This window comes from Gobio gobio, assembly GCF_949357685.1.
Source record: "Gobio gobio genome assembly, chromosome: 15".
Classification (NCBI taxonomy): domain Eukaryota; kingdom Metazoa; phylum Chordata; class Actinopteri; order Cypriniformes; family Gobionidae; genus Gobio; species Gobio gobio.
The window spans coordinates 32,388,095-32,460,183 of NC_137108.1; the positions used below are offsets into that span (position 1 = coordinate 32,388,095).

Consider the following 72,089-nt stretch of genomic DNA (forward strand, 5'->3'; position numbering starts at 1 on the left):
GAATAATGTCTATTCTTGTATTTGTATTTGCAATCTAGTCATGGCCAATAACATTTATGTTAATATTTATTCATCATCATACTGTTGAACTTGACAGTATTTTCTCTCTTTTTATTACATAGGGAGTTTCAAAGACAATTTATCAGTAACAGAGTATTACCCTGTGTTTATCATTATCCAATTATGTTTGTTGGGTAAAAAATAAAACTAAATAAACAAAGTAAAAATTAATTGGTAACACTTTACAATAAGGTTCCTTAATTAACATTAGTTAGTTAACATGAACTAATAATGAACTGCACTTATTAATCTTTGTTAAAGGGGGGGTGAAATGCTGTTTCATGCATAGGCTACTGATCTTTTTGCACTGTTAAAGACTTGGATTCCCATGCTAAACATGGACACAGTTTCAAAAGCTAAGGTGGACGTTTGATGGGAGTATTTATTTGCCAAAATTAGTACTTCCTGTTAGTCATAAGTTTCGGAAAGTTTTTTTCGATCATGGGTCCGCTTGACGTCAACAGGGCGGAATTTCCTTGTATGGGCCGTAAGGACAATTCTACCGGAAGAGCGCGCGCGAGAGAGAGAGCGCGTGAAAGCAATAGGCTACGCCCATCAAAGCGCTGGCTCGTAGCCAAATAACCCCGCGTTAAGGCAAAAGTGGATGGAATTTGCTTTTCCGGATTTTCAAATCGCCTAATACTGAAGGATGGAGCGGTCCCAACGATAAAGGTCCCAACGTTGGAACCGCAGGCAGTGAGTAAGACTGCTTCAAATGTCTGTGTTTGCCTATGCCCATCAAGTAGCCCAAACATGACCACGTATTGATCAATGGAGCATGCGATGTATAGTGTGTACATTTGTTTAGCTGGCCACTATATGTGTATGTTTGTGTATTGTAAAAGCACTCCAAACAACAATACACAAAGAATGGGGAAATATGTTGAACTAAATAAGCACGCTTCTTCATTCAAATGCGCTACTATTCCATGTCTTTCTATGTAAGTTAAACACTAGCCTGATGCGCAAAACCAGTCCGCTTACTACAAATCATGTCTACACAAACCACGCGTAAACACACACACACACACACACACACACACACACACACACACACACACACACACACACACGATATAATTAAAGTATAAATGTGTAAATAACACAAGCCGCTAAGCATATTATATAGTTAGTGTAACTTGTACCACATAGAGATGTCCTGCTCTAGTCGTTTTTGCTGCTGCTCCTGTTCAACTTCAGCCTCTGGGTCTGATTCCGGATCATAGATGTATGGCTGTATCTGATTAAAAGCCATTTTTTATGTTGAATAAAGTTTTTTCCCGCTTTTAGGGATGACGCAGCTTTCAGACGCACTCAACACAGTAACAGCGGCGCGCGCTCGACATTCTTTAGCTCCGCCCACATGATACGCCCCCAGCCGCACGGCTTTATTCGGAAAGACTCGGAACAGCGCATCTTCCTTTTATAATTATGATAAAAATAAAGACTTTTCGGAGATATGCAGGATGCAATGCTACTCTATAGGTACTCAAGATTGACATGAGACTGACTGAAACTGAGTGCCCCCCCCCCCTTTAATGTTTAATTTACATTTACTAATGCATTATTAAAATCTTGCTAAAATACACTGTGAACTAACATGAACAAACCATGAACAGCTCTATATTAACTAACATTAACAAAGAAGATTAACTAATGCTGAACAGCTGTTGTTCATGGTTAGTTCATTAACTAATGTCAACTAATACAACCTTATTGTAAAGTGTTACCAATTCATTTAACTTTCTCCCCCAAGGGTCTATAGATATCGCGATATATCGATATCGTGATTTTTTTTGGCCACAATAACCGTGGTGTGAAAAATCTGATATCGTGACAGCCCTACTTTGTTGCAATGTGTGATATATGAGTCATGAAAGTAGCACCGATTTCAGTTACACAGATGATTGGTTGCCATGGACGACAGCATATTAGGAATATTTGACCTGTCACGCTTGACCAGGTTCAAGCATCGAATAATTCTAACCCAATACACTTTATGAAGAATTAAATAATTCATCTGAACTTCAGCTTTTAACTTTAGTATTTATGTTCATGCATATTTTCGCAAAGATTAGTTTGTGATCAAACCATAATTGGCGGCCCTCCTGCTGAAAATCCCTGGTATTGGGCCTGGGGGGAGTGAATTTAAGCAACAGGCCTGAATTCAGAAAATAACGGAAAAACACTGACTTTACTTACTTGGGGGTTACTATTTAAACTAAATGTTAATCTAATCATCATCTTCCTTTTCTTCTTCTTTTATTTTTAATGCTGCCCCCACCCCCCGCCCCCCTTTCATTCCCGGGATACGATATTCCATGAAAAAAAAACAGAGATTAATGCAGCATTACATATAGAAAAAGTTTTAACATCCATGAGGCCACTATCTATTTTACCCTGGTCTGCTCCGGCATCATCCGCACTGAAATATAATACCCTCAGAACTCTGGAAGGATTTTCTCCCATTGCATCACAGGGTATGAATTGATGGGCACTATCACATGTGAGCCAAGCAATCGAGTCTTAGATTAGATCCATATGTTCTCAGAGAGCCAGGTCAACTGCAGATACGCACTCGCCGTCTCTCTCTCCTGCTCTGACACAGGGGAATGAATGAGTGTAATTTCAGAGAAAGGGTGAGGGAGAGCCAGAAGGATGGATAGAGGGAATGAGAGGGAGATAGAAACTTTCCCTTGAAAGTGTGCAGAAATCATTACGGTGCAGAAATCGGAGCGTTTGTATAGAATAAACAATCTGAGTTCTGTAAAGTAATACTGACAGAAAATAACCTTTGGAAAATTATTCTGAAAATAGGGTCGATAAAAAGTAAGTAAACAGCATGTTCTCTCATATTTGCTCTGTGGGTATGAAGAAATTTCAGAAGATTACTATTTATAAGGCTGGAAAAGGGTGCATTTAAGAGCTCTGAGCCATTTATAAATTATATTATTAAATATTACATATATTGTGGGGTGTAAAGCTCAGTTCTGCAGGTAAACTGCAGGGATAAAGTACAGCATGTGCTGATTATATCAGCCGAACATCAGAACTTGGCTCTTCTCGCAGAATTAAATGAAGCCTTGAGGAGTTTTCTGATGTTTCAGCTTGTTTTTAATGCAGAAGGCCCTGTCATAAAAAATGCTATGATGAAAGGAACTGGATTAATATCAGAAGAGAGTTATTCACAACCTGAATATTTGTCAGTTTGGCTGAGGAGACACGTAGATGATGGAAGAGGACGCTTTAAAAGTTCATATATCCTATGTGCTCCAATTCTTTCTTTCTCTCTCTCTCTCTCTCTCTCTCTCTCTCTCTCTCTCTCTCTCTCTCTCTCTCTCTCACACACACACACACACACACACACACACACACACACACACACACACACACACACACACACACACACACACACACACACACACACACACACACACACACACACAGAAGCCTTTTCCCCATTTTCTGTCTATTTTTAAATTTGAGAAATGGACACGATGAAAACGTTATCAAACTGCAAACAAATGAAGCCTAATCTTGCTGCTATAGCCGACAGAATAGGTGGAGAGAGTCAATAGACGTGAGCCGAAAGGCAAGATCTGCTTGATTAGGGAGAAGGACGGCCAGCGCATCCAACAGAGAAAATTACCCTCAGGTACACACCACGTGTCCACAGTCACAATCTCATGTAGTCCTGCCTCTAATCTTTCAAACACCTTCATTAAGGATTAAAAGGCCTTTCTATTTGCCTGCAAATGTAATGTGATTTTGAAAATCAGAATCTAATCAAGGTAGCTCTGACCTTTTGGTCCAGTAGAATTATTGTTGGATGAGCAATCTCATTCAGTTAGGCTCGTCATTTATGTTGTTAGTCAGCTTTTAATGCTGGAAGTGTCAAGGTGCTTCTTTAACACGCATTGGCGGCCTCTTGTGGCTACCTTTGGAAGTGAAATACACACGATAGTGCGTTCCAGTACAGAAAAGTGCTGTCGCGACGCGGTACCATGCTCGATGGATTTTTGTTAATATCAAAACGTACGTTAGCTAATTACTCTCCACAGTAGTATGTGTCTGCTGCGAGCTGATACAGTGGCCGGTTCAACGTTCTATCATATAACCAGTTAAACTTAATCGTTAAGCTCTTAAAAGGTTAGTTCACCCAAAAATGAAAATTCTGTCATTAATCACTTACCCTCATGTCGTTCGACACCCGTGAGTCCTCCGTTCATCTTCGGAACACAAATTAAGATATTTTAGTTGAAATCCGATGGCTCAGAAAGGCCTCCATTGGTACACTTTACACTCTCAAGACTCATAAAAGGTAGCTACTAAAGACGTCGTTACAAAGTCCATCTCACTACAGTGGTTCTACAATAACTTTATGAAGCGTCGAGAATAGTTTTAGTGCGCAAAAAACAACAACTAAATAACGACTTATAGGCTAGCTATTAGTGATTGACGATTTCAAAACACCACATCATGAAGCTTCGAAGCGTTATGAATCAGCGAATCGAATCATGATTCGGATCGCGTGTCATACCACCAAACTGCTGAAATCATGTGACTTTGGTGATCCAAACCGCTGCATCAACTCACTGATTCATAAAGCTTCGAAGCTTCATGATGCGGTTTTGAAATCGGTCATCATATATAAGTCGTTATTCCGGGGTTTTTTGCGGACAAAAACTATTCTCGTCGCTTCATAAAGTTATTGTAGAACCACTATAGTGAGATGGACTTTGTAACGACATCTTTAGTACCTTTTATGGGTCTTGAGAGTGTAAAGTGCATTGTGCCAATGGACTGGAGGCCTTTCTGAGCCATCGGATTTCAACTAAAATATCTTCATTTGTGTTCCGAAGATGAACGGAGGTCTTACGGGTGTCAAACGACATGAGGGTAAGTAATTAATGACAGAATTTTCATTTTTGGGTGAACTAACCCTTTAAGTTTAAAGCAGACTTTAGGTTAATATTAGCCGTCAATAATTACCGTTCACTGCTCCGTTGTCACGTGACAGGAAGCCAACTAGCATGCAAAATGTAAAGAGCTGAAGAGTAGCCTAATTAAAGCGTCAACACCAGAAAATAACTTACTTAGGGAATCACCAAAACGCTAGCGAGGAGAAATCAAAACAAATGAGCGCAGCTCACACAAAGAAACTCAGTAAACATACTGCTGTTAAAATTCCCAATGATGAGTTTTTATATTTTTAACATATGATAGTTACGCAACATCGCACCAAGTGTTGTTTTCCTACCATCACGATTAAAAATGTGACATTGATTTCATACAACAGTTCAATAAACAGTTAAAATCAAGTCACTTTAATTTTAGATGCAATATTTTGACTGTTTTTGTTCTGTTTCTGCAGCGAAAATAGTTCCAAACAAAGATCACAGCGCGTTTCTTCCATTAATGAATGATTAAGCGCTTTGAAGGAATCGGTTGAGTCAAAGATTCAATGACCAATTCATAAAGAACCACCTCATTCTAGAATGAATCAGTTGTTTGAACAAATCGTTTAAATTAATGACCCAATGACTCAATCATTAAGATGGTCACTTTCCGCCACCTACTGGGGGTTTAGTTTCATGTATTATTCTTTCCAACATTTCTTATTTGTATATTCAAAATATATTTAAAACAATCTCATAACATTATTAAATGCAATTTTAATCTTTCAGTGTAAATGATTTAATTTGATTGGCAAAAGCCCTATAGTGTCTTATTATTCTAATTGAATTTATTGATCAAATGTAAGAATTAAAAATGTTTTAATTTCATAAGATTAGGGGGAAAATGCCCTTTATATTATATATAGAGGGCGGCAGTGGCTCAGTGATTCAAGTAGGCTGTCTACAAACTGGAAGGTTGGTGGTTCGATCCCCCGTTCCACCTGACCAAGTGCCGAGGTGTCCATGAGCAAGACACCTAACCCCAGCTGCTCCCGACGAGCTGGATGGCGCCTTGCATGGCTGACACTGCCGTCGGTGTGTGAATATGTATGAATGGGTGAATGTGAGGCAAAATGTAAAGCGCTTTGGATGGCCGTAGGTCTGTTAAAAGCGCTATATAAATGCAGTCAATTTATATAATAATATATAAACATTGTAGTTGCGGTGCTCCTAACTTTTTGAAGTTGGGAGCACCAGTGCTACCAAGTAAAAAAGTTAATTTCGAGCCCTATATATATATATATATAATAACATTTCACTGAATGAACCTTATTATTAATATGGACGTCTAAGGCCACCATGAAATATCAGACCACTCCTTTAGCTCAATCTGATACACCAAGCAGACTGGAAGGACTTTGTCTAATGCTTTACTAAAAAACATTTTACCTTATAGGCTATATACTACCATTTAAAAGTTTGAGGTCAGCAAGTTGTGCTAAAAAAGGACTTTGTGTGTGAACTTCTTAAAAATTCCAGCACTCTTTATCAAACAAACATGACAGGGTTGTCGTGTAGGTAGGCCTATAACAATAACTTTAATGATTCAGTTCTACATATTGTCATCTCCATAATTCAGAGATCAGCTTTACATGATACAAAACAATTCTGTCAAAAAATAAAACAAAAGACATAAAAACAAATCGATGAGAAGATGCAAACGTAACACGCGAGAGTTTTATTCTTATAAAATCCATCCCAGAAACAAACACAACCTTTCAGTGACTTATCCCAGATTAAATCCCAGTGTCATTATTACCACATGGGGTTCCCGGCCACATGGAATAACTGCTAATTGCTAATTTCTAAAGTGTTTAGATTAATTATTCGTAGTAAGCACTTTAATTTGATTGACTTGTGCTATATTCAACACCCTGAGCAACAAAGGAGTTGTAATATTTTTCTCTCTCTCCACACCAGAGCTTCAGCTCTACTTTATAGCGCCAAACCAGATCCACTTTTTTTGCAGAAAAAAAAATATAGACATGCAGTTCAAAAGTTTGGGGTCAGTATGATTTTTTTTGTTTTTGAAAAAAGGTATCTTATGCTTGTATTTATTTGATCAAAATACAGTAAAAACAATAATGTGATATATTTTTTTCTATTGTAATATATTTTAAAATGTAATTTATTCCTGTGAATTTTCAGCATCATTACTCCAGGCTTCAGTGTCATTTCAGAAATCATTCTAAGATTTAAGATGCTGATTAAATGATGCTTAAGAAACAGTCCTTATTATTATCAATGTTGAAAACAGTAGTGGTGCTTAATATTTTTGTGGAAACATGTTTTTTTTTTTTTCAGGACTCTTTGATGAATGGAAAGTGCAAAACAACAGCATTTATTTGAAACAGAAATATTTTGTAACATTATAAAAGTCTTTCCATTTAATACATCCTTGCTGAATTTGAGTATTCACGTCTTTCAAAAAAAACAAATGAAAAAAGCAAAATGAAAAAAAATGACCCCAAACCTTTGAACGGTAGTGCATATACTAAGACAAAATATTAAGATATTTAAGTGAGACTGAGAATCACACAAATGCAGTGTTTCTTCCCTAATTCACTAATGCCTACATTCATTAAATAATAACCAGCTACAGGAATGAAGATATTATTAGGACATGTACTTGAGGACACTGTACAAAGTAGGTACCAAACTTGTAAAAATAGCTGAAGTACCATACCATCATCACTTTTTGTCCTGTTTATTATTAAGATGAAATTAATCTCATGCTCAAACTCTGAAACAGTGGCAACACTTGTGAATTATCATTATTTTCACAGATATCATTTACAAAACGGAACAAGACAAATGCCACAGAAAGGCTGACACCGGTGTTTCAGTTACACAGATGCTTTGCAAAACTAGTATGAAACATGTCAGAAATCTTTCACAAATCTATGTTTTGGCTGTTATTGTTTACTTTTCCGACTTGGATGAGAATGAAGCACAATTGTGTTTGTTCCACTGTAGTGCGTGTGATACAACCAGAAGCACAGATGTCACAGCAAAACACTATAAACGCTTATCTTCTTTGATTGTGGACAACAGGAGATTTCCGTTGCAGTTAATGGCTAAGCAGATTATGCTAATGCACGTCCCTATTAGGGTGATTTATTGCTGAAGGTTTATGGTGGTCAATATGACTCAACAGTCTACTTAAACATTTTTATAGGATTAAACTCTAACTGAGCAGTGCATCACATTTCATTACCAGAAAAACCTTGCAGTGTTGATTTTGGTTTCCAATATTGATTCATACTACATACATTTTTAATGATTTAAAGGGGTCATGAACTGTATTTTTTATTGTTTCCAGAGGTGCACTTATGTTAGGATTTTTTTTACATCAAAAATTAATAATTAGAAATAAAAGGCCATTTTCTACCCTGATTGTAGTCTGATTGTGGATTTGAACGTTCTGTTTGAAGGGGCGTGTCTGCTGTGAGACTGCTGTGATTGGCTAACATTTCTGCATACGAAACAAGTATTACATGTGGCTCTCGCAAACTTTTACTACGTTTTTACTTTTACGACTGTCGAGATGAATAAATTGTGAAAAGTGTTGATTAAAGCCTAGTACTAAGATCTATTCCCATCGCATGAAAGGTTGCAGCGGTGAGCATTGTGGCCAATGACAGACCTGACTGTGTGAACTCGATTTCTGCACTCTCACGAATGCTTTCATCATAACTAACAGTGCAAACACGATGTAAATAAGAGATTCGTTGATTATGATTTTGGCAAGTATCCAGAACTCACTCGCTGATAAACTCGCATTGTGTGTTTGACAGCTGCAGCGGTTACAAATGGAGCGTTCTTTGATCGCTTTCTGTATAAAATTTGATCACAATTTAAATAACAGATTATTTTCATGCTAAGAGAAACAGTGTAAAGTTGACTGTTTATTCACTGGCTCGATTTACTGGCGCATAAACAAAAATAAACGTTTTTGAGACAAAGAACGACTGAATGTACATGAATCATTACATATTAGTAATCACTGATTGCAGATCAGTCATTAGAATGAACAGGGTTACTTACATGTTGTAACATTACTGTAGGGCGCAGTAAGCCTGCGCCGAAATTGCGACTGATTTACTAAAGAATTTAGTGAAATATAGATGGAAGGTAGTTATTTTTTATCTAGTGACCATGTATCACTCTTCTCTCCTTCTCATCTCACTAAAGACGCCAGTGGGCGTGGCCAAAGATGCGATGATGTAGAAGTAGGCATTGATCTTATTCTGCAAAAGGTGACCTTTCGACGCACTTATATGTCATAAATGAAAATCCAAAATTTCAATAAAAGCTGTTTTTAAACTAACAATGAAGTTTTGAGTTCTGAAACTCACAGGATGTTTTTATAGTACAATGACATCAGATGTCAAAAGACCAAGGAAGATTTGATGTCTCAATTCATGACCCCTTTAATGAAGTGCTGATATGCATTTAGCACGCTACAGGAATGGTCAAGCAAGTAATACCAGCAATATAGTGCACTTGCATACAAACTTCAGTAAGTCTCATTTTTAAAGGGCTTTCAGGTACGTACCGAACATTAAAAACCACCGCAGGTGAAAAACCCCACTCTATGGATCACACACACACACCGTCTATCTGAGAATACTTACAGTAAAAGTGCTGTAACGTCAATAAATGTCTTCTTTTTATTCTTCTCTTTTCTTACAGAACTAGTGAACAGTCTTTGGTCAAAAATAAAAACCTTTCAAGGCTTATTATAGAACAACAATTCAAGGCTTCCTCCTTATTGAAAACAACAAACTTAAAAACAAAGACCAATCTGATTGGCTGTAGCGTGAAGGTAACGTCAGTGAAAATGACCCATGGCTTCAGCGGCTTTCACCCGCACGAGAGGATTTGGATCCTGCAGCAGCATCACCAGACCTGAAGAGAGGAAAAAATATGAGGGAAAAACACTGATCTATATGACTGGATTGCGCATCACGTTCTAAACTGCTATCAAGCAGTGAAGCCACCGGAAGAGTTCGAGGAGCCGAGGAGACTAAATTAAAATTACATTTTTAATAAATCACATTTACATTTTTATTTAACTTTTTTATTATTATTATTAAATGTATTAAGTTTTTTATTTTTGATGATAATTATTATAAGTAAATAATACATAAACATTTAAAGGCTGTCTGCTGTTTAAAAGTAAACATAATCAACCATCTAGGCATAATTATTATTATTAGTAGAGACGTATTATTATTACATAGAGACATAGCTAAATCTACTGTAGGCTACAACAGTAGCCTAATATATTGGCAATAAAAACATTTTTTAAACCAAACTTTTATTTTGACGGGTTGCCGTGAAGACCTTTGAGTGTCTGTGTTCATGATAGTTTTCTCAAATGAAACGGTAAATTCTTATGAAGTGATGGTTTATGCGTTCGTGTCCTCATATAGTGACACACGGCAAAGACAGCGAGCGAGTGTCACGTGCGTGTGTGTGTGTGTGCCTGCTCCCGCCCGCGCATCGCCCGACTGCCCGTCATTAACACAGAGACGCAGAACATGCACAACGAGGAGTAATATTTAAATAGTATTTTGCAGTTTAATATTCACATACACAAGTATATATATATTCGGCTACAGTCTGGAGCCCTGCGCTAAGATAAACACGGAAGCGGCTGAACGCTGGCCTAGAAATCTAGACGCACCCTAGCGGCAGAACATTTATTTTGCCGCGAGTGTGTTCTAGCAACTCTCGGTAGACCTGAGAGCTGGAAAAACCAAACTCTGGTCAGGCCAATCACAGCGTGTGTAGAGTCGGTGGGCGGGCTTAACATAATGACGGTACATCACGGCAGAGTTGCGGAGGTTCTGCTTGCTATTCGTAAACACAGAAGCTGGCGAACAGCGGTCTTTTGAATCGGCTTTGGTCGCGACTCTGGATGACTTGGAGTTCAGCTTTTCTTTGAGAAAAGAACAAAGAACGCCACTGAAGTCATTCTTAAGAAAAGAAGATATGTTCGAAGTTTTGCCGACCGGATACGGCGAAAGTCTATCAACTAACGTTAGCTCGGCTTCACTTTCTTCTTTGCTCTGGTTGGTTGTGGTGCTCATGGCGCTATCCAATTGCGTGCAGAGGGAATTTGAAAGACAACCGTTTATCCCGCCCCTCGGATTGAGCCCTGTCAATGGTGAGTTTCCAGACCCAACATCTTGATGTGGGTCTGGCTTGTCAGGCTAACTGAACACAGCTGCGGGTACGAATATTCTCGGGAGTCGTTACTACCGGTTCAACAGAAATGCTGGTATCGTCACATTTTTATAATTACAGTACCGACTTGGTACTGAAGTACCGGTACTTGTGACATGAATATGAACGTAACTTTTTAATAAGCAGGGGAAATTCCTAACCTTAAACAGATAACCATTTACATGCTTAGGACATTTGTGTTGTAAGAATGTACAGGGAGACTTCAGATATAAAAACGGTGTCTCCTTAGGCAATAGAACGCTTACTACGGAATACCGATATGGCGACTTCACTTTTTATGACGTCATAAGCAATCCAGTTCTCTAAATAAATCAATGGGGGAAAATAATTTTGTTTGTCCGTTAATCAAAGAAAAATTATAAGTCAGGTGATAACCAACCAAGAGCATGGCACATTTACTATCTTTAAGAGTTACAACAGCAATACATTCTACAATGCACTTTACCAGACAAAATCGTCATTAAAATAGAAGCAAAAATAATAGACTCCTTAGGTGCCAAGAAACAGCAAATGTAGCACAATAACAAGGATGTGCTGTCCTTCCTTAAATATATCTCTTGACTGCAGTTATTATTATAAAACTGTTGTACCTACCCTTGGTCACTGACCCCATATTCATATGGGAGAAATGCTCATCAGGAAGGTTTCCAAGCATAAACCCTGAAAAGAAAAATTCACAAAACATGGTTACAAAACCAACTCAAAATAACAGGAAAAAAAATCAGATTTTTTTTTTAATGCAATTTTAAAGTTAAAACCAGCTATTCAATGAAGCGTAAATATGTGCAAAACTAAAAAATTTTTTTACCAATAAACATGGCAGCACTGGCTCTGATCTCAGCCCAGTTACTCTTGAAGAACTGAATGACTGTGATGTGGTAGAAGTTCAGCATGCCTGGAAAATCCTGGATCTGTGCGAACACACATTATGATTACATTAACATTACATTACATAACATTAACAGCACAGAGGAACGATCATTGGAATCACTTTCACAAAGATTTTTTTTCCAACTGATGATGGATGAAAAAAAATAGACAACCAATCAGAAACCCTCCTGCTTTCAAAAGGCACAAGCATTTAAAGCAGCAGACAACCAAAATGCAGCGTATGCTTGTAATAAACAGAACGATATTGTGCATTGGTGTGAATGAGACTTAAGTCCCCGTTTTATAATCTAAAACTGCTGGCAACATTAAAAACAATGAGTATATAACGGAAGAAAAAAGTGCAAAATAACAGATTCCCTTTTATAAAGATTACTGTTAAGTCATCTGCATGCAAAGAGAGATGAACAAAATGTTCTGCGCAGTTATTCTATATGTGTACTTATAATAAAGCTTTGGTTCTTGCCGTACTAGGTATTTGGTGAGGTCATTAATGAACTCTCCATGGTGCAGACCCTTCTCCTCAAGAAGATGATTCTGGAACATGGCAGAGATCTGTTCTGAACCCAAGACTGGAGCGCACACACGCATGGCATACTTACATGCCTAGGGGAACAAAGAGACACACACACATTAGCATTATTCTCATAGTATTATTATTATTCTTGTTTTTGCATCATCCTTTTAACTAACTTTCAATATTTATACCCATTATAACAAAAGCAATCTTTTGAGGATTGTGTGCAGACTTAACACTGACCTTGACAACATGAGGGTTGGGATCACTGAGGTGCAACAGCAAGCTGACCAGAACATTGTGGATCTGGTCTTTAAAGACGGGCTCACCTGAGCCGAACTTTGACAGATTTCCCAGGAGCATGATGGAAGCACATCGGATCTCATCATTCTCCTGACAGAACATGACAAAAGTTCTTTTGAGTAAAGCCTTACAACAAAATCCACTACCAGAACACTACTCTAATAGCCTGTATTTAGCAAGAAAATGCATTATTTTAACTAATAAGGTACAAACAGGGCCTAAAACATTTGACTTTTCTCAAGATTTTACAATAATTTTTCTTTTCTTCATAAAATTGTCAGTGAAAATAGGTGTTAACCCTTAAGAAAGTGTTGTCAACTTCAAGAAGTCAAACAAAAGTTATTATTTATGTTCTTTTTTTTGTATTGTTTGAAACTTTTGCAAACCTGTTACCAAAATTGTGGAGATGTGAACATACAGTTTTAAAGCTGAGATTTAAATAGACAAACTGTATACATTTTTCTTTTAAAAATTAAAAAACTATGCCAGGATGGGTACAGTATGGAAACCATAATTTGTGTTAACCTCAAATTTGTTTGCAAAGGCTCAACAATTTTTTATATATATTTTTATTATTATGTATTATTCCTGCCATGCAGTAGAAAAGGTTCCAAATGTGGAACACGCGCTAAATGTATTTTTTTTTTGCAACATAATTATTAGCAGTGGAAACATTGGATGTGTGGTTTTTTTATGTTTTTGAATAAGTAATGAGACACCACATAAACTGTTTCATCAGTAATCAAACTGATATTATTTTAAAAATTAGAATAATACAATTATTACAGCTTCTCTCAACACTCACATTCTCCAGAAAGGGTTTTATCTTCATGAAGATGTAAACCACAAGCAGGTGAACGTTCTTTTGGTCCAGGTAAAGCAATATTTTGGACATTCCTGACATGGCCTCAAGTGTGATGAGTTTCCCTGGATCATCCTTCTCTTCCATTCCTGAACTCATGGCTGCTAAAAGCTCCTTTGCGTACTTATTCACCTGAATGAGAAAAACAGCAACGTTTAGCAACATTTAATTACACACTTAACTGATTGATTTCGTTACCAAGCTTTAGCAAGTAATGACAAAACTTCATTTGACTACAGAAAGAAGAAAAAATCAGAGCAGAACAATGGAGGACGGCGGGAACATGGAGAACTTTTTGGCAGCAATTGTTAGGTAAAATTTCAGAATACAGACTATTTTCTGCATGCTTTCTTCCTGATTGTTGCATGAACTGAAGTTGCCATGTGTCTCACACTGTTGCCAAGAAACATTGCCTAACACATCAATTAGACTTTTCATCCAACTAGTGTTTTCAGATGTCAAGCAGAGCGTCTGTACCTTCTCAGGTGAGCCCACAGCAATGTTCCCCAGGCCTCGGACCGCCAGCATGCGGACAGTACCGCAGGTGTCAGTAATTCTTTCCATCATGTTGTTCATCAACATATCCAAAATCATCAGTTCAGTCACTACGTGGTGGTTCAGCAGCTAGAAGGAATAAACAAATAAATCTTGACTTCTAATTTTCAACAGCTATTAGAACACATTAAAGTGGGGGGGGGGTTTCCAGTAAAACAAGTTTCCAGTAAAAAAAATGAACAATTTTGATTTCTGCACGGTTCATTTGAATCTAACATCTCTGAAAATATCATATAAAAACATGCACTTTGTTTTTTTCTGTTTTGTTTATGCAGCACTGGTTGAATTCAGTCGAACTGGACATATAAGTGGTGAATACAAGAACAAGCAAAAGTTTTTGTTTATCAATTTTAAAATTAATAAATCATGATTAATATTAATATTGAAGTCATGCAACTTAATATTTTTGTGGAAACTGTTATATTTTTAAGGATTCATTGATGAATAGAAAGTTCAAAAGAACAGCATTGATTTAATTGCTGAATATAAGCAATCTAAAAATCTAAAAATTCTTAAAAAAAAATTAAAAAGTCATACTGATCCCGAACTTTCAAACAGTAGTGTAAACCAAAAAAAAAGAGTGAGCAATCTATGGTTTTGTACAATAGTTAGTCTTTAGCTATTCATTGTTACTAAACTTTGAATTAAGAACTTAAAAAAACATAACAAAAGTACATTTTCTCACCTCAGAGAAGAATGCTGTGACTGTGATCCTCTGGCACTCATAAATATTACAGAGAGAAGGACACAGACTCTCCACAATGGCAGGGAGTCTTGGACCAGCATGCTTTGCCATTGCTCTGTTAGAAAGAATAGCTTTTTTTTAAATGTAGCATTGTAGAAGTCCGCACTTAATCTCACCACAATGACAATTTCCACAAACACATAGCATGAAACCATGTGCTTGTTACAACAGCTTGAAATGACGTGTCGATCATGTGTCTTCAAGAACAATTCTGCTGTTATACACATCTCCTTTAACATAGTAGAACAAAGCAGAAAAGTCTGCAAACAACAAACAGTCCAGAAGGACTGGGGTATGACGGAGGACAGGTGTGTGTACCTAGAGAGCAGAGTGACTCCTGTGGTGTGCTGCTGCAGGTCCTTCATCTTGTCCCAAGCTCCCTCCTGATCTAATGGTTTCACGACGGCGTCCAGCTGTGCTCGAGCCAGAAGGATCCGCAGGGCCTCCACTGCCACCCTGAACACACAGCAAAGAGAAACACAGATGTCTTATAAACTCTATATCAAATCCTGAGCTGCTTCCATGTCTGCACGAGCAGTTACCTTCAAATTCACCATCCGACCCAAAATGAAACCTCCCAAGCGATTGATTTGAACCCCTTTTTTAGTAGACAGTGTGTTGCTAAGCTAAACAATTAAGCACATCTATTTGGTGAAATTCTGCTGCATTTTTAACTGTATTAACTGTATACTGTACATTTTCAAATTGGCCAAAAGCAACATTCTGCTGTCAGATATTTCCATGTTCCTAACCTCTGCACTCGTAGCAGTCCTTGGTCTCTTTCTTCTTTTGTTCTTCTATTTTTCAATAATTCCACGGCCTGGAGTCAATTATTCCGCTTATACTACGGTTACCACACCTCAAAGCATTGTTCAGATGGTGTTTTCCAAGACATTTGTCAGGTTTTTGTACTTAATACGCTCTTGTGTGCAGGACTAATTTCTTAAGAATCTAATCCAAAGCCTCCGTTGCTAATTCCAAAATGTCATTTTAGAGCTAGTAACGGAGGCTTCAGTCATTGATAACAGACTAATGCAGTTATTACAGAGAGAGAGAGACAGACTAAGCGTGTATCCTATGAATTACCTGAATCTGTCTCTCAACAGTGTTCGGCAGCAGTGTCTAATAGCGAAACTAATAAAGTTTATCTGCCCCAAGAACAAAGCCGTTATTACATCACTAGTGAGAAATGTGATGTAGCTTGTAAGCATGCAAGTTGTTTAACTATTTTACTGATAAAATCATCAGAGCAGCACTGACAACACGTTTCTGTGCGAGTGTGTGTCTGTACTGTAGGGAGAAAGAGAATGTGCTTTCCGTACATAATAAAACGTAATTCTGTGACAACATGGAACTAATTTGTTGTTTTTATCCTATTGTTAACTATATTTATTTGCTTGGTCAGAGTCGTTATTGTGAGTTTTGGTTATTTTGCTGTTGTAGGCTGTAAGGACCTTTGAAATAACTGAAATAACTTGGCGAAGTGATTTGGAACTGTAAAGGCGGTTAAGACCTGCCTGCCTTTAGCCGTGGGTTTCCCTGAAAATAACTGAACACCTTAGAACGTTCGTCAACAAATCGGATTCAAGTATTCAACTGCCCCATTGTATAAAAAAATAAAACCACAACTTTGACTGTTTTTGTCTTTGCTGCATAAATAATTTATACCTAGCCAGAAACCTAAATGTTAGTAAAAAATAAAATAGGGGGCCTCAGCAAACTTCCAGTAAGTCCACAGGATGACTTAAAAGTATCTTAATTAACAAACTATTATTGATATTAAAATACTGGAGAAAAAAAAAATCTCTATTCAAAGTTGCAGTCCGTGACTTTTTGCGCTAGCGGTTAATAAACAGAACTGCGAGCGTCTTGCGGAAGAACATTGCAGCCAGAGCTACTTCTCTCTGTTCATGTCTATGGTGAGTCACGCAGGGACTGTGCTCCTCCGCAGCAGTTCCTACCAGACCGGTCTGAAATAGTCCCAATATAAACACTTATTATAAGTGTACCATAATGATTCAGGGTAAGAAAAACACACGGTTTGGAAAATGGATTCATGTTGTACATTCTCATTATATAATTTTTGTATATCTTGAACACAAAAAAAGTTATGGACAGCAGCTTTAAATGATTCATTATTAAAAAAAAAAATCTTAATAATTTTTATGGAATCATAGTTAATTTAATATATATCAATACTCCCTTGTTTCTGTTAATACACTCAAAGAAAGCAAGTAGCTTTCTCACATTTACAACAGCAATAACAGGGGGAGGGGTCTTAGAGTCAAAAAAAGTTGGGGACCACTGTTTCACACTTCAGTGTAACTCTGAATAAGCACAATAGCACACAATTCCATATTTATGCCACTCACCCGCACACATCAAAATTAGCCACATTGTTTTTGTTGGTTGCTTTGCGGTCTGAAATGATGCTGTTGCTGTTGAGATCTTTAGGCAGCTGAACTCCCACGCTAGAACCCAAACGCAACAGCAGAGCGCTGAAGAGCTTGGGAAACAGATACGCCACGGCGTCAGCTGACTGACCATTCAGCATCATCTCACGCAGGGCACATGTCATCTAGAAAACATTTAATAAAAAACAATAACTATTAATTGTCAATCAAGGATGCATTAAATCGATCAAAAGTGAAAATAAAGAAGATTACAAAATATTAATATTTCAAATAACACCCAAGACTTCTGAAAAAAATTACAGTTTCTACAAAAATATTAAGCAGTACTAAACTGTTTTAACATTGACAATAATAGAAATGTTTCTTGAACACCAAACAATATACAATTTTAAATAAATTGTATAAATTACATTTTAAAATATATCAAAATAGAAAACAGACATGTTAAATTATATATATATGTAATATTTCACAATATGATTTATGTTTTAATGTATATTTGATCAAATAAATACAGTCTTGGTTAGCAAAAAAGAAAATTTTAATGACACCAAACTTTTGAATGGTAGTGAAATAGAATAAAGAATAAAAAGACATAAGACATTTAACAGTTTAACACCATTTCCTAACTAATGCAACAGTAAAGAATCACGCTATTAATTGCATCCACTAGTATTTGTTTCAATAAGTCCTGTCCAAAATAAATAACTGTCCATAGAAATGCTTGTGAAGACATTTTACCAAACACTTGACATGTTATGATGAGAAGTATGAAGCTCACAGTAAAATCCCTACACCCTTCTTCACAAGGATTTTGTTTGATTTGTTCTGATTTTGTTGCTTCACGCAGCATTTCTCTTTCAGTAAAGACTGAAACATTACTTAACTCTGCATAATTGACAGTGTCTAGTTAGGATGAGGTGTTAGGTGTTTTAAAAGCCAAATGATACAACTCATGCATATATTAAAACTTACAGCCAATGGGTGGCTTGTGGCAACTTTGGTCAAACCGGGTCTCAACATGGACTCCTTCTTATCTACATAGGGAACCATAACATTGAGCTTCTCGATAATAATCTCCATGATTTGCAGGGCCAGAGTGCTGTCTGCTCCTAGAGCCATCCACATCTCACAGCTCCAGCTGGAGAAAACACACGAGCACATCGTTATTATGCTTGACCATCATGGAGCACATGACAGACAATGAATGCCATGCACATAAACAACACACACAATAATCACCTGTCGTATGGTAGTGGGTAGGCGACGAGCGTGTTGACCACTGTCTGCAGGTGCTGTGTAGCGAGGATGAGGATGGACTGACCGATGGCCACCTTCACCTGCTCTTCACCAATCACTTGCAGGCGGTTGTGCAACACCTCCAACATCTCTGGCACCTGACAAAGAGTCAAGACACAAAAAGTGCAAAATGACAAGATAGAAAATAATTACAATTTCATTGAACATGAAAACAGTTGAGCAGTCAGTGAGCTGAATTTTAGGAGTGTTATAGAAACTACTTTTGAACTACTTTTATATGTTACAAGTTACAAATAATTTCAAGCAGCTAAACTACAGACTGAAATTTAAGTTTTTATTCACAAAAAATCCACTAGTGCTTCTCTCCATGGTCATGATAGAAATGTTGTCCAATTTGAGAATTCGTTTTTGAGTTTTTTCAATGAATTAGTTGATTTGTTTCACAAAACCAGTCTGAATGAATCAACTGGAAAGTTCAATAATGACAAATTGCAGAAGTTTGGGGACAATACTTAAAAAAAAAAAAAAAAAAAATTCTGTAAGGAGTAATTCAATTAATCAAAAGTGACAGTAAAGACATTATACATAGTTACAAATAAATGCTGTTTTTTTACTCTTATTTATCAAAAATCCTGAAAATATGTATCACGGTTTCCACAAGAATATGCAAATGTTTCTTGAGCGCCGAATTACCATATTAGAATTATTTCTGAAGGATCATGTGACACTGAAGCCTGAGTAATGATGCTGAAAATTCAACTTTGCCATCACAGAAAATTACGCATTTTAAAACATTAAAATAGAAAACAATTATTTTAAATAGTAATAATATTTCACAATATTACTGTTTTTACTGTATTTATGATCAAACAAATGCAGTCTTGGTGAATAATAAGAAACTTTTTTCAATAACTGGCTCCAAACGTTTGAACAGTAGTGTATGAAACACTTTTTCAATAGTTTTATGGCCTCCAAACACTTGTAGCTGTATAAACTACATATTTTGCTACAATAAATATTCAAATTAATATGTGAATAGTTTTTTTTTAACAATTTATTATATAAACTGTCAGTTCACTCAAATTAAAAGGATGACACATAGAGATGATATTTATTATATCAGTTTGCTTGCCTATGAATCTCTATGTCCAATATATACTGACTATGTGAGAACATTTGCCAGCACTAAAAAAAATATTTGATTTCCCAGAATCGGATGAAAGTGTAAATGTACCAGATCCTGCAGGCCAGCACCTCTGTTCTTCAGCAAGGTGTTGAGGATCACACTGGATGCTCTGGAACAGTTGGACTGAGAGTCCACCAAACCATCAAACAGCATAAACAATAAGCTGCTCAACTGCTCCTGAGGCAAACGCTTACTGATGATCTAAAACACAAGAGAAAGGGGGTGAGAAAGAGAGTCTGTTTCAGTTTCAGAAAGAGAGATGGTGGATCTTTAAAGATCTCTGGAAGCATTAGTTCTTTAGGAGAACATTACATTGAGGCAATTTACCTTAGTCAGCTCAGAGCAGGTTTTGTACAAGACTGAATGGTCAGGATTGCTTAGCTTCTCACGAATATCTAAAAGACACTCAACTGAATCGTCCTTGTAGTCCAGTGAAAAGCCTGTCAAACAGAGAAAAATGGAAGAGGCATGATACTTTGTTAAGTATTTCCAGAAAAAGATAACAGTGTAAACAAGTTCATACTGACACACTGCAAATCTGAAGCCCACCCTGGGTCAGACAAAACTGAGTTGTTCAATGAAAAACCAGGCAGTACCTTCATAGCGCAGCTGAATGTACATTAGACTATAGACGCAGTCTATGGCTGCCCGCCGAACTTCAGGGTTTGGGTCTGTGCACCGTGGGGCCAGACGCCCCAAAAGAGCTCCCAGATTATGGAATGTCACTATATTCTGAAGAGAGAGAGAGGTTAGCACTGAGCATGAGATTTAATAAGATTTTAACTACAGTAAATGTTTTTTCTAAAGCATTAAAGCATTTTTTCTAAAGCATTTTTTCATAAAGCATAAGCATTCTAAATCATTAATCAGTGCCTTAAGGAAAATGCTTAATATTTCAGCTTGGGCAGAAAAAAAACTAATAGGTGCTTAAAGTGAATAAAGATGTGAGAAATTTTACTTGAACATACCAATAACCAGAATACTTTTTTCATGTAACACATAAAATAACACTTTACTTGCTAAATTTGCATCATAATTTCCAAGTTGCTTAAAAAAATGCTTCAAAATTATAATTAAATCATATCTGTAATCTATAATATCTAAATATATTATGATTATAATATAATCAATTACTCTTTTATTTATATAATTTACAAATAAAATGGACTTCCTAGGATTTACAAATAAAATATACACCTCGGATGGCTTGAGGGTGAGTAAACCATGGAGTAATCATTTCATTTTAAAGTCTTTTCTCTAAAATTCCCATCATGCTCAAACATACTAAATTGTTGGTGTCCAAAGTATTGAAAACGTTGCTTTAGTATGTTTGAGCATGATGGGAATTTTAGAGAAAAGACTTTAAAATGAAATGACCACCGCTTCAATATAATTATGTATGTGTGTGTGTATGTGTGTGTGTGTGTGTGTGTGTGTGTGTGTGTGTGTGTGTGTGTGTGTGTGTGTGTGTGTGTGTGTGTGTGTGTGTGTGTGTGTGTGTGTGTGTGTGTGTGTGTGTGTGTGTGTGTGTGTGTGTGTGTGTGTGTGTGTGTGTGTGTGTGTGTGTGTGTGTGTGTATGTATGTATGTATGTATGTATGTATGTATGTATGTATGTATGTATGTATATATATATATATATATATATATATATATATATATATATATATATATATATATCCCCTACTTAAAAAATTAATAATCAAAGCCTCAATCAATATTCATAGTCCTATATAATTATTATGATTTTAATGATTCTTTCCAGTTATGATTTTGCTTAAATCAAGAGGACCAATGATTGTTTCTTCCTTTATATTTTCTAAAAGATTGTTTTTGGTCTCTGAGTGGTGACTGAGGGTCTGTCCTGGGCGTGTGTGATGTTTCGCCAAAACACTTGATTTCAGAACATGTTGTCGTGTGTTTGGATTTTAGAGGCATCACACACCTCTAACTCGACAGGAATGCAGTAACAATGATTGCTCATTTAGCCCGGCTTCCAGAGATGAAATATGGATTTGTCTTTCATGTTCTTTCTTTATTTTATTTCATTTTATATTTCCTTTTACTGAAACCCTAAAGAATCAAGATGAATATGGTCTGTACTATTGTCTGTATCTCTCACTGAGAGAAAAGCACATGTTATCAATCTGTTTTGGAAAACTTTCTCTGGTTGGGACCAGATCTCACCAACTCCAACCTTGGAGAGACTGTTTATCTGTGTATGTGCGCAGTATTCTGTGTTACAGATCAGTATTGGAGGTGGATTACGGCATCCTAAAAGATGGGGGGCTTGCTGATCTGGGCAAGCTGGCGCATGCCAGCGTCAACAAGTGATATATGGACACGTGAATCTGATTAACTGACAATGTGTGGAAATTTACCAAGACTGTCCATTTTCTCTGAGCCAATCAGAATAATTCACATGGCAGTAATGACCTGGTTACACCTTGAAAACCGTATAACTGTTCAGAAATTGTATGTATGATAGGCGGAGGCGGGTAGGCTGGTAGAGGGAGCGCGGCCTACAAACTCCTTGAGAGACTTGAAGCTGGCTTCTGCTGATGAAACTGCAAACTATTCTTCAGTACATTTTTCTTTAATTAAATTACACTCCTGACTCTTGGTCTTCATTTATTTTACTACTGGTCCTGGGTCCTAAGCTGTTACCCCAACAGTTTACTCACCCTCAAGCCATCCTAGGTGTATATGACTTCTTTCTGATGAACACAATCAGTTATATTAATAAATATCCTTTATAATGGCAGTGAACAGGGCTCACGAGTTTGGAGCTCAAAAAAGCACATCCATCCATCATAAACATACTCCACACGGCTCCGGGAGGGTTCATAAAGGCTTTCTGAAGCAAAGCGTTTGTGTAAGAAAAATATCTATATTTAACATGAAATGAAGTAAAATATCTAGCTTCCGCCAGACCGTTTCATTTGAACCTTGGAAGCGTCAGGATATTTATTAATATAACTCTAATTGAGTTAATCAGAAAGAAGTCATATATACCTAGGATGGCTTGAGGGTGAGTAAATCAGGAAGTCATTTTCATTTTAAAGTGAACTAATCCTTTAAAATAAAAAATGGAATGAGTAACACAATATTGTAACGCATCAATTTTAAAAGAAACATTTCCCAACACTAGCAATTCAAAGAGTCTAAGACCCTATCAGTAATTACTGCATTACAGATCTTATAGACGTGCAAGTAATATTTGGACACACATATACACACACACACACACACACACGTCAATGATGTCATTTACCTTCACATTGAGATGGTCTAGAAAAAACTTCAGTAACTCTGCCATGGTCCTTACTGCTCTTTCCCGCTCATGGTCTTGTCCTGAGCTCAGCCAGCTCTCAATATGCTGGGAAAATACAAAAGCACTAAATACACGGGGTTCAGATAAAGAGACTACAAAACGGCAAGTAACTTTTATAGTTTCTACTTTACCTTGAAAACAGACTGCAGACCGTCAGGACTCAAATCTCTGGCTAACACATTCTTCAGCAATTCAAGAAGAGCGTTAAAAGTATCTGAATATAAGGCCTGAGGGAAAAAGCATTGTTGTGAAAAACAAACTTTTTGTTTAAAGCATGCAGGAGACAAAAGAGACACTCTCCCAGGGATGTGTAGGCACTGCACATGCATATTTTATTCTGACCTCTCTTTGCTGGGGATCCAGGGCTTCTTCATCTTTAGCTTTGTCCAGAGTGTCCACAGTAGGAAGCCCATAAACACCGTTCACACATGTTTTTAACAAGTCAAAGTTTTCATTTTCTGATAAAGGGGGATCCAAGTTTCTGAAGGCTTGAGTCAAGTTCTTTAATAGATTGTGGCACTGTTTCATTAAGCATCACAATGGTCAAAGATGTTTAGCATATATTTACAAAGACAAAACTTTTAAAAATAGCTCAGATGAACTCTCGAAGGATTAAAAATGGTAGGATACATGAGGTTGGCACATGTGGTCATAACAAGATAGCGAACAGGGGACCGCATGAAATCTGCTGGTTCAGCTTTGATGAAATCCTGCAGGAAAATAAAAGACATAAATACCAAATAAGTCTGCATATCATTCTGAAACTTTTAATATCATGTCTCATTTATCTCCTACATTTTGCCCAATGGAAATGTAATCTTTCTTATACTGCAAGTACATTGAAAACATATACTGTATATTAAAAACTAAAATGATTTTTAAATGAAACCTCTCACCATCATAACACCCATCAGCTCTTGTTTGCGGGAGAACAGGAAGCCCTGTTTACGGACACTGTTGCTAATGGCCTTGGCAATGAGTCCAACACTATGAATAAGACTGAGCTTCATAGTCAGGTCCTATGAAGTGGCCATGTACATACACACACAAACACACAGAAAAAGATGAAAACACACTCAAACTGGGATTTATGGAACAGAGCATGTCAATCAAACAGCCCAGGCAAATCAAGACCTGGAATTAGAAAAGTATTTCCTGATCACAGTCGCACTCAACATACTCAATATAAATAAATATACATGTTTTATTTGTAACATTTACTTACTTTTACTGTAAACATAGGTGCAATAAGGGAAAATCACAATGTGTGACAATATACTTGTGATTCAATAGAAAAAGAGTTGAATTGATGAATCAAGCCACCTAAAACCCAGAAAAGCCAGAAAATATATAGACACTGTGATGCTTTAGTAAGACAAAGGTTTTCAGGTTAGTGAGCATTTTTGACCTTCTCAAAAACCATTAATCTTTTACTTACAAGTGTAGTGTAAAGTGAGTTTAAAATGTCATCTTTATTCTATATGTAATTTATCAAAAGACCCTTTTAAAAGATTCAGAATAAATATGAAGAGCTTTATATGTAAACGCTGGACCGTAGCTGGGGTATACAGGGACCCCTTTGAAATCTCGTTCCGGGGCGGGTGTGCGGTTGAAATCGTGGGACCCCGGTCACCAGCTTTCATCCCACTAGCGAAGGCCTTGCTTAAATGTTATTTTAAACATAGTCTCATAAAGAGTATCATAAAGAGATATCTTTTTTGAGAAGGTCAAAGGGTTATACTGTAAAGGTTTTGATTGCATCATCAAGACTGAAGAGAAAGCAAGTTAAAGTTTAAAGGTCAGAGGTGAGAGAAGGTCCTCATGATGGCTTCCCTTCACGGTACCTTGGTCTCTACTTTAATTCCCAGAACCTGTACAACAATAAAAGTAATGATCCGATGTAATTCACAAACATGAAAGATAATTCATTTTATTTCATCAGAATTTTATGATTGGACACACATTGGAGTATAAGAATGATGAATTATGTGACCCTAAAGATACTGTGTATACATTGAGATACACATTGAAATGCCTTTAGTAATTTGTATTTATATATAACATCCCAGTTTAGTGAATTCAGTGAATTAACAAAGCAAAATTCTCCAAAAATCCCCATAAAGACCAAGATGAACTCAACTTTGATATTCAAATTGGACCGGAGCGCAGAATGTTAAAACAAAATGAGTTACAGGGTACCCTAACAGTGACATTATTTTAAATTGCATAATTATATTATGAATATGGATGAGATATGATTCAGCACTCAAAAAGAAATTAATGATCCTTGTCATTAAAAATCGTTTAGATCAAACTGTCATAACTGCAGCATCAAAAGCAACCAAGTGAATCTTGTCAACAATATACTAGGACATTCAGAGGACTTATTTAGCGAAACACCTCACAGCAGAAACACATTTTTCAGTTTTATGCCTCACTGCTGTAACAAACAATGAGATATGATTAATGTATTAATTCTGATCAAATAAATGAGCTGTTCATCTAACATAACAGAACTACAGAGGCATTAAAACTTACATTTTTCCAAAAACCTCCAAACAAACAACCAATGCAAATGCAAGTTGAGTCATCAATATTTTTGGTCCATTTTCCCAGAAGTTAACTATGACTATAAAACTAACTAAAACCCAAACGCCACAAAACACATTTTAGAATTCAGAAAAACCAGTTTAGAAATAAAATTGGCTACAAATACTCAGCAATACTACAATAAACTGCTGTATTTTACACTGCAGACAACCAAAATTATGGTGTTACAATTGAGCCCCATGTGTTTTACCTTGGTGTTGAAGTTCTTGGAGATATTTTGGAGAATGTCACTATCGATGCGAGTGAGGAGCTGATCTTCTGGAGCGTTCAACGCAACATAGCCGTAACACAAAATTAGAGTGCTTTTCATTTTCTCCACATCAACATCGTTTTTATCCTGAATGACAAGAAAAGTAACACAACAAGATACATGTGTGGAATCCAGTTTCTGAAGTGCTTTATAAAACTAATTTAACTATCCTTTTACTACTTAACCTTTGCACAATGGACCACTGTACACTGTTAAATTTCACAATTATTATTAAAAAAATAGTATAGTAAAACATAACCAGTTCAAACTGTTACAGTTTTTAACGCCTGATTTGGGAAAAAACAAAGATATTTTTAATTTGCATTATGTAAGAAGCACAATGAAACTCGCCCTACTTTGAGAAGACCAAATATCCCTGAGGCTTTCCTGAAGGCGTCAGACTTCCCAAACTCCTCCAGTTTTTCCAGAGTGCCATTGAGATGGCTGCTGGCACACAGCCCGATCCCCATGGCAACACCCTGCAAACCAATTATTGCCTGTTACTACCATTATTCTTAATTAGCAGCTTTTAAATAACTGTGAAAAACGCTAGACAATTACTCAGATATCCAAACTGTGGAACATTTGAATCAATTCAATACCAATCTACGATTCGAAATTATATGGGATCTGTGTTCTCAATGATAACTGATAGCACACAATAAACAGCAGAAGAATGATCTCAATTTGGATACAGGTATGGGTCAAAATTGTTGACTGGTCAACCACCAACAGACTACTGTATGGACTACTGCATTTTACAGATTTCAGAATCATCTGAAACATGCTGCAGCTTATGGAATTAATGTCAAGCACTAGCCTGGGAAAACCCAGACAACTTCCGGCAAATTTAGATTTGCTCTGCAAGTAGTCTGGCAAAGAGTCCATTCAAACCCATTTCTAAACCCTAGAAATCGCGGCACCAATCAGAAACGTTGGGGCGGGCTTTACACGATGACGACAGCGCAGCGACGTTGAAGCAGATTTGCCGCTGCTGTGGAGCATCACTCGTTCGAATCAGGTATCGCGTCTGTTTTAAGCGATTTAAACTTCTCCTTTTTTTTGTTAAAACCCGAGCAAAAAACAACACTCGAAGCCTTTATATCTAAAAAAGATGTTATCGCTGTCTTACCAACTGGATTCGGCAAAAGTCGTGTGGAAAAACGAATGGGTCTTAGCGAGAGCCCTCTGGTAGTGTTAATGTTTTACAAAATATAGTTTTAAGTCCTTTTTAGGAGTGAATGAAGTTGTTTAAAGCTCAAATCTGTGGTTTATTCATAAAGAGAGCGCCTTTTTTTTAAAAATTTGATCTGCCATTTTCGGAGTTGTGAGTTCCAGTGGTTCAGCGGCGCTCAATCGATCATTGAGCCCGCCGAGAGGCGCCTTTCCTCGGCCAGTCCTTCTGCCGTCTGCCGCTGGCTCTGATGTCTCTGTAGTGGTTAAACCGTCTCGTCTTGTGTAGATCTAACGGCTGATCTTTGCTCTCATTAATCTATAATTTGTTCCTAGACAGATCATTTTGTCTGAGGGCAAAGTGAAGTTTCATAACTTTATATTTTTAAGATATTAAACTTTACCGTTGTAGTCTCCTGGCGCTGACTTTGACTGAATTGCTTTATTTATTGTTTAACTTCTTATACCTTTTACTTATACTTTTATAATTGCTATTGATGATCACACATAAACTGACATTTAACAAAAAGAGACTGGGTTGTGTTTTGTGTCATATTTAATTTATTACAGTGATAATCATAGCCTATATTATGTGTGTGTTTTTTTTAATGTAAATGAAAAGAGGCTGGGTTTTTTATATTTCGTTTTGTTATAAACATGCATTGAAGATAATATGCATTGCCTGCACTACATATACAAATATATACTGTGTGATACTGTCAAGAGCAGAGTACCGGACTAGTGTCCTCCCGTCCTCGGGAGTTCATTCTCCGGAGTCAAACTTGGTAAGTCACGGACGCAAGTCAGAAGTTCGCATACGAAATATGTCAAAACACCACTGCCTGATTTCATAAAAAAATAAAAATTAAACATAATAATAATAATAGCCACACGAATGTGGTTCAGGCAACGCGTAGCTAGGCCTACATTGATTATCTTATATATTTATAATAAAACGAAGTATAAAACACCCTGCCTCTTTTCGTTTACATTTTAAAAATAATTAAACATTAATATGTGGTTTAGGTAAGGTGACCAGATTTCTGAAATGGAAACCGGGGACATTTCCTATTTGAGAACACAAGTACAGACAAGAACGCATATTAAGAAACGGCCAGTCAGATGTTTCTCCGTCGCTCTGCATACGTCATCTCCCTCATCGCTCTGATTGGTTTGAGGTCTATCCAATTGCGCTGAGAGGCATTTGAGCGACGCCCGTTGGTGACGCCCCTTTGGAAATGATTTGTCTATGAAGCTTTGCCAGACCATAACTCAGTTACTACTGAGAATGGTCTGGTTTTAACCAGGCTAGTCAAGCACGCAATAACATTTGAAATTTGTTTAGGCTTAGCATTTATAATAGGTGTTGTTTATAATGAATGCCGCTATAATTTATGTTTGTTTTATACTGTTCTGAATCCAGTTAAAAAGAAAGGGGACCCACTTTATATTAGGTGGCCTTAACTACTATGTACTAACATTTTAATTAATCATTTGATACAATGCACTTATTGTGTACATACATGTTTTTACATTTAAAAAAATACCTGCATGTAATTACATCTGTAATTAATTTATGTAGTTACATTTGTAATTAGACAGTTGACACTTCCCTTACACCTAACCCTACCCTTAAACTTACCCATCCCACCACACCTGTCCCTAACCCTACCCGTATCCCACCTCAATATCAGCAAAAGTGTTTTGCAATACAATTTGAACACAGTAAGTACATTGTACTTATTTTTTGATGTAAGTACATAGTACTTAAGGCCACCTAATATAAAGTGGGGCCAAGAAAGGCTTTGTTGTGGAGTAAGTAGAACTAAAATACATATTTACAATGTTTACAATGCTTGTAAATGTTTCGTTTTATTTACCGGTAGTCAATTAGCTACTAGCTTTACACGTTTTTTTTTTCTAATATTTGGATTAGCTTAAATATTATTTGTGACAGTGTGGTAAAAGTGATGAATTAAGATACATAATTCCCCAGAGTGGGTTTTAGTGTGCTGTCTGAACGTTGTGCTTGAGCAAGCAGTTTGACTGTCAGCACATATGCTCTCTCTTAATTCAAAAGTCAGAAGCGAACTGATAAGTATACCGTTCTTTCAATTGGATCATTGTGACGAGTGCTGATCAGGATCTCCTGCAGCTGTTTCTTGACCAACTCTTTATTATAGCACTGCTGGAGAATCACACCGACACACCTATACAAAAAACTCTGAAAAAGAGAGAAAAAGAAGAATGCAGGAAATAGTCAATTTTTGTTTGGGGGACCTGTATTCATTATGTAGGTGAAGGGGGTGAATTCTGGAATCCACTGCCGCTTCGATGTATATCTAATGAGTGATTTATAAATTAACGTGTTAATCAATATTTATCCTTTTACATATTAAATTATTTGAATGACTTCTTGAAGCTTACGTAGCTATATATATATTATATATATATATATATATATATATATATATATATATATATATATATATATATATATATATATATATATATATATATATATATATATATATATATATATATATATATATATATATATATATATATATATATATATATATATATTCAAACACTAGAGAATAATGGTGAAAATCATTCAGTTTCAAGGATGTCTTTACCTTTTACTGAGAGAAAGAACATGCTATTAGTATGTTTTGGGAAAGTTTCTGGTCAGAGCTAGAGCTCGACTAACTTCAAACCTTGAAGAAGCTGTGTATCTGTGTGTGTGTGCTAGTATTCTGTGTTACAGATTAGTATTGGAGGTGGCTAGCTTGCAGCCTAGGGAGATTGACTGACCTGTTGTTCCAGACAAGTTGGTGCCTAGAAAGGTCATGTTGCCTAAATCCAGGGTCTGGGTGTCAGCCGCGTAATCGATCAAGATACGCTTTTGTCTATATGTCCATGTGTGGAAAATTTCTGTTTATCTATTTCTTAGCCAATCAGAATCATTCAACCTGAAGTGAGGACGCAATTTAAGGTATAATTGCATTGGAAAATTGTGTGTACACAAAGCGCTGCCTACAAACTCCCGGTGAGACCTGAAGCTGGCTTCAGCTGGAACTGCAAACTATTCTTCAGTAAAAATGTATTTTTTTAAATTAATCACACTTCTGACTCCTGGGGTGCGTTCCATTCGACATGGTCCCTACGCAGTGTTCACTGCTCCCTACTCCCTGAGCACGGTATATCAATTGAAGTGGACTTCGCTGACAATAATCGCTCATTTGGAACGCCCTGCAAAGTCATCAAAGAAAGGCAAAGACGGGGTTGTGCAGATTATGATATAACAAATTAATATTGTAATTTATTTATTGTAATCAAAACATTAGTTTTATTAGTTTACAAATAAGTTGTATTGAACACATTTGAAGCTACACCTGTCATTCAATATGAAAATACTATGTAGGCCTATAAATGTAGGCTATTCTTAATCAATGGTCCTTATAGTGGTCTCATCTCGTGCACTTTCTTTCCCAAGCGCAGCTGCATATTCAACTTTCCTGAGGTAAATCAAGTAAAATATAAAAAACATGACAGCCCTTAGCCGCTTCTAAACACTTTTAATTTGTTTACATACTCATAAAATATAATATTCTAATGTAACAGTTATTGCCATAACCATTCATAAATACTATAGTTTGTATAATAACTATGAATATTCAAATGCTAAACTCCTCCATCGCAGAGCTGTTTAAAAACTCTTCCAACAGCTCTGCTGCTCCATCGTTAGTTCGGACTATTTTTTCTTGCGGTCTATGGTTCTGACAGGTGATGCGACGCGCAATGACCGTTGGGTGATCTTCACTCTCCACTTCCTGTGAAGTGATGTATCGATGTTCCCTTCTTCCCTATGCCGTTCGCAGTGCCCTTCAAACTGAACATGTTCGTTCCCTTTGGATTGGAATCCCACTTAAGATGGTGGAAAACCCTCTGAAGTCCACTTCGCAGTCCACTTACGGTCGAATGGAACGCACCCCTGGTCTTCATTCATCATATCTGGTCTTGGGTCCTAAACTGTTATCCCCAACATAGGCTATACATCCAAACAAGCTAAGAACTGTTTTGTTTTATGCTTATTTATTTTTATTCTTATTCTATCAAGTCATTCAGTGCATCAATACCAAGAAACTCATATAGTTCTTTCACAGAAGATCACTTAATAGGCAACAGCTGCAATCTCAATGATGCAACTTTTATTTGCTTAATTATGCAAAATAATTAGAACCAAAAAAAAAGAACGGCAATAGAAATAGCTATTGGACTTGGACTGTTCCTTTTCTGTGATAGAAAAAATAAATAAAGCTTTATTGTTTTTATAATATAAAGAGGCACAGATGGATTTGTAAACTGACCTTCTCCTCCAGAGAGTTGTTGTAGGTGGGCAGGTATCGTGTGGCTTCTACTGCAAGCTGACCGGTCCACTGGCTGTCATCAATGGCTGCCAGAGTTTTAGACAGGAGCTTCATCACAACCAGAAAGAAATGTCTGATTAATCACCATCAACAACTTTGGCCATTAGGATGTGTGCATGTTCTCTTCTCTTGTTACTTTATTAATATTAATTTCTTGATAATTTATTTTTGTGAAAAAATATGAATTCATACACATTAATACAGACCTTATGTAAACTTTCTTCCCACTTCTTTTTGTCCAGAGATTCTTCTGTTGATTCTGGTTAGAAGACAGAAAAACACAACATTTTGTGAGAGATCCATTCAAACCACACTCTGGAAAAATTCAAAGATAATGGGATACCCAATAGAAGTCTTTAAAGCTACACCATGTAACGATCTTGGAAGAGTCACGGAATGTGAAATATTTAAATATAATTTTGGCTGTATTTTGGAAACATCTGGTTGTCTTGTGAGCCTCTAAGGACAGGTGGTTTTGGGAGGCACTTGAGAGGTTTCACTGAAACCTCATCATAGCAGATGATTCAAGAACCTCTCCTTCGACTAAAACCTGACAGAGACAGAGCGAACCTGTAAAGTCTCAGGTACTGGCATAGGCGTAATTTGAGTGTGGGATGTGTGGGACATGTCCTCACCACTTTTTAAAACATCTCGCAGCACGGATGTGTCTAATACAATGGAAGCATCTTCAGCTGACTAGCAGAGTTTTAATTTCATTCGTTTGTGTTAAATAAAAGACGATTGGCACTGGAATGTGTTGCTTTTGAAATCATGCGGAGTGTTCACTGCCGCTGTTATCAGTGTTCTCTTGTGGCTCATGCACAGTCTTCACACAGACGATTGCTTCAATATATTGCTTAACGCCGTAGCAGAGACACTATTCATTTCGGTGATGTGAAATCACAAAACAAACTGCAGACAAATGTGTCCCTGCGCTTGATATACAATCACTGATGAACATCTTTGGAGAAAAAAATAAAAATACGGAAAACTATACGAGGGCAGATTAGATCCCCAAAATGTCTAACACGCTTAAAGGGGGGGTGAAATGCTGTTTCATGCATACTGATCTTTTTGCACTGTTAAAGACTTGGATTCCCATGCTAAACATGGACACAGTTTCAAAAGCTAAGGTGGACGTTTGATGGGAGTATTTCTTTGGCAAAATTAGTACTTCCTGTTAGTCATAAGTTTCGGAAAGTTTTTTTCGATCATGGGTCCGCTTGACGTCAACAGGGCGGAATTTCCTTGTATGAGCCGTACGGACAATTCTACCGGAAGAGCGCGCGCGCGCGAGAGAGCGCGAGAGAGAGAGAGAGAGCGAGAGCGAGAGCGAGAGAGAGAGAGAGCGAGAGCGAGAGCGAGAGCGAGAGAGCGAGAGCGAGAGCGAGAGAGAGAGAGCGAGAGCGAGAGCGCGAGAGCGAGAGCGAGAGAGCGAGAGCGAGAGCGAGAGGCTACGCCCATCAAAGCGCTGGCTCGTAGCCAAATAACCCCGCGTTAAGGCAAAAGTGGATGGAATTTGCTTTTCCGGATTTTCAAATCGCCAAATACTGAAGGATGGAGCGGTCCCAACGATAAAGGTCCCAACGTTGGAACCGCAGGTTTGACTGCTTCAAATGTCTGTTTTTGCCTATGCCCATCAAGTAGCCCAAACATGACCATGTATTGACCAATGGAGCATGCGATGTATAGTGTGTACATTTGTTTAGCTGGCCACTATATGTGTATGTTTGTGTATTGTAAAAGCACTCCAAACAACAATACACAAAGAATGGGGAAATATGTTGAACTAAATAAGCGCGCTTCTTCATTCAAATGCGCTACTATTCCATGTCTTTCTATGTAAGTTACTACGCTTACTACAAATCATGTCTACACAAACCACGCGTAAACACACACACACACACACACACACACACACACGATATAATTAAAGTATAAATGTGTAAATAACACAAGCCGCTAAGCATATTATATAGTTAGTGTAACTTATACCACATAGAGATGTCCTGCTCTAGTCGTTTTTGCTGCTGCTCCTGTTCAACTTCAGCCTCTGGGTCTGATTCCGGATCATAGATGTATGGCTGTATCTGATTAAAAGCCATTTTTTATGTTGAATAAAGTTTTTTCCCGCTTTTAGGGATGACGCAGCTTTCAGACGCACTCAACACAGTAACAGCGGCGCGCGCTCGACATTCTTTAGCTCCGCCCACACGATACGCCCCCAGCCGCACGGCTTTTTTCGGAAAGACTCGGAACAGCGCATCTTCCTTTTATAATTATAATAAAAATAAAGACTTTTCGGAGATTTGCAGGATTTACTCTATAGGTACTCAAGATTGACATGAGACTGACTGAAACTGAGTGCCCCCCCCCCCCCCCCCCCCCTTTAACAAAAGTTCTACCATCAACACACAAAAGCTTTGCTTGAGGATCTATACATTTATTCACAGATAAGAAGAAACTGTACTAGCAATATATTGTATTATATAGATATAAGGATGAAACTATCACATTAAACGAGTTCTAGGTCTATAAGCAATATATTAGCACATACTTTTGTCTCACCCATTTTTGAAAACAAAGTTACGCCACATGTTATATTAATAATTTAATTTGTTACATTTATATAGCGCTTTTCTAGGCACTCAAAGCGCTTTACATATAGAAGGGGGAATCTCCTCAACCACCACCAATGCGCAGCATCCACCTGGATGATGCGACGGCAGCCATATTGCGCCAGAACGCCCACCACACACCAGCTGATTGGTGGAGAGGACACAGAGTGATGAAGCCAATCTGTATATGGGGATGATTAGGAGGCCATGATGGAGAGGGGCCAATGGGCAAATTTGGCCAGGATGCCGGGGTTACACCCCTACTCTTTATCGAAGGACATCCTGGGATTTTTAATGACCACAGAGAGTCAGGACCTCGGTTTAACGTCTCATCCGAAGGACGGGATGTTAAAGTAACAAGACCTCATATGTCAGTAAATTGACCTACTTCATTGAAATATCGCAGCAGGATAGATTAGACAGAGCACTGCTTTCTTGCAAAAGCAATCAGACTAAATAGATTATTAGTGTTCATAGATCACACCATTTCTCATAATGTCCATGACTTTTAAAAACATGATGAAACATTGAAGAGTGCAGGCGGATGTTATAAACAGTAGATGGCGTGGTCTGGTGGCCTTATGAGGAACAGCGCTGTACCTAATCCTCTACATAACTGTTGTATATTTTAACAAACCTTCGAGATAATTGAGCAGCTTTGGAATCTCATTTTCCCACAGCGTCTCTACTTTAGGGTGAATGTTAGGGCTGATAACGTTGAGCAGACTCAGGGAGGGAGCACCGTGTCCCCTGCATCGAAACGGGAACGAGGCATTCACCTGAGGAAAATGTAACATTTATTTTAGATGTTTAAGGTCTGCATTAAGCAGCGACTAAATGACATCATGATCCAAAAGAGTGTATCAGGAGAAACAGATCCAAAAAATAGACATTGTTTGCTTGACACCCAATATTATTTATAATAATATCATATGTTTAGAAACACTACTGTTCAAAACTTTGGGGTCAGTACGATTTTTTTATGTTTTTGGAAGAAGTCTTCAAATGCTCACCAAGGCTGCATTTATTTGATCAAAACTATAGTAAAAACAGTAATACTGTGATATTACAATTTAAAAATAACCATTTTCTAATTCTATATAATTTAAAATGTAATATTTATATAATAATAAACTATCTATTCGTGTGATGGCAAAGCTGTTTTCAGCATTATTACTCCAGTCTTCAGTATGACATGATCCTTCAGAAACCATTCTAATTTCGTGCTCATGAAACATTCCTTTTTATCACAGCTGAAAATGGTTGTGCTGCTATATTTTTGAGAAAATTGTGTGATAATTTTTTTCATGAATAGAAAGATAAAAAGAAAAGCATTTATTTGAAATATAACTTTTTTGTAACAACGTAAACGTCTTTATTGTCACTTTATTGTCAATTTAATGCATCCGTGCTGCTTAAAAGTATGCAATTATTAAAAAACTTTTGGACCGTACTGTAGGAAAGTAGCACTGGTATGTTGCAATAAAATGATGAAATATCCAGTTTGATGGTCATTATACTAAAATAGGTGGCATTTTATTTTACGGTCCTGTTCATCATGTACATACTATGTACTTATTATAGTAATTGCAATAACTAGGTACTAACCCTGAATCTACCCCAAAACCTAACCTTAACCCATGTAGATACCTTATATTACCCAGCTTTCATAGTTAAGTACACCAAGTATACGCAAGTGCATGTACTGTAAAATAAAGTAACCAAAAATATGCCACAATTGACCAGAATCAAGAATCATACAGTCCAGAGAGGCACTTAAAAACATAAAATTCACTGTTTAACTTACTTGTTGCCCAGCTGAAACTGATAATGATTGAATTGAAAAACCACTGGGAATTCAACACTTACCAAGAGCCTTATCATCAGGACATATTGTGAGGGAAGACTATAGCCTGCGGGAAGAGGAAAGAAACAGAGCAAGACAGAGAGAGGGGGAGGGCAGACAAGAGTAACCCATTAGTAAAGCACATGATCCAAAAAGCATTACAATTAACGAATAAATAATCACTGAACCTGGGACTTATTTGTCCTACTAGAGCTCAATTTAATCACTGTCAGCGTAAGAAACAATTACCCTCTGCCTAAAAAACTTTATTCAGTTGATAAATACCACTTTTCATTTGACTAATTAGAAACAGACTCAACAGGCAAAGCAAACGACTTGCAATGAAAACAAAACGTCTGCAAGTGCAATTTAGTTTCAGTCCAGCAACGAAAAAAAAAAAGATTTAAAGGCGACTGCTGGATTTGCCACACTGCCAAAGAGACAGAAAGTGTGATTCAAGGGTTTCTTTAGGTCAGACATTGGAAAGCTCTTAGTCTGAGACTAAGCTCATCAGTGACATCATGTTTGTATATATGTGTGTGTGTGTGTGTGTGTGTGTGTCCACACCTTTTGCATTGAAGTTGATGATGAAGTTGGGTTCTTGTGCTGTTCGCTTCTTGTTAGCTAGGAGAATTAAACTCTTGCACAAGGGGGTGGTGGCGTTGGCATACTGATTTGGGGTCAGGTAGCAAAGCAACATCGGCCACAGAACCTACACAAGAATTAACATGCACTCAATTCAGGTGTACATACATTATATTCAGTAAATGAAAGACAAAGTGTAAAGAGTTAAAGGGCAAAGTGTTAATATCTCGCAACGGTTCAACTTGAGATTTATAATGACTGAATAATGGATGTTTATTGTATATAATAAACAATAATAAAACTTAACAAATATATATTTTTTGTGGATTTATATTCAGTATACACTGCCTGGCAAAAACTCAAATATTTTGTTGGACCGCCTTTTGCTTTGATTACGGCATGCACTCGCCCCATCATCTTTCGATAATCATATGCAATGTCACAACTGCATTCATTTCTCATCAAGATCATGTATTGATGATGGGAGAGTCAGACTGCTGTGTTAAGTCTTCTAGCACATACCAAAAAAACTCAATGGGGTTAAGGTCTGAACTCTGTGGTGGCTAATCCATTGATGGAAACCACTGATTATTCATGTATCATGTTGTCATCTTTTTTGGGCACATAATGTTGCTGAACCTAGACCTGACCAACTAAAGCAACCCCAGACCGTAACACTGCCCCTCACAGGCTTGTATGGTAGGCACTAGACATGATGGGTGCATCACTTCTTCTGTCTCTCTCCTTACCCTGATGTCCCCATCACTCTGGAACAGGGTAAATCTGGACTCAGAGCACATGACCCTATTCCATTGCTCCAGAGTCAAAACTTTATGCTCCCTAGCAAACTGAAGCCTTTTTTTCAGATTAGCCTCACTGATAAGTGATTTTCTTAAGGCTACACAGCTGTTTAGTCCCAATCCCTTGAGTTCGCTTTGCATTGTGCATGTGGAAATGCTCTTACTTTCACTATTAAATATAGTCGTGAGTTCTACGTCACCAAATGTTTTAGTGATCTCAGATCACGATGATTAAAAGTTGATGGTTCACCTCTTTTAATAATTTACTTTACTAACTTTTAATAATGCGTTGGACCCAATTTGAGTAGTTTCAGCAATCTCCTTAGTTGTTTTCTTTGCTTAATGCAGGCCAATAATTTGACCCTACTGAAACAGAGTAACATCTTTTCCATGACCACAGGATGTCTTGAGACATGGTTGTTTAAGTAATGAGAAGCTACTCACTGCATCAGTTAGGATTAAATAACTTCTTGCCAGCTAAAACATATTAATCTCTGCATTAAATATCCAGTGGAAAGCTCTAACCTATTTTCTATATATATACGTATATATCACAAAGTAAGACCTCATGGAAAATGTTAAAACAAATCAGTGTCTAGCTTGATAAATAAATCCTCACAATAAATCTCCTAAAAAGTGTAAATTCAGCACTTTAAAACAACATGTTGACAAGTAAGACACAACAAAATTCTAAAAATAGTCTGGCTAGATGTACATCTCCTGACATTTTCCTGGTTATCATTCGAATGTGTTTTGGCAGAGTGAATGGAGACAGTCTCATCGGCACATAAACTGTCTTCGTCTGTCTGCTAAGGAGAGATCCATGTCAACGGCCTGCTGTTGATGTTGGGAAGCTCACAGGAAAAAAATATCTAATATTTCTCTAGACACTCTTTCTTACAAGCGGCAATGCGGGCTGAGGCTGCTGACTTTGGCTGTGAAGATGATGGACTGTGCTGAATGACTGCAAAGCCCATCTCTCACTATATGAGAGTTTCATTGAGTTGTCTTTAAGAATGTAAGACGCATTGCAGATGTGCGCGTGTCTGATTTAGTGGCAGCAGGACTGTCACCACCACAGACATTGATGTTCCCCCTAATATTTTTAAATTACTACACTTGGTCACCACAAATCCTGAAAATCAAGTCAAATTCTTCAGGGGCAGCTCCCCTTGTTTTAAGAATGATGGCTGAGATATGACAGCTTTATGACATTTATCAAGTTTACTTATAAGGGCATAAAATTGCATGCGATATCAGCCAATCATAATGTTAAACAAAAGTAACAAGAAAAAAAACTGAGCAAACATTGCGCATTTTGAAACAAGAACCATGACTTCAAGCATTAAAGGAAACCATTTAAACTTGTTTGATGAAGGTGTAAAACTGTGTGTACTCACGTCAGTCAGGCGGCCCACTGTAGTAGTGAAAAGATGTAGTGTGTTATCACACATGCTACGCAGAGCCTCATTGGTCACTTCCTCTGGGTCTGGTGGTCGCTGTCCTCGCTGTATGAATTTTAACACAATTTATTACCCGTATTGTATCACACAACTGAGCATAAGTAGGGCTGGGCTAAAGCTAATAACAGTTCAAAGCTGTCAAACAGAGGGAATCACCCAGCTAATGCAAATATTTAAAAACTAAGGTATGCACTGACATATGACTCAACATGGACTATAGACTGAATACGCTTGCTAAATTAAATGCTAAAGAGGTCTGAAACAATATATCATTAATTGAATACATGGGAAATTAAGTGAGGAGATTTGTAGACTTATCAAAAAAAAGATCAAATGTGGTCAGTGAGCAGAAAGTTCAGTCGCAGTTACAGTCATGTGACTGCTGATCTGCAGTAAGATAGTGAAATGTGTAGCCAGTAAAGGTTTGTACATGATAAGTGTCTGGTAGAGCACAGTGCTGGATGATGAAGCGGACGAGCAGGTCTCCTCCCTCCAGCTCCAGGTATCCATGATGAGCCATCGCACTGATCACCTGCACCACTCTCTTCTTCACCTGCACAGGTAAACCCAATCAAGACCTTTCTGAGCACTCCAAATTAGCAGTATAACCCAATTTCTGCACATTTACCCCTGAAAAAAAATTCACCACTTAATTCCATTAAACACAATTACATAACTTGAGAGGCGGTGACAATGACAATGCGGCATAAATGTTAATGACAGGTCAGAAAAAGACAAATCCTCTTATAATAAATCCAATTTCGTTCACCGTTGGACATGTACATTTTAAATAAACTAGTGTGACAAATGTATTCTGGGGAGTTTATTTTCTAAAGGTCCACAGGGGCAAAACTGTCCAAAGTTGATGAAACACCCATGTTTTGTCACATATCACATTCAGAGGATATATTTATGTACCTTATTGCTGTGGTCAGCCAGAGGTTGCCTGATGCTGGCTAGAATTAGGAGCTTTTTGGTTTCCATAGTGGAGGCTTGAGCAGACAAAGTAGAGATTTAAAAATACAGGTCTGTACGTGACTATCTCAGCAAAACATTCTGATCCTTTCATAACCACGTATGGCAATCTGGATAAGAAAGAAATCATTGACTGCATTGACTATTTGATTGCATGTTTAAAACTCACTGGATGAGTTGATGAGGTGTCTGAGAACAGCCAGTGAGCCCATTCTGTTCCTCTCATTACTGTTCTCCAATCTCTGGAGGACAAACACCATCAGACGGTCCGGGAATGTGTTAGCTGGGACCAAAAACAGCCAAATACAAAATCTGTCAAGTTTACCCTCAGTTACCATCATAGACTTTGACAGTGTTCTGTGCCAATAAATGAACCACCAAAACCAGTGTAAAAATGTATACACTATAGTCAATGGTGTCTGGTTTTAATGTCTGGTAAATGATCCAATATAGAAATAGCCCATATAAAGTCTCTGCTGACATGTGAACAGCTACATTGTCTAGACCAGTGATTCTTGACAGGTTTTTTATTTTAGGACCCAAGTTAAACATTAATTGGTTAAAAACATGGAAACTAAACTAAACTAAAATGTGCCCATGTAACCATTCATAAATGTAAGGAGTTCTTTTTCTAATTTGTGTACTTTTATGCTTCAGTAATGATCTAGCACTAACACCTATTATTTTCTCAGTTGAATGACACACTCGTGATTAAAACATCATGATTGACATGCACACACAGAAAACACTCAACTCCTGGACTCCTTGCATCTGCTTGACAAAACACAAACGCGCGAGAAAGAGAGAGATCCAGCTGGTGTATGTCACCTCAAATCAGCACCAAGCTCAACTGTACAATATCCTCTCACTGATTGAAGGAGGCTGCTGGTCTGACACTTTAACTTAATCTCAGCTCAGACTCCATCAGCACATGACAAAGATATTGCAAACAGCAGTCAGCTGACTGAAAATACAACCTGCACTTGAGTTCATGACCACATTGCTAGTAAAAAAAATGCAATGATTTTACATTTGCATACACATAAAAAAAAGGTTTAAACAAGACTTACCAAGGATACTGAAGCATCGCAGGACCTCATTGTGATTTTTCACAGTTGGAGGGTTGCTGAAGTCTACAGGTGAGCATATCTGAAAAAGAAAAAAAAAGTAAATCTACTGACAATGAGGACTTAAAAGTTGTGTCAACGAATTCAACCAAGCGCTCTTTGGTGACGTAGATGATGACGTTATTGTTGATCATCTGTCCATCATCGTATAAAGCCCGCCCTGGCAATTTGATTGGTCCGACCAGCTCTGGTTCAAGCATAGTTGCTCCACAACGGATCAAGTCCAGACTCCAGACCGAACTTCCCGACCTCAAATGTTGTGGGCGGGGCCAAGTTCGGCTGGCATTCAGGCTAGTATTAGGTTACTTTTGCATAAATTTCTCTCACATGGGCTGGGTTTGTTTTTTAATATATATATTTTTTGGCAAATGTAAAGGTCCTTTCCCAAAAAAGTGAACTAAATCACCCCAAGCTGAATAAAATGCTAATTCACGCCTGTACAGTTGAGAGGACTACAGCAAAAACAAACACAAAATCAAACACAAATGCGATGTTTAACTAATGTCAGTTTTGCTCATTATTGGTATGGTTGAATTGGATCATCAGAGGTCAGCCGCAGAGACATAAGCTAATAAAGTGGGATTAAATACATAAATTATATTTGTGTTATTTAACATATTTCATTATTGCAGGTTATCAAAATATTTAGAGTTTGCATTTCACTGTTTTTATTCATTTTGAGGAATACTGAATCTGTTTTTGTACAAGTGAAATGAGTTAATGCATGCTCACATTTTAGTCTAGAGCTAATCATCATGTTCACAGAGCAGACACAACTCCTCTGCACTTACTCGCGATTTCTCTCAAAATGGTGACAGAAGAGGTGTCAGTCAATGGGAAAACAAAGTAACTTGCATTACTTTTTTTTTTTTAAAGTAACTTGTTACTTGAAAAAGTAACTTACATACCCCAACACTGCAAATTAGTATTTAATAACTTGGAAAACTGTCTTTTTTAATGCAAAGTAGTGATAAAGTATAAAGGCAATTCAATAATCTAAATGGACGTTTTTTTTAGTAAAAATGCTAAAATTCAAAATAAATGGTGTAAACAAAACATAAGTCAATAAACAAGTTTTCTTCAAAATAAATCAAAACCAAAGCCAGAACACTTCCTATGTTAAACCATTAAATGGCCCTGGGCTGCTCCCTATATAACACTGTGGTTAGGCAACTTAAAACTTGTTCTACCAGAATGAAAACACAATTACAAGAAGTTAAGCAAGCGATTTAGAAGAAGTCTGTAAAAGGTGGTGCACATAAAGAGAGAGTGAGAGAAACACTGACCTGCTGGTGCAGAGCAAGTAAAAGACCATCCATCTGTGTCTCCAACACTCTGCTGCCCATGTTCACAGAGGCCTCCAGGACCTGACACAAGCTCTGAACAAACACAAACAGCATTAGACTACATTAAGCAGTACAGAGACCTGGATCTCCTCATAGTTCAGTCACAAAATCTGGTCTGAATCTAAGTCATTAAATAACACAAACAATAAAGTTTTTGTGTCTTTATTGAACACACTGTAGAAACATTCCCAGTCTTGAGTGGAAAAAGTACTTGAACTTGGATTGAATAACTGGTTGACTCATTAACCTCCACCAAACATTTACTGTAATAGTGAATCAGATAAAACGGTGAGGAGGACTTTACCTTGCTGATGATGTAGTGTTCTGCATTCTTCTTGTAGAGGCCCAATACGGTGGGAAGGAGTTTGGGAAGCTGTTCTTCCAGTTTATCATGTGGCATCAGATGACTCATTGACCCGAGAGCCTCAGCAACAGTCAGACGCAGCTGTCGAATGATACACACGAGAAAATTCAGGTACAAACATGTACATGAATCCACACACTCACACTAGACAAATCAAAGGGGGGGGAAAAAAACAACCAAACCAGACTGAAAAGGTAAAAAATGGGTGTGGAGTAGAAGTAAATTATTAGGTTTATGGTAATTAGACTGAAAAAAAGCCAAAACATTATGTTAGATTCACTTTATGACTATTTTTAAATGATTTTAGAAGTTATTTTGATTATCAGTGACAGTCTTGAATAAAACGCATGATTTGTAATGCCAAATTCCATTATTTTTAAAATATACTTTACTGTGCTACAAAAATTAACTGTGTAAAGGAGAACAAACTACACTACAATACAATCTTCGGCAATTACAAAGTAATCTACCTCTCAGAAAGCAGCAGATTTAGTTTACAGGCTCACATGTTTTTTTTCCCTTCTTCAATTCCAAAGAAAACTGAAATGAACCCAGATGGCACAAGTTCATGTCCCTCTTTAGTCTCAAAAGCGAGTTAGCTGTAATTGGATGTGTGCTCCGTCTCATTGAGTGTACCTTGGACTCTCTGCTCTGGATCCAGCTGTTGAACAGGATGTCGTAGGCTGAGTAAATCTCACTGGAGAAGGTGTCTTTACGCACAGTGGGGTCTGGAGCCTTGTCCAGGTTGGCCAGATATTCTAGAATGCTCTCGCTAAAGTGGCAGAGAGCTAAGAGGAAACGTTAACAGATGAGAAGCCACGTCACAACAAACATTTACCAGCAATCAAAGCATTTCAATCTACCGTATTCATGTGACACTAAAGACTGGAGTAACGCTGCTGAAAATTCAGCTTTGCCATTACAGGAATAAACTGCATTTGAAAATATAGTAAAATAGAAAGATTCTGATCAAATAAATGGAGCCTTAAAAGAGCATAAAAGACTTCCAAGATTTCTGGAAAAGTAGTGTATACATTTATTCACATTTGTTCATTTAGCTGACACAGAAAAGGTAACACTTTACGCAGACCTGTAATAGAGCTTACCTGAAGAGAAGACCCATTTCATGTTGTCTTGTTTGGTTATTGCTAGCATAGGCAACATGGTGCCCATTATAGCACTGAGAAAAGGCACCATTCCATATACTGTGGAACAGAGGTCAAACATATCAAAACAGGTCAAAAACTTAATCATACAAGAACACAGGACTTAAACAAAAAGTTTAAATATACATCTTTAACATAATTTTAAAACAAAATGTATAGGAAGTGAAAATAATAAGTATGTGTGATAGTATAAATAATAAACAAGGTTCAGTAAAAAGAGGATCTGAAACAATAATGATCAACTGTCAAATGCAATAAAGCATGATCTAACAATGTGCAAACATCCTGACTAAAGCAGGCCAAACAGTATTTTTCTAGTTAAAAACTCAAATAAAAACTTGAAAAATTAAATTAGAGATCCAGAAAAGAAAGACATCACTGGAGAAAACTTTTAATGAATTTCACGAGTTTTGATTAAAGGTCCCATGGCATGGCATTTTTCTATTATTTTATAATGTTTCCTGAGGTGTACTTATATTGTTAGTATGATTTTTACATCATAAAATGTCATAATTTAGAAATAAAAGGCTTTTTTTCTTTATTGATGTTTGCCCTCTGGCTTGAATGCTCTGTTTCAAGGGGCGTGTCTGCTGTGAGACTTCAGTAAAAACGGCCACTGTTGTGATTAGCTGACATCTTTGCATTTGAAATGAGTATCAGATCTTGTAGCAGAGGGGGCGTGGTTTAACAAGGTCTACGAGGCACCCAGGCACGAGCTGCTGCCAGAGAGACGGACGGACCTGAGTTCACTTCCCATCAGTTTCTCTCAGCACGTCTCAGTTCAGTGAACTGTTGAAGTTACTAGCATATACTTCAGGTTATAGGTTTATTTCTAGTCGGAGGGACTGTCACTCATGTCAGAAAGTTAGTAACTAGAAAGTTAGTCAATTAAGGATCGGCGCTGACTGGAGACGCTAACAGTTTAGAACAATTCAGTCCGATTTGGTGAACTGGTTCGACCGGTTCACTAAAAAGAACCGGTTCAAAAGAATGATTCGTTCGCGAACCGGACATCACGGACCAGAGACGGAGCAATTGCTAACAAACAAAGTTATATTGTACAGAGTTGTGAGAGCGCTGATAGCGCGAGTTTATTGTGTTTGTATCTGAGAGTTCTGAATAAACACGAGTCCCAGTCACGCCGAGTCTGTCTTTATCCTTATTATGCCAACTTTGTAACATGTAATGTACCATTACAGCTGTCAAGATGAACGAGTTACGAGTAAGTGTTGATTATAGCCTTATTTTTAGATATTTTCCTATCATATGAAAAGCGTCAGTAACGCGCATTGAGTACACAGCGCAAACAAAGACACAACAGCAGTAACCGAATGTAATCCAGTTTATTGTGGTGATAGCTGGCTAGCATAGCCCGGAGACCTCCACGTTTACCCCCCTTCTGCTTAATCTCGCGCCGCGTAAGGCGTCTCCGCTGTGGGCCAGATGCAGTACTGGGGGTCGGTGATGTTGAAGGCCGACCAGTCAGTGCAGCCCGAGCTTCGGCGTGCGTGAGGTTTATCTCTAAAGATGTGGCTCTGCCGATGTTGAGCAGAACTGACTGTATGAGTTACTCACGACTGTATGCACATTTTAGAACAGATAGACGTGACGAGGACGTACAAAAACACTGACTCACAAGATAGAAAACACGAAAACACTGTTCTGTCGGGAGAGAGAGAAGCCGCAGCATGTGCACGAATAATACAGTTCTGTGTGAACTTGAATAATTATCTACACATCAGAAATCATTGATCACAGATCAGAAGGAACTGAAAAAAGGCTTCTGTTTTCATTTGTACATCCAAACACTGAGTAACTGCCAGCATTCACTCATTCACAAGCCATGATCTCTCAAGGACAAATATAGCGCTTGCATGGGTGTGCCAAATTCTCTGGGCGGAGGAAAGGGAGGTAACCATTCCTGTTATGACGTCATAACAGGAAAATTCTAGATCTGCTCGTCTGGGCTGTCATTTTCTCAAAGGCAGAGAAAGACACCCAGAACTCAGTTTACACCGATCAAAATTTCTAGCCACTTGGGGACAATATTCAGGCTAGGGGAACTCATATTAATGTTGAAAAACCTCATAAAATGAAAATTTCATGCCATGGGACCTTTAAGGTTATGTACCGTTTGAGTCCGAGAGATTGGCTAGTGTTTGGACCACAAAGAAGTGAGGCAAAACTCCCGGCTGGAACTTCCCGAGTATCTCCTCCATGATGTCATTAATATATTTGTTTCCAACAGCAACCAGTATATTACTGGCTGCTTGCTGCCAGTCCGGGACAACCTCCTGTACAGAAGAAGACAATTTGTTTCATAATATGTTTAAAAATAAAAATCACAATTTTATCATTTGTTGCACATTATAATATACAAACAATGAGTAAATAAAAATAATGCTATTAAATACAAAATTTAGCTTTTTTGGATTAACCTGTCACATTACCATTTTCCTAAATGTCAATGAAAGGTTTAAGACACTTCCATTTTTAAGTCACAAATGCCACTACTTTTCAAACTTTTGGGGGTTTTGAAAGAAGTCTCTTATACAGAGGCTGCATTCATTTGATCAAAAACCTAGTGAACAGTAAATATTACAATTTAAAAGATCTATTTGAATATATTTTAAAATGCATTTGATTCCAGTGATGGCAAAACTGAATTGTCAGCATCATTACTCCAGTCTTCAATGTCACATGATCCTTTAGAAATCATTCTAATATGCTGATTTGGTGCTCAAGAAACATTTCTTATTATTATGATTATTATTATTATCAATGTTAAAAAAAAGAGTTCTGCTTAATATTTGTGTGGAAACCGTGACATTTTTGTCTTTGATTAATAGAAAGAACAAAAGAAGAGCATTTATTTAAAATATTTTTGTAACATTATAAATGTCTTCTTAACTGTCACTTTTGATCAATGTAATGCATACTTGCTGAACAAAAGTATTCAAAAGTATTTCTTTAAAAAAAAAAAATCTTACTGATCCCAAACTTTTGAACAGTAGTGTAAATCAGTTGTCTCACCTTTGATTTAGTCATCTCATCTGATGCCAGATGTATGACACTCTTGATTTTGGGGTAACTGATGACATCAATCCTGCTCTTCACCACCATCTCAATGGTTTGCAAGACCACCATTCTGTGCACGACCACCAGCTACATAAGACAAAGAAGAGTTGAAAGTAAGTTCACGCACATGTACTAATGCAGTGTACTATAAAAGACATGCTATCATCTCAATTTTAGCAAACTCATACATCCTACATTCATATCTGACAAAGCTGGTCAACTATTAAAACAGACATGAGCCAAATCAGAGGCAGGCAACAGCAACACCAACATGTCTGTAAGCAATGGGTCTGCCTTGCAAACCTAGACATTACAGATCAATAAAAAGAAGAGATCTGGTTACAGATAAAAGGTTTAATACAGATTATATTAATGTGCGTTTCCTTTTTAAAGAAACGTGGACTGAATTCTTTTCATTTTCTTTTCTGTCTGGGGAAATACTTTCAAAAGGCGGTCTCAGCCTCAAAATGTTCCCTGGGTAGTGGGTACATATAAAATTCACCACCATACAAACAGAGAAATAATGAAAACAAGTCATGAGACTGTCATATTATCGGCCAAAATGATTATCTATCACATCATCAGAAACAACGAAGACTTTCTGCTTCCTGTTAGCAGGAAGTGTAACTGTTAAGTGTGCTTGAAAGTCAAAATAGCCCGTCTATTATAAACATCTGCACAAGAAATATAGACTATGCTACAATAGACTAGAATAGAAAGTTTAGTGTAATTTTACAGGAAACCCTTTGAAGTTTCATAAACCACTGCTAAAAGTGATAAACGTAAAACGTCAAAAAGTAAGTATATGTTGTCTAAGCTGTAATAACCCCCTCATAAAAGAGATATGCTTTTTGATTTTTTTTCTTATAAATTCTGTAATTCTGGCCCTGTGAGCTCTAGCACCCTGCAGACAGTTTGGGCTGTTTCCACTAAATTCCAAAAAATAGTGGAAAAAAGAATTGTCTGTATCATGTTGTATTCAAGATTTATACTATATACTTTATACTCAAGGAATGAGAGTATAGTTCCTAGACATATCAGTCTAGAAAATCGCAACTTAGTACAAGATGTAATTATACACATCACAACATGTAAATAGGAAAATGTTGGCATTATTTTGACACTTATTGAGCAGTAGGTTAGCTGGAGACGTTTACCTCTAGTCTTTGTGTTAAGCTAGGCTAGCGGTGGGTGCGTCAGACAGTGTTATGGCACACACAGAGATGAGAATGTTATGTATGGATTTATCTAACACTGGGGTGTACGGTGAATAAGCTAAAGTCCCAAAAAGTCAGCGTGTTCCTTTAAAAGAAATCTTACTGACCCTAAATCTTTGAATACCGGTATTAGTGTATCTAAAGTGACAGAGACAAGACTGAATCCACGATGACTTACGATGTTTGATGCTTTTTAGATCATATAAAACCCACAACATTCAGCATTGATCTATACAACCCATTCTAATAGACTTCACAGAGGAAACCATATGCAAACACAAGAGACCGGCATATGAAAATTTGAAGAGAGAACCGGTTCAGATGTTTAAAGGAAAATCTTTGGCTGACCTTGGGGTGTTTGAGCAGGTAGTCCTGGCACATGGACAGGACTTTATCAGGCTGCTGGTTCCCCAGTGTCAAGATGGATTTCCTGACCTGTTCCTGCACCACTGGATCCCTGTCATTGGCAGAATCCAAAAGAGCCAGGGTCACCTCTGATAGGATAAAAACATACACATCAATATGTGCACAGAACAGGATGGAGAATTTCTGAAATGTGTGTACTGGTACACAAACACAGTGGCACTATCCGACATTCATATGGATATTTATACAGTAGGGAAATAGTTCAAAGATATGTGACAAAAGAAGTATGCCAAGTACAAATTCACAATACTCATAAGGCAAAAAGTCCCCGGATGACCTACTACATCAGACGAGATTCTGAAGTGTGCACACTTTACTATCCCATGAGGCCACGGGAGAGGATTTGTGAATGACGATGAAACTACGCAACTAACGCTGGTACTGTAGGATAATGACAACATGGCGCATGTAGGTCCGAATTTCATTCATACTAACTACACACATTCACACTATATAAAACATACTTTTTTAGCAGTCGCGACATAATCAATTATTCAAAATAAGTACCAACTCAAGAGAGTATGTAGTCATATTTTATTTTTCATAGTCGATTATATACTATAGTTCAAAAGTTTGGGGTTATTAAGATTTTTTTATGTTTTTGAAAAAACATGCTCACCAAGGCTACATTTATTTGATCTAAAATACAGTAAAACAGTAAAAAAAAACATCTCCAATTCATATTATAGGATTCTGAATTTTCAGCAGCCATAACTCCAGTCTTCAGTGTCACATGACCTTCCAGAAATCATTCTAAAATGCTGATTTGGTGCTCAAGAAACATTTGTATCAATGTTAAAAAGCATGGATTTTTGTGAAAACTGTGATACATTATTTTCAGGATTCTACTAAATAAAAAGTTTAAAATAATAGCATTTATTTGTAAAAGAAATTAATAGAGAATATTTTGTAGCATTGTATTTCACTTTTGACCATACTAATGTATCCTTGTTTAATGAAAGTATTAATTTATATCAAAAATAAAAATTAAATCTTACTGACCCCAAACTTTTGAATAGTAGTGCATACAAGTACATATTTTCACTTGCTGAAAATAACCTGACAAAATTTGCCGCTATGCCTGTTTGTTTTTTCAAAGGATAAACTGACCTCAAATCATTTCTATCAGTCTTACTATCTCAGACTATGTGGTAAATCCAGATACAAAAGTCCTACACAAACATATTCTTGTGAGTGGGTGATCAATTAATCATTGGGATTAGTGTAATTAACTCGTGCACTAGTAGGTCACAAGCACTGCATTGAGGACATGATGGATGCCTCATGATATGACTCACTCCTGCTCCTAAACTCACAGTACAGAGAGTACAACGTAAGAGGGAAGATCTGCAATGCAGAACATCTTGACACAAACGTTGCAACATCTGGACATTTTAACCATACTTAATCTTCACATACAGTCCCATCTGATTAGAGTCTTCTAATCTACCTACAGCGCACAGAGTAAATGAGTTGCCTAAACATTCTCATTGGGCAATTAGCTTCAAATCCAACCTAAAGAATTCAGTGTTGAAAGACACTAATGGGATAAGAGAAACTCATGACTGGATTTATGTGGGAGTTCCTTTTAAATGAAAAGCAGGTGCTTTTGACATCAATATAGACATCTATCACTCTGCCTCTCCATTTGAGCTAATATGTGAATAATCATGATATACAGCAATATTCAAAAGTTTAGGGGTTAGTAAGATTGTTTTGTTTTTAAAGAAATGAATACCTTTATTCAGCAAGATGCACTAAGTCACAGTTAAGACATGTATAATGTTACAAAAGATTTCTATTTCACCAAAGAATCTTTCCACAACAATATAACTTATTTTTTCATGAGACACTGAAGACTGGAGTAATGGCTGCTGAAAATCTGGCCTGGCCATCATAGGAATAAATTACATTAGATTACAATTACATTACATTACTATTTAAATTATAATCATATTTCACAATATATATATGAAGACTTCAGATGCAAAAGCCTCTAAGTCCATCTGACGTTTTTCTTTAAAATAAGCATTTTTGTCAGGCTTCTATGTATAGGTACTTCTGAATGGGCTGAGGTTGGGATTTAGTGGGTTTGAAGTGAAAGTATTTTATGAACGTATACTATATGCGGAGAGCATTCACTCAGTATGGTTATCTAATTTTTGACCGAAGTGGCTTTTAGAGGCTTTTGCATCTGAACTCTACATATTTTATATATAAAATAAATGCAGAGATTTGGTCAGCAGCCATAAGCACAACAAGTAACATTGGAGATGAAAGTCAAAGCAATGTATAACATGAAAAACATATTCCGCATATTATAACTATACACAAGTGTGACATGATCATGCTCACAAGTGCTTGTGTGTAGGTGTGGACTCTTAAATTATTTGACATTAAGTATATAGTGGGAAAAGTGGACAAGAGTGTTACTCACGCTCTACGTCAGTCTCCTCTATAACACCCATAATGTGGATAGTAGCAGAGATTTAGGAATACATCTGGTGGTCCAGTAACCTCCAAAAGAGCCCACTCTACAGATACAAAGAAACAACAGAGATGAACCAATAATAAGTGTACTGCTTTTTTAAAACAGATATTCACATTTTGTAATATCAGGCCTACCGATAAATGGTAAATTTGAGTTTGGACATCCATAATATACTTTATTCATCGACAACATTATTTTTATTATTAGATGTATTGTCATCATTGTTGTCGTAAGAATATTCACAATGAATATTTAATTGTTGTTGTATAAAGATTGACTAATCCTCCTCACACTGTCATACACCAAACATTTAAAACGATGTGTTGTAGGCTACATCTGGGTACAATCACAGAAAATATACAGAGCACAAAGTCTCAAAACCTAGCCAGCGGACTAGACAGAACATTTTTGGCAGCACGTGTAACATTTCTTGTTATCGTAAGTGCACCTATGATTCCTAAAAGTGCTGTCTAGGTAGGCAGCTCATTCGGTTGAGACAGAGCCAGACACAGCATTCCATGTGATTAGGCAATATGGAATAGAAAAAGCACATATCATGTTACATGCAGTGAAAACAGGACGTATGGAGATATTGACTAATAATCTAACTAACTGTAGGTCACTTCCACAGTCGTTAGTATTTTCTCGCTCAATGTCAACTTCCTCAAAGCCACATCGACCTATTAAACTACAATGACAGCGTTTGCATTACACTTATATTGGCTGCCATGCGCTCAAGGCAACTGAAATACAATTAAACCCGTTTAAAATGCATTTAAAGCAACGTAAAATGTCTAAAAATGAACAATATGTCAATCGTGTGTTACCTTTGCTCTCGTCTGTCTGTCTATCTGCTTGACTTGCTCGCCCTTAGGCTACACACTCCGATTCCCTTTTGTCAGATGCATCGAGCAGTTATTTGTCAGCGAAGACCCTGATGTAACCCCGATAACTGATTCTGTTCCTGAACGTTTCCGTGTAATTGATTGATTATTCGGCTGAGGTTGATGGTCTCATAGACGCTACATTGTATCATAGGTAAACACGCCTAATCACGTGCTTCTGCTCAGGAGGAACGCATCAGAGTGGGCGTGGCCTGTCGCGTAGTCCTCTAAACACCAACGAAGCGTCGCTGCATGCAAATCGACCTACTTAATTATTCATGTGTTGCATATGTGAGGAAAAATTTGCTATTTGGGACGACCGAATGTCCATTTATCTACCACGTTGTATCTACCATGCTTAAAAATAACGATTTAATGTTTGTTGATGTACATTTTCCATTTTGTCCTACTGGAACAAAGCCAAGAGATCATTTTTGCAGGATAACTTAAAATGATTACTATTATTATTAATATATTAACAACAACAACAACATACATAATATCAAGACAGCAAATCAAATATCTTCCCTAACCCTCAAGAAGTTATGGCTATAATATTGTTCTTATTGATAGGCCTACAATCTTGGAAGTTCTGGAATAATAATAATTAAAAAAAGATTATTCATGGCTAATTAAAATAATAGGCCTTAACATCAATATCCTACTACTAATTTCTGTTAACAACAACAATAACAAAAAGCTTGAAAACAAACCAACTTTGTTATAATTACACCAGAAATACTGTAAATGTTAATATATCCTATATGATCAAATATTGTGCTGGACAAAGAGGGGTCTTCGGAGTCAAAAAAAAGTCAAGACCCACTCGCATTTTTCACAGAATATATTAGCCTATCACAGGTCGAGCATGACAAAAGGAAAGTGTTGTCATCTTCCATATTCTTTCTGTTAGTAGATTTGCCATGTCCAGACGAATACCGAATACCAAAATCTTGAACATTTCTAGTGAACCTGACTCAAAGGGTTTACATGTTAACAAGTATTTTTCCCCAGTTCACACAACACACGCTAGAGGGCACTGGTGAGCTCTTTACACTTGAAATGTGTCAGTAACCCCTTTGGGCTAAGAAAATTCCCATGTGGGTCTAAAAACACATTTGTATAATTGGACTTTTGATTCAAAACCTATCACTGAGATATGTCCCTTGCTAAAACAAGTTGCCTGTGTGACAACTATCCTGGCCATTCCTCCATACAAGATCTGAATCTTAAAGCCACAATGAAATGGAAGCGGCAACCGATATTTTCTTCCGTATATTGTGACGTAAATCCGAATGTAATGGATTATTGAAAAATAAAAATTAACTTGGGTTCTATGCATCGATTGTTAACTGGATGTTGAGATGTGGGCGTTGCGCTCGAAAGTAAAGGCAGATGAACGTGAGCTTTAAGCAGACTACCTGTAGGCCTATATGCCACCAGAGAGAAGCTGTTTTCAAAAGAAGGTCCAGTTAGAATGTAAAAATTTTCTTTTTAAAAAGTATGCATGGATAAATTGTGCACAATAAGATCTAAAACATGCATAGATAAGGAGTATTTTCATTTTATGCTGACTGCAAAGAGAACAATGCGTGTTATCTTAATATCATTGAGATACTAGTTTTTATAAAAATTCAGAGGTTTTTTTTATCTTTTCTGTTTTTTATTTGTTGTGTTTTTTGTGCTTTTATTATTATTTTTTGTTTATGTCTATCTAGATTATCTTTTATATATATATTTTTTTTTTCCCATTTTAGTATCTGAATTAAAGTACTACACACACACACACACACACACACACACACACACACACACACACACACACACACACACACACACACACACACCATTTAGTTTTTTTTTTTTACCTTTTCTGTTTTTTATTTGTTGTGTTTTTGGTGCTTTTATTATTATAATTTTTTTATATTTTATTAAATTTTTTTATCATATATATACATACATTTTTTTTTTTTTTTTTTTTTTTTTTTCATTTTAGTATCTGAATTAAAATACTACAACCCCAAATCAGAAAAAGTTGGGACAGTATGGAAAACGCAAATAAAAAAAGAAAGAAGTGATTTCTAAATTTACTTTGACTTGTATTTCATTGCAGACAATATGAACACAAAATATTTCATGTTTTGTCTGGTCAACTTCATGTCATTTTTAAACATGCATCCTTTCCTGTCATTCAGACCTGCAACACATTTCAAAAAAAGTTGGGACAGTAAAGCATTTACCACTTTGTAATGTTGCCATTCCTTTTTACAACACTTAAAAGACGTTTAGGGACTGAATACACTAAGTGATGAAGTGTTTCAGGTGTAATTTTGTCCCATTCTTCCTGCAAACAAGTCTTAAGGTGGGCAACAGTACGGGGTCTTCGTTGTCGCATTTTGCGCTTCAAAATGCGCCACACATTCTCTATTGGAGACAGGTCGGGACTGCAGGCAGGCCAGTCAAGTACCCGTACCCTCTTCCTCCGCAGCCAGGACTTTGTAATGTGTGCAGAATGTGGTTTTGCATTGTCTTGTTGAAATATGCATGGACCTCCCTGGAAAAGATGTCTTCTTGAAGGCAGTATATTATGCTCCAAAATCTCTATGTACTTTTCAGCATTAATGGTGCCTTCACAGAAGTGCAAGTTACCTTTGCCAAGGGCACTGACACAACCCCATACCATGACAGACCCTGGCTTTTGGACTTGTTGCTGGTAACAGTCTGGATGATCCTTTTCTTCTTTGGTCCGGAGCACACGGCGTCCATTCCTCCCAAAAAATACCTGTAATACTGATTCATCTGACCACAGTACACGTTTCCACTGTGTGATGGTCCATCCCAGATGCCTCCGAGCCCAGAGAAGTCGACGGCGCTTCTGGACACTGTTAACATAGGGCTTGCTTTTGGCACAGTACAGTTTTAACTGGCATTTGTGGATGTAACTACGTATTGTGGTACTTGACAAAGGTTTGCCAAAGTAGTCCTGAGCCCATGTGGTGATATTGCTTATAGATGAATGACGATTCTTGATGCAGTGCCGCCTGAGGGATTGGAGATCACGGTTGTTCAGCTTAGGCTTGCGCCCTTGTCCTTTACGCACTGAAATTCCTCCAGATTCCTTGAATCTTTTAATTATGTTATGCACTGTTGAATGTGAAATATCCAAATCTCTTCCTATCTTTCTTTGAGGAACACTGTTTTTAAACATTTCAATAATTTTCTCATGTTTTTGGTGGCAAACTGGCGATCCTCGGCCCATCTTTGCTCCTAAAGGATTAGACCTTTCTTGGATGCTGCTTTTGTACCAAATCATAATTACAATCACCTGTTGACATCACCTGTTTCAAATCACATCATTATTTAACCATTTTACCTCATTACTATGATGAATCATGTTTTCTTTTACATCACGTGGATGGCCGGGTACATGTGCGTTACTTATACCTGGGGAACGCATGGCACCAGGATGCTCTATGGGAAGAAGGCAAGCCAGCGGAGGCAGTGTGATGCTTTGGGCAATGTTCTGCTGGGAAACCTTGGGTCCTGCCATTCATGTGGATGTTACTTTGACACAAACCACCTACCTAAGCATTGTTGCAGACCATGTACACCCTTTCATGGAAACGGTATTCCTTGGTGGCTGTGGCCTCTTTCAGCAGGATAATGCGCCCTGCCACAAAGCAAAAATGGTTCAGGAATGGTTTGAGGAGCACAACAATGAGTTTGAGGTGTTGACTTGGCCTCCCGATTCCCCAGATCTCAATCCAATCGGGCATCTGTGGGATGTGCTGAACAAACAAGTCCGATCCATGGAGGCCCCACCTTGCAACTTACAGGATTTAAAGGATCTGCTGCTAACATCTTGATAGAAGATACCACAGCACACCTTCAGGGGTCTAGTGGAGTCCATGCCTTGATAGGTCAGAGCTGTTTTGGCAGCAAAAGGGGAACCAACACAATATTAGGACAGTGGTCATAATGGCCTGATCGTATATATATATATATATATATATATATATATATATATATATATATATATATATATATATATATATATACATATATATATATATATATATACATATATATATATATATATATATATATATATATATATATATATATATATATATATATATATATATATATATATATATATATATATATATATATATATATATATATATATATATATATATATATATATATATATATTAGGGCTGTCAAAAGATTAATCACGATTAATCGCATCCAAAATAAAAGTTTGTGTTTACATAATATGTATGTGTACTGTATATAATTATGATGTATATTTAAATACACACACATGCATGTATAAGAAACATTTGTTTTATACATATAAAATATGTATATAATATCAATAATAGAAATATATACAGTATATACATGCAAATATTTCTAAAATATATACAAGAATGAGTGTGTAATCAAATATACATTATATACAGATATACATCACGATTAATCATTTGACAGCCCTAATATATATTTATATTTTATTTTATTCCAGTTAACATTATAAGTAATATATAATGTTTTATAATAACTCTGCAAATAAATAAATAAAAAAGCATTACATTTCAGTGATAATTTCTGTCTGACTGATAGTTGTGAGTTTGCAAACATTTACAATTACATTGCATATTTTGTGCAATTGCAATGTGTTCTGCATCTGTCCTCTGGCCAACATAAAAGAAACAATAATCATGCATGCACATTTTATGGCCTTAAGAATAATTTATGGTTCTTACAAATCTGTTCTCTATAATATTCAGCCGTGATGAATTTAGCAAAATATAATCCAAACTGATTAACTTTAATAACGTCCATTTCATTTAAAAAATAAATAAAATTATTATTACATTTTTTTAAAAGTGTTAATATTCAAACACAGAGCTTTGACTGCAGCGTCTTATAATGTATTGCATAAGTTGATTTGTGTGCCTGCTGTTCAGGCACTGCTGTAATTACACAGCTTTTATTTGCACAGCATGTTCCATATTTTTCGCTCTTTATATTCTTGGCCTTGTCAGAGAGTTTAATGAAAGTTTTACTGCAATTGATGAGACACAACAGGGATTTTCAGTCTTATTATACAAAAATCCAAAGTCCACTAGACTGTTTGGCATTTTTAATTAGGAATGCAAAACTACTGAGACATTTTCTCCTCTGTTAATGCAAAGAGAAAATTGGAAGCCAATCCATTTCACCCCAGTAGGGACTCTAGGTCTGAGAGAGAATTACGGAGTCAGTCTCATAAACAGAGCTCGGGATGAATCGCTCACAAAAACCTGCTGCTTTTACTGAGAGGAACCTAATGTGTGACAGACACATGTGTGCGCTATGCAGCCAAATAAGCAGATGAAATATTTTCAGTCATGAAAAATGTGACATTTTAGAACCGCTTTGAATATGTTTTAATATACGTTTGTTTAAACAGCCAGTTATAATGGAAAAGATTATTTTTCGGCTTTCATGTGGAAACGATAGGCTTTGCTGCATGCCATCCAAATACGCAAAAAACATCTTTAATATAGATCAATAATTCATATAGGCCTAACATTTACACACTCAATGAATCTGGCGCATGTCTAGCAATCAGATTCACATATGGGTCTGACTTTATTTCAGCACAAGAATTTCTACGTTTGAAATGTACGTAAATAACTGAGGATTAAAAGCCCCTCACAGTATCTGTAATGCACTCAGTGCCTTTCATGGCATGACAAATTTTAGAGCCCCTGCAGCTCTGTCATTACTCCCAGAATTAATATTTTCATATTCAGTGAAACGAGAGGTGAATTGAAGTAATATAAGGTTAAGCCCACGCCAAAGCTCTAAATCTATACCCTTTACGTTTGGCCTAAACACAGAGAAATCAGGACCACATGTGGAAGGGAACAAAAATTCCAAACGGCAGCACTATACGTCAGGGTCAGTTTTGCCGTTAGCACAGGGTGGGATCAGTACGGACAGGAGTGTAATCTGATCTGGGCACAGGTCTCTGACGTGGTATTTGAGAACTGTTCATGACTGTGTTTAGACCTACCAGTGGACTGGCATTAAGCATTTCTTCACTTTATCTTCTCACTTTCTTTACCTGTGTGTCTTCTGAGTCCAGTAAAAAAAAACTGGTTGGATGTTTGTGGATTCAAGGTCAGTTTGTAATATTTTTCATTTTAATCTTTTTTTTTTTTTTAAAGGGAGGGGTGGTGAATTGACTCTCAGGGGCATAGTAATCATATTAAAGAAATTGATAAAGAAATATCACTCAAACAACAGACTAATGACAACCAAAGAGAATAAAAGAGTCCCAAATGACACACTATACACTATGCACGTATGCACTATACTTAGCACTATGTAGTAAACCAGGGCTCGACATTAAGCATGTTCACATGCTTGTCCTTCGGACAAGTAAATCTGTCATCCACTTGTCCGAGTAAAAAATGTGCTTGTCCGAAAAAGAAAAAAAATATTTTGTGTGTGTGTTGTACATAAAATGTATTCTGAAGCAATATTCTCACCAGTGTTCAATCAGCTTTGACATATGCATATTTGTGATATTTGTACCTTTTATAAAGGGCGTTTTTCCCCTAATCTTATTAAATATAGGCTATGATTCAGATTTCCTTTTATATTCTAAAATTGGATCAATAAATTAAATTAGAAGACGACACTATAGGCTGTTACCAGTCAAATTAAATAATTTACACTGAAAAATTACAACTGCATTAAATAATGTTATGAGATTGTTTTAAATATTTTTTGAATATACAAATAAGAAATGTTGGAAAGATGAAACTAAACCACCAGTAGGTGGCAGCAGGTGATCGTCTGAATGAGTGAGTCATTGAGTCGATTCGTTCAAACGCTGATTCATTCAAGAATGAGGCAGTTGTTTACGAATAGTTCATTGAATCTTTGATTCTATCGATTCATTCAAAATGCTGAATCATTCACTAACACGCTGTTGCGGTGACGCGTTCTGTTGTGATCTTTTGGAACTATTTTCGCTGCTGAAATAGAACAAAAACACTCAATATTGCATCTAAAATGTAAGTGACTTAATGTTAATAATTGTTTATGGAACTGTCATATGAAATCAGTGTCATTTTCAGTCGTGATGTTATTCAGGAAAACAGCACTCTTGGTAATGTGACGTTGCAACTGTATCATGTTATAAATATAAATAAACTCCACATTTCTACATTTTTACGGCAGTGTGTTAATTGAGTTTCGCTGTGTGAGCGGCGCACATTTGTTTCGATTTCTCCTCGAGCTGCGCTAGCGTCAACAGTGCAACGTTAGTTACCGTTAGTCAGGGGTGTAGCACAAAATCCTGGGCCCTATGCATAGGCAGTCCTGATGGGCCCCCATCCATGTTAAAATATATTCCAGACTTTTCAAAGGGCCCTCTCCCTAGACGGGGCCATGGGTAGTCAGGTCCACTTTTACCCCCACTACCACGCCCATGCCGTCAGTTCATTATATATTATCATCCACTGTCAATCGCCACTTACAGTAATGAATGCAGAATCATTCTTGCATTTTGGTGATTCCCTAGTTATTTTTTGTTAATGACGTTTTATCAGGCTAACGTTACTTTTTTTAAGTAAAATTCTCTTTCACTTGCCCCTTCAAAAAATCCACTAACGCGGACAAGCGTTAATGTCGAGCCCTGACTAAACTGTATAGTGTTTGAATTTTATAAGGTTATTTTGTCCTTCAACATTGGAGTCGGATAGCCCCTCCCCCTCTGCTATACGTAATAGAGGGCAAAAGTTGGGTTCCGGAAGTAAAAACTCAAATTTCTCTATAAGGAAATTGATTTTGAAAGATAACTTACAAACCTTTAAAGACAGACCTATTGCAAGCTATATATGAGGTTGTTAATCCATGGTATTGCTTCAACTGAAGCCATCAGCCCGCATTATTTCAGCTTATTTTTTTAAATAATTGTGTTTAACAGTGGAATTCCTGGTAATGTGATTCACCTCATACCTGATTGGCTTGCATGGTTCATGGCTTAGAACTCTTTAAATAAGACTATTTTAAAAGCCCTAATGGGAAAAATGTTTGAAAAAAAAACAACAACTTTCGGAACCAGTTCCGCTGAAAAAGGGGGCGGGTACTGTTGCATTCTATTGAGAATGAGGAGATACGTCATGGTCGTGGGCGGAGTCTGAGCCCTACACCATTCTGGGATCCCACGCTATCGGTTGCCAGGGGTAACATTGTAAGAGCGATACAGAGATCAGAGCAGGAAAGACGGCTCGAGGAATTATCATCGCGGCGTTTAAGCGGAGAAATTACGAGAAAACTTAGAAGAAATGGAGAAGAAGAGGTCTCTTACAGGGAGAAACGTACTACCAGCGCCAAGCTGAGGTATTTAGAGAAGCTGGCTGATATCAAAAACGTTGACCCATACGAGCTGCCACGGCAGAACTCCGAACCACCTTGCACTGAAATGTTTCTATAAATATATTTCCTGTGCATTCTGAATAATAAATATATCTCCCCACTATCCTGCAGCAGTCCAGTGCTCGTCATCATTAGCAGTGTTTTTCTCTTACTGATAATATTTTATACCTATTGAGTTTATATTTTTAAATTAATTTGACTAAACATTTAAATGATCGTTTGTGTGCGCCGGTGCTTTTATTCCAGCCTTCTTAAGTAGAATGAATGCTCGGTACGTGCCTTAAATGGATGTAACGTTAACAAAGTTAAATATTGAATTAATCTTAAACAGTGATGCACACAGTAGAGGAAAATTACAGTCAACTAGGCCTACCTTGAATATTAATTAAGCGTTTTGGGCATAAACATGTTTATAACATACAGTAAAATGACTGACAATGAAAAATGACAGAATAGTGATCAACATGTTTAATACAAATAAATAAAGGTTCGTATTGATCAAGTGTCTCACACTTCAGCATCGCGCTCACTAGTTAAGACCATGACTGACACCCTGTGGTGAAATAATGGCGTACGTTTACCAGCCGCTGCTTTCTCAGATCGGCTTGGGTGGATTAAAACTTCATGTTCAGTTGAGTTTGGAAAACTATGTACATAGTAATCATCAGAATATCTCTTCTCCAGTCTCTATCCGAATCCATTACCTGGCGGGCAGACCCCCAAAATGGCGGAAGGGGGGCGGGGCGCTGTGTCGTGACGACATCTCCTCATTCTCAATTAAAGCTGTGACAGTTGAGAGCATGAAGTGTCCAATATGCCACACTTCCTTTTTTCGGTCAATTAAGTGCATCATCCAGGTATATAAACTGTACTTTTTCTATTTGTAATTTTCAGTGTGAACACACTACTCACCCAATTTTTAACAAACTAAGGCCTAAAAAAGAAACTCAACTATATGAAAATCCTTTTTAATTTACAGACCTTAAAAGTTAATTAATAGCCTATATATATATATATATATATATATATATATATATATATATATATATATATATATATATATATATATATATATATATATATATAAGAAATTGAATAGAAAATTAAGAAATTAATATACGCAGCCGGCTAGTGAAGCTATTACGCGATGACATCATGAAAGAACCGCTGAATCGCTTTCTTGACCAATTCATTGAAATAAATGGCTCACAGAAATAAATCAGACTTCTCATGATTAAAAATGCCATAGTGAATGCTGTGGCATGATTAAAGTTTCTGTGATTTGTATTTACATATATGTACGCCTAGATAATTTCCATATGAAACACACAGCATAAACATACAGTATTTGCCTAATGTACAGGAGAATTTTAGCTTTATTAAAAGTGACATGTCCCCCTGAGGACTCTGAAAGCAGGTCTCGGTCGTTTCAGCTGATGAATTTGATGACAGTTGGTTTAAAAACTGTATTTTAAGGCTGTTTTATACTAGACAGATTTGACATAGCTATTGCTAACGAAAAACATGTAAGCCCAGAGGTCTGAAATCTTGAGTCCAATATAACTGGTTTTAAGACACATATCTACAGCTGGAGATTACCTGCGATGATGTCATTTGGTTGTTATCACTCTAACTGACAGGAGGTTGGAAGTGGAGGAAATTATCTTATTAATGGTATTAAACTGTCTGAAAGGTCTGGAGCCAGGGTTCTCATTGGTCCTCTCTTTGTGTGCGGCAGTGCTGTTGGCTGGTAAAGTGATCCATATGATGAGGGCCTTGTGGCTGAGCCAGAGTGAAAACGATACAGCATCTACCTGTCAAGAGTCTGGCAACAAACGTGTCTTGGATCAGATCATGCAAATCACACAATAAATATTAGATACAATTTTGCTGTATGCCTGTGCGTTTGTCTGCTAGGTTTTAAAACTGCACTTTCAACCCACCAACCCAACCTAGAAATTTTTCTTGCGGTTTATGATCTTGCCTTTCTCGACTTTTAAAGTTTGGCTCAGGTGTTCTTGACATTAATACAATCCACAAACACAGGAGAGAGATCTGAAAGATCCCGGCTGGCTCAAACTTTCTGTTCCACAGGCCAGATTTATCACACCAAACCTGCCCCAAACAACACGCTCTCCGTGAACCAATTGTGTTGTCACTGTCATTGATTTAAAATATGTGAATATAGCTGCGTGTAAAATATCCCAGTGAGAAATTTTGCAGGTGGAATTTGGCTCCGAAGGAAACAGTGAAGTCATGATAATGAGGTCATTAGTGACCTATGGGATGAGTGTCTGAATTATTTTATTTCCCCATTGAATGCCTTTGTTATCCTTCACTGTGGCCTTCTTAGAGATATTTCAACCCAATCTCACGGCAATTCATACGTGTTTTACGAGGTGGCTAATTCGTATTACCTACCTCCCCCTAACCCAACACCCCTAAACCTACCCGTCACTAGAGTTTAGACAAATCATACAAATTCGTACGAATTAGCCACCTCGTAAAATACGTACGAATTGGTCGTGAGATAGCGTTGAATATTTTGACATTAAACCAGGCACACTTTAAGACCTCGCTGAGTTAGGCCAGTAAGATTTGTTATTTTTACTATTTTATTAATTTACTTTTTTAAAGAAATTAATACTTTTATTCAGCAAGAAGGCATTAATTTGATCAAATGTGACAGTAGAGCATTCATAATGTTACAAAATTATATTTCAAACAAACACTGTTCTTTTGAAAATAAGTATCTTCCCACTGAATTATTAAAGGGTTAGTTCACCCAAAAATGAAAATTCTGTCATTAATTACTCACCCTCATGTCGTTGGACACCCGTAAGACCTCCGTTCATATTCGGAACACAAATGAAGATATTTTAGTTGAAAGCTGATGGCTGAGAAAGGCTTCAGATAGGCCTCCATTGGCATTCAGTACATTGACACTTCCAAGATCCATGAAAGGCACTTAAAACGTCATTACAAAGTCCATCTCACAACAGTGGCTCTACAATAATTTTACGATGCGACGACAATATTTTTTGTGTGCAAAAAAAAAATCAAAATAACACCTTTATCCAACTTGTTCTCGACTTCCGCGTGTGCCTCCACAACGCATGCGCGAGAATATGACGCAGATCCGGCGTTCGGACACATGACCCAGAAGCGATTTGTTTACGAGCAGAGGAAGACGCGCGTGTCTAAGCTGTTGGATTCTACATTGATCGTGCTTTAGGTCTCGGCGTAGTTCTCAAAATGGGGCTTAAGTGTGTATTTCATGGATTCACGAACGCCGGCGCTACGTCATATTCTCGCGCATGCGTTGTGGAGGCACACACGGAAGTCGAGAACAAGTTGGATAAAGGTGTTATTTAGATTTTTTTTTGCGCACAAAAACTATTGTTGTTGCATCGTAAAATTATTGTAGAGTCACTGTGGTGAGATGGACTTTGTAACAACGTTTTAAGTGCCTTTCATGGATCTTGGAAGTGTCAATGTACTGAATGCCAATGGAGGCCTATCTGAAGCCTTTCTCAGCCATCAGCTTTCAACTAAAATATCTTCAATTGTGTTCCGAATATGAACGGAGGTCTGGCGGGTGTCCAACGACATGAGGGTGAGTAATTAATGACAGAATTTTCATTTTTGGGTGAACTAACCCTTTAAGAAGCACAACTGTTTCTAACATTGATAATAATAATAAGAAATGTTTCTTGAGCAGAACATCAGAATGATTTCTGAGGATTTATAAAGGTCATGAAGACTGGAGTAATGGCTTCTGAAAATTCAGCTTTGCCATCAATGGATGCTGTGGATTTTGTTGTGGTTTCTAGGGTGTTGCTAGGCAGTTACTAAAAGGTTACTTAGCTGCCCAAGTAAAAAGACTTATTCATTTTTAGTCTATGGGATTTTTGCCTGTTTTTCTTTCATCCAGGCAAGAATCAGAAAGCTGATTACTTAGAAAAGTAAAAACACACCTTTCCTCGAACACCAGCACAGTTTAAGTATGTAGCAGTGACAGTATGGGACAAGTTACATGATTTGTCCCAATAGTGATGCTTTTCTTCACACATACAAATAATTGAGGGGGAAAACGCCCAAAAATAAGCTATTATGTTAATAGGATTTTAAAATCATTTAAATATTCTTATCCGTTGCCGGCAGTGGAGGAAGGTTATCCAAGCTTATCAGAATTAATGGACACAGTGTAGTGTTAGGATCTTTGCCACTCTCCACATACACAGCTTTTTATTACACAATATTTTACAGCCCTTGTGGCTTTTTCTTATTAAGCACGCTGAAATAGCTTTGTGTTTGAACAGCTGTGAACTACAATTTTACTTCTCCTGAGGACACTCAACACTTGCAAAAATATGAGTTCACCCCTCTCCTGTCTTTCGTCCTGGACACTGACACCGGCTTGTAAATCGGTAAATCTCTGTGAATAAAGTTTTATTCGGGGCTTTGAGTGATTGGCCACCTCAAGCTGGTCTTCACATACCAGCGCTGAGCTCATATGTGTGTGTGTGTGCTCTGGGCCATTCTCAGAAAGGAGTCAGATGATACGTGATCACGTTGGAATAGTGAATCCTGTAATTGCAGGCTTAATCTTTACGAAAGAGCTAAGAGCAATAACAACTCAGAGACTCGCACGGGTGCATAGCGGTACTGTGCCGATCTCAGAATTCTTTTACAGTTTAGCTTTGAATGTAAATGGTATTAATCAAAAATATGAAGTGGGCACTTTTGGAGTTTGAATTGTGTTGACCTGGAGGATGTGAATTACAAAGGCACAGTTGTAAGAAAATAACCAATGAATAAATCATTTAAACCAGAACTCTATACTCCCATCACATCCAAGGGACATAAACAAGTGTGATGGTCCATTTGAGTTAAATAGTCAATACTTGCTCCAATAATACCTGATTTTAAAAATGAACATCTAACATAAACATTGTATTTCACCTAAATTAAAAGTAGGGTTCTGTTTAGAAAGACATGGCAGGATCAGCTTTTAATTCTCTTAAGCAAGAGGATTAAGGTAGTAAAACAATAATCATGTTGTTCCACCTTTCTTTGAACAAAGTCTCCATTCCATCTTATTTGAAATGAGAAAATATCCATTGACCATCTGAATGGAGTTAGTTTACTTGTACTTTATTAGTGCTTACATTTCAAAATGCAAAGAAAAGACAAATTTGCAATCAAATGAATGGTGAATAATAACGTACAAAGATTTATTTGATTATTTTCAATAAATGGAAAAATGTGGCATTAAAATAAGGGGAACGAGAAAATTAGCTCTTAAAGTAATTGAAGTGTAAATGTCAAACTGTTCACGTCGTTCATAAACTGGAACATATTAAGTTGACGAACGTCATTTAACAGTCTTCTGGGAGGTCCTCAAAATACAGTGAAAAGCAGCAACTGTGAAAAGTTTTTCATCTTTCGTTGTGCAGCTTTGAGAAACGTTTCAGTGTCATGGCACACATATTGATGCTTTACAAGTCCAATCGTTTTTTTATGAGAATGAAAGTCAAAAAGCATGAAAAGAATTTTTAACACACTATACCCTGAAATAAATATGCCCTTGCATATCAATATTTCTCTTTAACACCATGCACAGTATGTTCTTCGTGTTCAATGAATTATATCACCGTGGCTGAGACTGGACAGTCAGAGAAATCTGAGAAAGAGAGAAACATTCTGTCCTTTGTATAAATTTTGGCACTACCAGATACTTTATTACAAAGCAGACATATGAATTTATGCTTTATGCGTGTTTGGATAAAAACTTTTAGGATAGAAAACCTGAACCGTTAAAGATCCACTAAGGACATGTTCAGACTCCATATAAGACCTGGGAGTAACACCAAGGCCCTAAATCTTTCTAGCCAATGTGAGATGTTTCTGTGAAGAATATTTAACATTTCAAGTCATTTTAATCTTAAACTAGTTTATTTCTAGGGCTGTCAATCTGTTATAATTTTACTTGAAGGGATGGTCAAAGCTAAAAAAATCTGTCATCATTTACTCAAGTTGTTCCAAACCTGTATGAATTTCTTTCTTCAGCTGAAAACAAAAGAAGATATTTTGAAGAGTATGGTTGGCCAAACAGTTGATTGGCCCCATTGACTTCCATAGTATGTGTTACGATCCCCAACTGGAGTGGCCAGGATGTCCACAATAGGGCACTCATCATGAACTACATTTCCCAGAATCCTTTCAGCTGTTTCTCATTTACCCTTGTTAAATCTGTCAATGTGTGCTTCTCAATTCTTATTTGTGCCTTTCTACTTGGCTGTGGTATCCAACTGCATCACACAGCAAATCACTGTCTGTACTCTCATTGGTAGTTACCACATCTTGATGCTGTTCATTTGCATAAAGTTGCATAATATTTCTATTTTTGGTCAACAATAGTCCATGTCACTCATGTCACCAGAATTAATCACCAGCTTTGACATGACAAAACCCAGCCAGTGGGAACACAACCGCCGTTGTGGTCCTCATTGCTGTAATACATTTAAAACAGGGACGATTTCTGCACAAAAAAATAAGTTTGCTATTAACTATTTGTTTTTATTTAAATAATACACTCATATTTGTTCATTGTGAAAACAATACATTTATTCAGTTAAAAATTATGAATATGCTTTTCATGAGATTGAAAGAAATTGGATTTATTGATGATAAATATATAAACCTGGATATGGTGTGTTTAAAATCCAGTTTATTAGAATCTACAGAAAGCTTCCAGTTTCTTAACGGTTTCATTTATGCACGACTGACTGACAAATATGCACCACATTAAGTTTGTTTATGTTAAATCTGTGTCCAAATGGATGGACATTTTATATGCAGTTCAAATATATACATTTTAAATTTAGACCTAAAAGATGTTGCATAAACTATGCTGAGTAGATGGACAACTTTGGCCACTGTTTTTCTGCCTCATGTTTAAGAGGCTGTGTCAAGTTAAAAACAGATCATTTTAAAATGCGCCCCAAAAGTTCCTGCATTCTTTTCCATTCAGTTGTGCTTCATCTATTAGAAGCGAACGGGTCAGGGAGCACACATTAATTCTTTTTTTTATTTATTTTTTTATTGGCTCCACTAATATAAACCACAAAATTAAACAAGCTTTAGCTTGTGTAAGTTCATCTAGTCATATTTCAAATATTATTTAATTATTACTCCCTTTTTTTAAATTCCAACCAGGTATCAGTTTCTGCTTGCTAAATTCTTGATGTTTGGAAGCAAGCCTAGTCCAATGCCATCTGTTGGTAATAATCCACTTGTCAAGCATGTGTTTTATTCTAAGAAGACCAGAGATTAATTTCACAGTGATTCTGTGCATCCCAAGAGTGTTAAACCGCCTGGTTAGCTCTTAAGTTCATAATTTACTGCGGTGCAGGCCATCAGTCCAGTGTCCATGCAAACTACAATAACAAACATGAACACGTGCGAACGTACGTATGCAACATGAGGGGACATCACGATAAATCGCTGGGTATATTCAGTGGGGTGAACAAGTATTTGATACACTGCCGATTTTGCAGGTTTGCCCACTTACAAAGCATATAGATGTCTGTAATTTGTATCACTCTTTAACTGTGAGTGACGGAATCTAAAAAAATCCAGAAAATCACATTGTATGATTTTTAAGTAATTATTTTGCATTTTATTGCATGACATAAGTATTTGATATATCAGAAAAGCAGAACTTAATATGTGGCACAGGCACCTTTGTTTGCAATTACAGAGATCATACGTTTCCTGTAGTTCTTGACCAGGTTTGCACACACTGCAGCAGGGATTTTGGCCCACTCCTCCATACAGACCTTCTCCAGATCCTTCAGGTTTCGGGGCTGTCGCTGGGCAATACAGACTTTCAGCTCCCTCCAAAGACTTTCTATTGGGTTCAGGTCTGGAGACTGGCTAAGCCACTCCAGGACCTTGAGATGATTCTTATGGAGCCACTCCTTAGTTGCCCTGGCTGTGTGTTTCGGGTCGTTGTCAGGCTGGAAGACCCTGCCACGACCGACCGATAGTGAGGGAAGGAGGTTGTTGGCCAAGATCTCGCGATACATGGCCCCATCCATCCTCCCCTCCAGTGGCGTGCACAGACCTCTTCAGGGGCAGGGGCAGAAGGACCAAAAAGGGCACTAAAAAATAACAAGAATCTAATGTATTTTTTTACATAATTTAAATGCATTTATTTATGAAATAAATCACCTGTATTTAAAGCAGTACGCATCTGTCTGTTGTGTTTTTAAATATTTTAACAAAAAAAAGGGGGGGGGGGGTAAATTTTGTTCCCCACTGGCTTTCAATATATGGTTAAAACCATTCTTAAAATTATTCCATATTTCCTTGGCATTCTATGAAAAGACATTGATACAAATACAATGCATAACACATCTAACAAAAACAGGGAAATTATGATAATACTACTATATATATATATATATATATATATATATATATATATATATATATATATATATATATATATATATATATATATATATATATATATATATATATATATATAATTATTTACTTTGCTAAACTAAACAGTGAGAATCAAGCAGGTAATTATGAGGAATTCATGCTCAGTTTTGTTGATGTTGTAAGCCCGTATTATAAGTATGAAAGTATTAGCTATCATGAAATAGGTAACATTTTACAATACAATTTCATCAGTTAACTACATTTGTTAACATGAACTAATAATAAACTGCCCTTCTACAGCATTTATTAATCTTATATTAATTTAGTTTATATTAATTTCAACATTTACTAATACATTATTAAAATCAAAAGTTGTATGCTATATTAGTTAATGCACTGTGTCAAGTAACATGAACAAACAATGAAAAGCTGTATTTTTATTATCTAACATTAACATTAAGATTAAAATATTAATATGCAATAACAAATGTATTGCTCATGGTTAGTTAATGTTGGTTAATACGTTATCTTTACAAATGAGACCTTCATGCAAGTGTTACCATGATATCAAATATATAAATTTAGAGTTTGACATGGACTTTTTCATTTAATTTCATTAGATTTATTTCCCCGAGCTAATAACACGAGCACGTGCTATGGTCTTGGATAAAAACAAATTGAATGACATTGTCAGACTCAGAATGCTGCTGCTGAACTCAAGACTCGAGTTATGCTTTTATTATAATTAAGCATAACTTGCACGCTCCCGCAAACTTTACAGTAGCGTGGTGGTAGGATAAATATACATTTTCTGTATTAGCTTACCTGCTGATCGTATAGTTTGAAAACTCGCGCGGCTAATTGCTGTGCTGTGCGCAGGCTGCGCGCATAGAGCTGAAAAGGTAACTCCGCCTACCGATCCACCTCCGCCAAAAAAAGTAAATAAAAAAATACTTTTTGTAATATTGTTAGTGGTAAAATGGTATAGAAGCGCATTGTTATTTATTAAAATATTTATAATAATAGTAATAAATATTATTTACTATTACCAGGGAGGGGCACATTACATTTTGAGACAAAAGGGGCAGGGGCTTGAGCCCCCCCCGGCCCCCCCCTTGTGCACGCCACTGCTCCCCTCAATATGGTGCAGTCGTCCTGTCCCCTTTGCAGAAAAGAATCCCCAAAGAATGATGTTTCCACCTCCATGATTCACGGTTGGGATGGTGTTCTTGGGGTTGTACTCATCCTTCTTCTTCCTCCAAACACGGCGAGTGGAGTTCTCATCAGACACAAGACACATCACACAAAAGCTCTATTTTTGTCTAATCAGAACACATGACCTTCTCCCATTCCTCCTCTGGATCATCCAGATGGTCATTGGCAAACTTCAGACGGGCCTGGACATGCGCTGGCTTGAGCAGGGGGACCTTGCGTGCGCTGCAGGATTTGAATCCATGAAGGCGTAGTGTGTTACTAATGGTTTTCTCTGAGACTGTGGTCCCAGCTCTCTTCAGGTCATTGACCAGGTCCCGCCGTGTAGTTCTGGGCTGATCCCTCACCTTCCTAATGATCATTGATGCCCCACGAGGTGAGATCTTGCATGGTGCACCAGACTGAGGGAGATTGACCGTCATCTTGAACTTCTTCCATTTTCTAATAATTACGCCAACAGTTGTTGCCTTCTCACCAAGCTGCTTGCCTATTGTCCTGTAGCCCATCCCAGCCTTGTGCAGGTCTACAATTTTATCCCTGATGACCTTACACAGCTCTCTGGTCTTGGCCATTGTGGAGAGGTTGGAGTCTGTTTGATTGAGTGTGTGGACAGGTGTCTTTTATACAGGTAATGAGTTCAAACAGGTGCAGTTAATACAGATAATGAGTGGAGAACAGGAGGGCTTCTTAAAGAAAAACTAACAGGTCTGTGAGCGCCGGAGTTCTTACTGGTTGGTAGGTGATCAAATACAAATGCAAATTAATTATTTAAAAATCATCCAATGTGATTTTCTGGATTTTTACAATGTGATTTTCTCACAGTTGAAGTGTACCTATGATAAAAATTACAGACTTCTACATGCTTTGTAAGCAGGAAAACCTGCAAAATCGGCAGTGTATCAAATACTTGTTCTCCCCACTGTAATTCTAAGCTAAAATTATTTATTTCTTCTGTGGAACACAAAAGAAGTTATGGTCACACTTTAGTTTAGTCCAATTTTCACTATTTACTAAATATTAACTATGACTTTTGCCTCAATAAATTCCTAATTACGGCTTATTAATAGTAAGGTAGTTGTTACGTTTAGGTGTTGGGTAGGATCAAGGGATGTAGAATATGGACATGCAGAATAAGGCACTATGTGCTTTATAAGTACAGGCAATATCCTTGTAATATGTATGCTAATAAGAAACTAGTTCATAGTGAGAATTGGACCCTAAACTAAAGCCACGTTTCCACCGCAATTACCCAGAACAATTTGTCCCAGGAACTTTTTTTCCCCCAGACCTGTTGCTGTCTGCATTTTCACTGTGGTCTAAAGTACAGTGAAGATAAGGCATCATTTTAACTCCATTGTTTATTCGAATAGCAAACAACTCTTACTGCACACACCGCAACAGACTTTTAAAAATGGTGGTTGAAATAAAATGCTGCGTGGAGTCAACCAATCAGCATGTTCAGTCCCACCCCCGAAAGTTCCTCTTGCAAGCAGGGACTTTCTGAGGGGGAACATTTTTACCCAGAACTTCATTTAGATGTTGGTCCCTGCAGTCAAAACACACAGCGTACCACCCCAAAGGGAAAGTTCCTGCGGTGGAAACGCAGCTTAAGTTATTTATAATTTGTCTTTTCCATACAAGAAAAGTAAATTATGATCATGGCTGTCAAACATGATTTTCTGACAATTCCAGTCTGACCAGCAGACAAATCTATTATATGGTTTTATAAGACTTAATGAGTCACACGGGCTACTTTTATGATGATTTTATGGTGCTTTTTTGCCCTT

The 72,089-nt window shown here is 37.1% G+C and overlaps 1 protein-coding gene across 2 annotated transcripts; it reads right to left on the bottom strand.

Annotated features, from left to right (window-relative positions):
- Nucleotides 1-6,527: 6,527 nt before the first annotated feature.
- On the bottom strand, nt 6,528-52,424 carry mroh1 (maestro heat-like repeat family member 1). Of its 2 annotated transcripts, XM_079837005.1 has the most exons (43): nt 52,132-52,424; nt 51,251-51,347; nt 48,736-48,881; nt 47,126-47,257; nt 46,224-46,386; nt 44,033-44,131; nt 43,563-43,714; nt 42,867-43,007; nt 42,503-42,595; nt 41,160-41,238; nt 40,259-40,372; nt 40,033-40,106; nt 39,545-39,667; nt 39,052-39,159; nt 36,834-36,978; nt 36,290-36,333; nt 35,058-35,199; nt 32,009-32,061; nt 31,743-31,850; nt 29,474-29,593; nt 26,553-26,675; nt 26,137-26,283; nt 25,181-25,207; nt 24,233-24,355; nt 23,967-24,046; nt 23,679-23,817; nt 23,468-23,563; nt 23,277-23,381; nt 20,600-20,735; nt 20,331-20,443; nt 20,052-20,204; nt 18,800-18,954; nt 18,533-18,698; nt 17,516-17,721; nt 15,462-15,599; nt 15,084-15,198; nt 14,321-14,467; nt 13,787-13,975; nt 12,922-13,071; nt 12,633-12,767; nt 12,082-12,184; nt 11,868-11,933; nt 6,528-9,929 (listed from the first exon to the last, which is right to left on the bottom strand). In XM_079837005.1, exons 2-43 carry the CDS (start codon nt 51,279-51,281, stop codon nt 9,853-9,855), a joined length of 4,956 nt encoding a protein of 1,651 aa, XP_079693131.1. In that variant the 5' UTR covers nt 51,282-51,347; nt 52,132-52,424; the 3' UTR covers nt 6,528-9,852. The 2 variants fall into 2 exon arrangements, with proteins under 2 accessions (XP_079693131.1, XP_079693132.1); XM_079837006.1 differs by lacking the exon at nt 25,181-25,207.
- Nucleotides 52,425-72,089: the final 19,665 nt, after the last annotated feature.

What these genes read in the sequence shown, in the direction of transcription:
- mroh1 (XM_079837005.1), bottom strand. Translation starts at nt 51,281, where the DNA reads ATGGGTGTTATAGAGGAGACTGACGTAGAGC. An exon ending in ACACCTCATCAACTCATCCA is followed by an intron (nt 40,107 to 40,258) that starts GTGAGTTTTAAA and finishes TGTCTGCTCAAG; the next exon opens with CCTCCACTATGGAAACCAAA. An exon ending in CATCAACTTCAATGCAAAAG is followed by an intron (nt 36,334 to 36,833) that starts GTGTGGACACAC and finishes CTCTTCCCGCAG; the next exon opens with GCTATAGTCTTCCCTCACAA.